At 41.1% G+C, this 72,089-nt stretch overlaps 1 protein-coding gene across 6 annotated transcripts; it reads left to right on the forward strand.

Moving 5' to 3' along the window:
• The first annotated feature begins 19,923 nt into the window (after window positions 1-19,923).
• On the forward strand, window positions 19,924-60,079 carry faap100.L (FA core complex associated protein 100 L homeolog). 6 transcript variants are annotated; one of them, XM_018234222.2, is made up of 10 exons: window positions 19,924-20,033; window positions 35,060-35,217; window positions 42,352-42,470; window positions 43,412-44,322; window positions 44,546-44,702; window positions 45,747-46,477; window positions 48,010-48,134; window positions 52,206-52,313; window positions 54,268-54,354; window positions 58,992-60,079. In XM_018234222.2, the coding sequence occupies exons 1-10, from the start codon at window positions 20,021-20,023 to the stop codon at window positions 59,124-59,126; spliced, it is 2,544 nt and encodes an 847-aa protein (XP_018089711.1). In that variant the 5' UTR covers window positions 19,924-20,020; the 3' UTR covers window positions 59,127-60,079. The 6 variants fall into 6 exon arrangements, with proteins under 6 accessions (XP_018089711.1, XP_041431500.1, NP_001084508.1 ...); XM_041575566.1 differs by lacking the exon at window positions 58,992-60,079 and adding an exon at window positions 56,116-57,094; NM_001091039.1 differs by having other exon boundaries at window positions 19,928-19,962.
• The last annotated feature ends 12,010 nt before the right edge of the window (window positions 60,080-72,089 follow it).

Here is a 72,089-nt window from a genome sequence, read left to right on the forward strand (position 1 = left end):
CTTGGTCGGCTGTTGTTCTCCCTGTACACTCTGTCTTTGGGAGATCTCATCCATTCATTTGGCTTTAATTATCATCTGTATGCTGATGATACCCAAATATATTTATCCACCCCTTCATTAACAGCTAAAACAGAGGCTCAGATCTCTAACTGCCTCCTGGCTATCTCAAATTGGATGAACCAGCGCCACCTCAAACTCAACCTAACAAAAACTGAACTTATCATCTTTCCACCTAAGCCTGGTCCTACTCCCCTATTTACTATCTCTATTGATGGCATGCTCATTAATCCTGTTAACTCAGCTCGCTGTCTGGGGGTAATCTTTGACTCCTCTCTCTCCTTCTCTGATCATATTAACACCACTGTCAAAACCTGTCACTTTTTCTTACACAATATTGCCAAAATCCGTCCCTTCCTTTCACCTGATACATCCAAGACGCTCATGCATGCTCTCATCCTATCCAGACTAGATTACTGTAACCTTCTATTAACTGGCCTGCCTAACTCCCATCTCTCCCCTCTACAGTCTGTATTAAACACTGCTGCAAGAATTATCCTCCTCTCATCCAAAAGGGTACAGGCCCCTCCGCTGCTGAAATCCTTATCATGGCTTCCTATAAAACAAAGAATAACTTATAAACTCCTTATAACCTTCAAGCCCTCTGCACCTAACTACCTCTCATCTCTTGTCTCTCTATGGGGCAAATTCACTAACAATCATAGTTTCGCCAGGCGCAACTTCGCCGCGCTTGCCGCACTTCGCCACACTTCGCCACACTTCGCCAGGTGTAGTTTCGCAGCGCTTCGCAAATTCACTAAAATCCGAAGTTGCGCACAGGGGTAGCGTAAGGTTGCGAAGTTGCGCTAGCGTTGATTCGCTAAGTAAAGCGTAGTTACGCTAGCGAAGGCTAATTTGCATTGGGGCACCAAATTCAAATTTCAATGGAGGAATACGTATCAGCACTACAAATGCCTAGAAAACCTTCAATTCATCAAATAAAATGTTTATTTTGCCCTACACATGTGCTCACTGTCTAGGTAAGTTGCCATGAGTCAGAAAATGTAGGGGGGAAGGAGGGGAGCCCCAAAAAATTTTGGTTGTACCCCCCACTACTACTGCTGTTTCCTGTATCAAACCCTTCTCTCTTGCGACTCCTTATATTTGGAATGTCATTCCTGAATCTCTCAGGAGAGAATCCTCCTTCAATGTTTTAAAACAAAACTCAAAGACTACCTCTGGGAGCACCTGGATAACACCTGAACTGGCACTTATATAACAGTGTAACAAACTGTAACTCACAGCACCTTAATACCCCTCTGAATTGTGTCTGTATGTTACCCTCCCATTTAGACTGTAAGCCCTACGGGGTAGGGTCCTCTAGCCTTTTGTTTCCTTGACACTGAGCACTTAATCTGCATTGTAATTATATTTCATATTTATGTGAATTGTATTCTAATAATGCACTTATTGTTCCTTATTATTCTGACCCCTTGTTTGTTACTACTAATTTATTGTTTTGTTGTACAGTGCTTTGCCCTCAAGGAGCGCTTTACAAATAAAAATATACATACATACATACATACTGAGCTGCTGGATCATAAAACGATACATCCTGGGGCTTGGCCTGGACGCCGTAGAAGATGGCTGCCTAAAGTTTAGCTCCGTCGCCAAAACCTGCCTTGAACCTACATAAGCACTCCACATCAGCCTATAATCTCTCGCAAAATAGCCTGCTAACCTACAAAGATCCTGTGTTCGCATGGAACGAAAAGTGCAGCAGTGCTGACATTGTATGGTGGGGGTGAGGAGTGAGCTACACAACACACTCGGCGCATTTACATTGCAGAGTGCTTACCCGACTGGAGGCAGGGAGAGCTAAAACTCCCGGAGAAGCAGTACATCACCAGCTGCACACACCGACTACAAGCCAGATATCCCATCTACAGGTTCAGAGAAGACGGCATCTCAGTCGCTCCATATTAGACGGGCGATGACTCCTTAATAATAACCTGGGATCACTTGCACCAGATACCGGCCTAGTCTTGAGGGCAGTGGGGAATTACACTGCTTATCAGAAGAACTAACTGTAGCACCTCCACAACTGCTACAATAGAGCAACACACAAGTCTCTGAGGCAAATCAAAGCTACACAAATAGTGGTGGGAACACCAGTACATCACCAGCAACCATTAGAAGGATCACCCACGCCGAGTACCGGCCTAGTCCGGAGGTCGGCGGAGAGCTCATACTAAACGGAGGCCCACTTCCACTTGCGACCGTGCAGATAGGCCCCAGGCACACGGAGCTGCAGCTGTTTTATGGCACAATAATCCCTGGCGTAATCTCACTGTTGCATAAAATACCAGGGTCTGCGATAGCAGGAAGTGGTTCCTTTTCCAAGAGTACAGGGGTCCACAAAGATTTCTGGTGCTCCCCATGCCCCACCACTTGTGACTTCAACCACAGGCCTTGCATGCCCCACCGAGCCCACAAGCAACATAAAGAATTATAACAACAAGAACCCTCTTGGCTTCAAGATCTTTCCCAAAACCATCTATACAGGGAAACAGTAAGCCAGCGACTTTCTTTTGGACTTAACTTTGGAGGAAACTAGCAATTCAACGTAAAAAAACTATTTCCCATAAGCTAGCACAATACCCTACATATCGTTTTCTCTATTGATTGAGCCCTATTCATCATGGCGAGTGGAAGGCAAAAACAAGCCACCAACCAAACAGAAGGAACGGCGGATTTCTTTAAAAGCAGGTCCACTACGGCCAGAGCCAACAGACAACTTACCTCAGAGACTCGGAGGCCCCAAGCACCAAAAAAGATATGAATGAACTGAAATCGCTCCTTCTATGTTTTAAGGATGAGATTCAGAGTGAAATAAAATAATCCCTCACAGAGATTAAATCAGACCTCACAGCAATGGACCAAAGAGTTCAACATCTGGAACAAGCACAAAGCTCAACTCAAGAATCCTCCTCCAATATGCAAATTTTAGTACAGGACCTACAGCTCTAGCTGAGAGACCTCCAGGATGCCCACGAGGATCTTGATAGACTCTTTCCTACCCAGATTTTCAAAGTCCTGGCTCCTGATATTGAGGACAAATATATTTTACTGGACAGAGAGCACAGGGTATTACGAGCCAAGCCAAAACCGAACTCACCTCCTAGAGATGTAATAGTGCGATTTCATTATTTCCAAACTAAAGAGGCTATACTGAAAGCATCCAGAACTTCTCAAGCGGACTTAGAAGGGATACATCCAAAAGTTTACGCTGATCTTGCCCAAACCACCCTGCAAAAATGGAAAGAACTTAGGCCTCTGACAGATATTCTACGCCAAAAAAAATCTTATACAAATGGGGTTTCCCATTCAAGCTTGTATTTCAACAAAATGAGCTCACTTACACAGTTCAACTCCCCAACGATATTGAGGACGTCTTACCCTATCTTCAAGATGGTGCAGACACCCCCACAGAGACAGAGGAGCAAAATCAGGCCACCTAGATACCTCTTTTTTTTTTTTTTTGGAACCTTACTTATAGACTAAGAGGACTGTACTCTAGACAGAACATGAGGACACACACTCTAAGATTTTCATAACCGATAATCATAGCTGATATGGAACGATCTATGATCCATTTATATACAAGCCAATACCAAGACACGAAGACTTAATCTTATGTCAATTACAATTGAACCAATTTACTGTATTGATATGTGTGTATATCTGCAGACCTCTAATGCAGCCTAAGTAGGAATTTAACAGCTAGAGAGACTTACTTTTCTTGTTATGAGACTGTAATGTAAATACCTGTATGGCGGGTCATACGGATGAATTCTCCTCTTCGGCTCCGTTTCGTGACCCCTCTATAGAAAAGGGTTTTTACCTAGAGGGCTGCATTTAAATTGCTCCCCCCTTGGAAACCAAAAGTCGTCCCTCAATAAGAGACGACGAAAAGTTTATATTTGTTGTTGGTTACTTACCCCACCCTAACCGCTATTCTATTGTTCTATTAACCTTTACCCTTTATATTTTCAGCTGCGATTCAACACACTACCCTCTCAGAGCACCCCAGATGACCTGAACATGGGCCTCCAGTTTGACCGTATTGAGATTCGGGGAGGGACTCGACAGGGATGCCCTCTGTCACGTTTAATGTTTGCTTTATCCCTAGAACCTCTAGCCCATGCCATTTGAAATAATCCCAACATCAAAGGCTTTCAAGTGGGAGAAAAGATACATAAAATAAACTTGTTTGCGGACGACATTCTTCTCACGCTTACTTCTCCTCAAACTACATTACCAGATTATTCAGACTCTGGATCAGTTCAAACGTATCTCAGGTTACAAAATTAACCCCAACAGAATCTCACGCACTCCCACTAAAAATGTCAAACCAGAACTGAAATTATTACAGCTCAACTTTGATTACAAATGGGAGACAGAATCCATAGCGTATTTGGGGATCCACCTGACCTCATCATATGACACATTATACAAAGCCAACTATCCCAAACTGCTGGACAAACTCAAAAGAGACTTGCTCACCTGGCACACATACCACCTCTCCTGGTTTGGTAGAATCAAAATGACATTATTACCAAGAATATTATACCTTTTCAGGACAATGCCAATACACTTCATGGAAAAACAGCACACACCCTACAAAAAGTTATATCAGACTTTATTTGGGGAGGTAAAAAACCTAGAATCAAGGCAGCAATCATGACAAAGCCTAAATCTATGGGAGGATTGGGGGTCCCCAATATACACCAACACTATATAGCCAGCAGATTAGAGTCTATGGGGCAAATTCACTAGGCCGCAAAGCGCCGAACGCTAGCGTTAATTCGCTAGCGTTTGGCATTTTCGCTACTGCGCAAATTCACTAACGAACGCTGGCGTAGTTTCGCTAGTGTTACTTCGCAAACCTTACGCCAGGCGGATTTTCGCTAGCGACGAAACTACGCAAATTCACAAACTTGCGCAGTGTACTGAACGCTACCTTTTACGCTAGACTTCCTTCGCCACCTCACACCTGGCGAAGCGCAATAGAGTAGATAGGGATTGTTTAAAAAAAAGTCAATTTTTTTTCTAAGTCCCAAAAAATGCTGGCGTGTTTTCTACATGATGGGTGATAGGCTGAAAAAGATTGAAAATTTTTTGGGGCTCCCCTTCCTCCCCCCTACATTTCCTGACTCATGGCAACTTACCTAGACAGTGGGCACATGTGTAGGGCAAAATAAAATTTTTATTTGCTGATTTGAAGGTTTTCTAGGCATTTGTAGTGCAGATACGTGTTCCTCCATTGAAATTTGAATTTCGCGCCGTATGCAAATTAGCCTTCGCTAGCATAACTTCGCTTTATATAGCGAATCAACGCTAGCGTAACTTCACTTTATATAGCGAATCAACGCTAGCGCAACTTCGCAACCTTACGCTACCCCTGTGCGCAACTTCGGATTTTAGTGAATTTGCGGAGCCCTGGCGAAACTACACCTGGCGAAGTGCGGCGAAGTTGCGCCTGACGCAACTTCGCATCTTAGTGAATTTGCCCCTAAGATACATTTACATACCCCAACCAGTGAACCCTAAAAGGAAATTGAGAATCACTTCATATACCCTCTACAGTTAGCTCATCTATTCTGGATACCAAAGGCTTCCAGAATTACCTCATTGGATATCATACCCACGTCGCAACAAGCTAGCCAATCACAGCCCTTAATTGGCTCCATCCAGGAACATTTTTCATGCTTGTGTTGCTCTCCAACTCTTTTTACATCTGAATGTTGCTCACGGTTGAAAAAGGTTGGGGATTCCTGCACTAGACCTATGGGATGCAATATTCCTAAAATAACTCCAGATTTAGGACTATTTTTTACAATACAGACTTCATACCGGGTTGCACCCCAACTGACTTTACCCCTTGGATAGCAGCAAAACTGCTTACCCTTTATGCATTTCTTGTAGACCAGACGGTGCTGTCATTTCAACAATGTAAAGAGAAATATGAAATTCCACACTCACATTTTTTTAGATATTTACAAATCAGACATTACATGGAAACTGCACTCAAAACTAAAACGAACAACACGCTGACATATTTTGAAACCATCTGTCAAAATCGTTCATACCCGAACACCTGATCACCAGTCTATATAGCAGTATAGCATCAGACACCACAAAACTGTATCAACCCTACATGATGAAATCCAGCTAGCTGTTCCAACAGGGTAAATGGCACCTTACCAATATCAACATAAATGACCAGGGGCACACCTGCTGTCCCATCGCTCTTAAACACCTAAGAATGGGGAGGCGACAGGGGTTATATAGATGTGCTGAATTAGTCTTTTGTGCCAACACTTTAGAGCCGAAATATAAGTTATAAAGTCTCGAACATATTGTACAACTCATAGTTGTTAAAGGAGAAGGAAAGGCTAAAATGAAGCAAGCTTTATTCAAAAGGTCTATATAAATATACCAGTAAACCCTCAAAATAATGCTGCAGAGTCCTCTGTCAAAAGAAACACAGCAGTTCTTTCCTTCTATTGTGTACACATAGGCTTCTGTATCAGACTTCCTGTCTTCAGCATGAACGTTTCAGGGCTAGGGCTTGAGCATACTCAGTTTGCTGCTATCTCCCTCTCCCCTCCCTGCTGTAATCTGAGCCCAGAGCTATGAGTGAGCAGGGAGAGACTTAGACAGGAAGTGATGTCACACCAAGCTAATATGGCAGCTGCTATCCTAAAGAAACAGAGAGAGCTTCTAGAGCAATTTACTCCGGTATGGTAAAGCATTCTCCAGAATAAATATAGTTTAATAGCTTGCACTATTGTGGCTAATCTATTGGCAATAAAATGCTTTAGTAGCTTTTCTTCTTCTTTAATATATAGCGAGAATCAAAAAATATATAAAGCAATACTACAAAGTGGGTCAAGAGTCCAATCACTGTGACAACTAAAAAAGGCTAGATAAGTTCTACATATAAAAAAAATGTGTGCCTCAATACTGGGTGATGGGAAAGACCATAATGTTCTTTCAATGGTCAATGTGAATTAATGTCAAATCAGATATGGGGATATGATGTATGGAAGAAAATATCTGATGTCTAAAGGTCAGTAAAAAGATAATAATCAGGATTAAAGGAAAAATCCTCTGGGCAAAGGAAACAGAGGAGGAACCAACAGAAGCAAAAGTAAAAGGAGCATTTTGAGTTCAGAACCAGGTGAGGACTAAGGCAAATGCTTTAGATAGCTAGACATATAAACTTGACCAATATCAATATATAGGATTACAATATTGTCATCAAAACATATAGAGAACTATCACAACAACCATAGGGTTATGGTTGCTATATATATACACATGGGCATCCGTAGATAGGGGCAAGGGGGGCACTTACCTCCCCGGACTTGTCCTTGTTATATAGTATTCATCTAAATAGGGCTACACGCTGGCACATACCACAATATCTGAGTCTAGGTGTGTCTGTTATGCCTGAGAAATATAAGATGGGGGCGAACTGTGCGGGTCACGGTAACCCCCTGCTGGAAGGCAAGAAGGGATCGATGCTTTTGCACTTGCGTTTATCCACCCGCTCCTCTGTATGACCCCTGGCTCGCTAAGCGCATGTGCATTGTTTACCCCCGCCTGCACCCTCCTCCTGTCTCTGCCTGGCAGTCAGTATCTGTGCGCTCTCCGCCAGAGCTCGACTTCCTGTCTGCTCTGCAAGCAGCACTATCCCACAGGATCCCAGATATATAAGGTATAGGCTTTGCAGACCTGGGGATGCTCACAGGGAGGGCTGTAAGGGTATGGGGAGCTGTATATGTATATTTATATGTGTGTCTCTCAATGACTGTACAGTAGGGGAGTGGAAGACACTGGTCTACTTCTTAGGATGACAAGGGAAGGTAATATGGGCCCCTGTGTAGTTGCTGACTAGCGGCATGGCAAATATTGTATAGAATACAGGGACCTTGAAGCTGCCCCTGTCTTCCTGCTGATAAGTCAGTATAACTGCCCCTATAGTATTTATATATATAATCAGTATAATTGCCCCCCCCTGGAAAATTTTCTGTGGACGCCTCTGTATATACACAGAGGATATGATCAATGATCAATGAGTGAATAGCACAGTTCTATATAAATATGCCTTCTAGTATTGTTCTATAAATTGCCTGCACTTTAAAGTGTGTTCATGCAGTCAGGAGACTTCTGGGAAAGCCGAGCAGGTAGTAGCCATGTAGGCTTTTTATGCATTTAGGCTGTGCGCCCAGCCCAGTTTGACATCCGTAGTATTAGGGTTGAGTGGCAGATGAGATTCAATGTTGATAAATGTAAAGTGATGCACCTGGGATGTAAAACTATGCAAGCCACACATACCCTTAGTGGGACTGCAGTAGGCAAATCCATTATGCAAAAGGACCTTGGAGTGCTTATAGATAATAAACGTAGCTGTAACAAGCAATGCCGGTCAGTAGCTTCAAGGGCAAACAAGGTCTTGAGCTATATTTAAAGGGGCATAGATTTGCGTGAGGAGAAGGTGTTTCTTCCACTGTACAGACAGAGCACTGGTAAGGCCCCATCTAGAATATGCAGTAAAGTTTTGGTCTCCAGTTCTCAAATGGGATATTGAATTAGAGATGGTCCAGAGAAGGGCAACTGTACGTTAACCTCTCTAATGCTGTATTTACCAGTAGGTCCTTCCAGATGACGAGAGGGCACCCATTCCAATTATAAAAACAGAAGCTTCTAAATATTCAGATGGTATTTTTTACAATGAGAAATATGTGGAATTCTCATACAGGCTGAAAAATTAGAAAGTTTTAAGAAGGGGTTGGGTGGCTTTTTAGCAAATGAGGAAATTCAGAGTTATGACAGATAGCTCATAGTACAAGTTGATCCAGGGACTGGAAATGCTTCAGATGGGGTTGTTTGCCTTCCTCTTGATCCACTAGCAGTTCAACAGGTTATATATAGACTTTAAAGGTTGAACTTGATGGACATGTCTTTTTTTCAACCTAATTTACTATGTTACTACAATAGAAAAGCAAATTATAAGATTAAGTGCAATTTAGTTTAGAGAAGGTACCTGCTTAAAGAGTTTACTTTGATGTGGTGGCAAGATTAACAATCCTTTGGCCGAAAGTTACTGTTTTAGCACTCATGTCTGTGTGGAATTTTTTTCTGTGGGGTGTGGCAAATGGAGACTGGGGGTGGGCCCAGAAAATTTTGTTTTACGGGGCCCCATGATTTCTGATGGATGGCCCTGGGTACAGACATGCTCCCATGGGACAGGAGATAGATGTATAGATGTGCTGCATCTTTCTTGCCGATATGGATATTTATAATTTCTTTTCCCCACTAGGAACTTTATCTGTCATAACAAGAAACAGTTTCAGGGGCTGACAATATGTTAAGGCGCAGGTAACTGTGTCATTACATGCAACGGGTGCATTATGAAGCTGTTGGGTTGACAGTAATGTGTTTGGCGGGATTGGGTCATTGTGACGTTACACTCTGATGGGAAGGGTCACTGTGCTATGTACAGTAGAGAGAGAAAAACGGAGTTCCGCACACCAGAAATCTGTATTTGTCCATGTAAAAGACATGGTTTGCTTAACGTGTTTCCCACGCAGCTGTCCTTAATCATAAGCATGTGCCAAATGGTGGTCAGGAAGCTACTGTGGCAATTGCAGGGAGAGTGGTACTGTGGCTGGTTACTGTGTTATGAGTTGTTCACCTTTGTGTTAACTTTTAGGGGGTTATTTATCAAAGATCGAGTTGTTTTTTTCCACTAAAAATTCAAGTTTTAGAGGGTATTTTTAAGTAAAAAAACTCAAATTTTCTGTCTTATTTTTAAAAAAAACTTGAATTTTTCGAGATTTATTATACCCTGAAGCTGAAAAATAGCTTAAATCTGAAAATCACCATCTAAAACATGTCAAGGTCATTTGAATATGTTAATAGCCTTCATTAAGTTTTTTTCAGTGGGTTTCGCTCAAAAACTCAATTTGAGTATTCAAGTTTTTCACCCTGACTACACTGATTCAAGTTTTTTAAATTTGAGTCTTTTCTTAAATTAGAAACCATTCGAGTTATTAGGTCATTCAAAGTCTAAAAAAGCTCACAAAGCTCTAGAATTCAACCTTTAATAAATAACCCCCTTAGTATAGAGTGGGATATTCTGATATAGTTTGCAATTGGATCTCATTTTTTATTGTTTATCGTTTTTTGATTTGATTATCTTTTTATTCCGCAGCTCCGTAGTTTGCAATTTCAGCAATCTGGTTGCTAGGGTCCCAATTACCCTAGCAACCATGCACTGATTTGACTAAGAGACTGGACTTTGAATTGGAGAGGACCGGAATAAAAACATGAGTAAGGAAAAGTAGCAATAACAATAAATGTGTAGCTTTACAGAGCATTTATTTTTAGATGGTGTAGGCGACCCCATTTGAAAGCTGGAAAGCGTTAGAAGAAGAAGGCAAGTAACTAAAATATTATAAAAAAATAATAATAAAGACCAGTTGAAAAGTTGCTTAAAATTGGCCATTCTATAACATAGTAAGTAAGTAAGATAGGTTGAAAAAAGACACACTTGACACCAGTTGATCCAGAGGAAGGCAAAAAGCCCCATCTGAAGTCTCTCCAGTTTGCCTCAAAGGGGGAAAAAATTCCTTCCTGACTCCAGAATGGCAATCGGACTAGTCCCTGGATCAACTTGTACTATCAGATATCTTCCATAACCCTGTATTCCTTCACTTGCTAAAAAGCCATCCAACCCCTTCTTATAGCTATCTAATGTATCAGCCAGTACAACTGGTTCAGGGAGAGAATTCCACATCTTCACAGCTCTCACTGTAAAAAAACCCTTCCGAATATTTAGGCGGAACCTCTTTTCTTCTAATTGGAATGGGTGACCATGTGTCAGCTGGAAAGACCTACTGGTAAATAAAGCATTAGAGAGATTATTATATGATCCCCTTATATATTTATACATAGTTATCATATCACCCCGACGCCGGCGCCCGTTTTTGACGCGAATTTTCGCGGGCGTTTCGTGAATTTATTTGCCTGCCGCGAATCGCGCAAATTCGCCGCGAATTCGCGCCTGGCGAATAAATTCGCCCATCACTAGTCATCTGCAAACACTGATACATTACTTACAATACCCTCCCCATTATCATCAAGTTAAATAAAAGTGGAACCAATACCGAGCCCTGAGGGACCCCACTAAGAACCTTACTCAAAGTAGAGAATGTACCATTAACAACCACCCTCTGTACCCGATCCTGTAGCCAGTTTCCTATCCATGTGCAAACGGCTTAATTAAGCCCAACAGACCTTAGTTTAGAAAGCAGTCGTTTGTGGGGCAAAGTATCAAACGCTTCAAGAAGCAGAAACAAGAGCACTTGAGAAAGGGGGTTGATCCCCTGAAACGTTGTGCAGAGATCTGAATAAATCATAAAAATTCAGCACATTTTGCTTGGTAAGTGCCATCTGATTTCTCCTTGTTATTGCTTCATGTATGGAACTGAAGAGCAGCAAAGTTCCCAGCACCACAGTATTTAACCCATGGAGGTAGGATTCTATTGAAGTTTAAAACTGAACAAAGCTCTCTTAGAACACAGGGGTGTATGCTATCAGGCCCTGGAGCCTTGTTTACATTAATTTTTATTAAAGCTTTATGGATCATATCCTGAGTCAGCCACTGACTAGATTGAGCTGAACCATCAGTACAGCTATGAAGTAAGCCTGGGAATACAGACTCCTCTATTGTATACATTGAAGAAAAGAACTTATTTTGCACATTTGCCTTTTCTGTATCTGTTACAACCATACTGGTACCATTATTTAACGGAGCAACAACTTCTTGTGGTTATTCTTAGCTTCTGCCGCAATGCACTCTTCATTTCCTTTCTTTGCTTCCGGATTGCAGATTAACAATATTTATTATAGTGTTTATATTCATTAAATGCAGCTTCTGTCCCAACAGATTTGTAGTTTTTAAATGCCTTTCTCTTCTTTTCTATTAACTTCTTTACTTCAATATTAAGCCACATAGGGTGATTCTTAGAACTTCTACATTTACTCCTTAAGGGAATAAATTGAGAACAGTAATGATTTAATAACATTTTAAATGACAACCATTTCTGTTCTGTGTTTTTAGCTGAAAACATAATGCCCTAAGCAATTCTCTGAAGGGCAGCCCTCAAGGCACTAAAATTAGTTTTTCTGAAATTCATGGTTTTTGTTGCCCCAGTGTATATTTGTTTTTTGCACCAGACATTAAATGATATAACATTATGGTCACTATTACCCAAGGGTTCAATGACTTGCACATTTGCTATAAGTTCTGGGTCATTTGAGATCATTAGATCCAGAATAGCATTTTTCCTGGATGGCTCCTCAACAAGTCAACAAGTCATACAACAAGTTTATAAACTTGTTCCCATTAACTGATCTGGCAGTACTATTGCTCCAGTCAATATCTGGGTAATTAAAAACCCCCATTATCATTACTTTACCTAAACTAGCAGCCTTTTGTATTTGGATCAGGAGCTTAACCTCCTCCTCGTCACTTACATTAGGGGGTCTATAGCATACCCCTACAATTAATTTGCTGGAATATTTACAATTGGGGAAGAACCCCCCCCCTCATTTTCTAACATAACCTCCTCCTTTATATAAGCTTTTAAATCCTGCCTAACAAACAGACATACCCCTCCTTCTTTTCTATTGCCTCTGTCCCTCCGAAACAAAGTATTGCCGCTGATATTATCTTCTCCCCCAAAACAGCTGCACCATCATCAATGAGGTGCAGCCCATCCTTAGCAAAGAGCCTGTAGCTGACTGAGAACTCAGCCCAGTTCTCCAAACCCCCAAACCCTCCTCCCTACACCGATCTCTCAGCCACGTATTAATCTCCCTAAGACCCTGCTGTCTTCTTAACGTTGCTCGTGTCACAGGTACTATCTCTGAGAAAATTACCTTGGAAGTCCTCGCCCTCAACTTTACACCTAGTTTTTTAAAATTGTTCTTGAGGACTTCACCTCCTCGACTAACTTGGTCATTGGTACCTATGTGTATCAAGACTGCCGGGTCTTCCCCAGCCCCTCCCTATAATCTGTCCACTCATTCCACCACAAGCCGAACCCTAGCAACAGGCAAGCAGCAGACTGTATCGACCTTTCTAATAATTAAATTCCCTATAACTAGAACCCGCCTTTCCTTCCTTGCACTTCCCCCACCACCCGTATTAGAGCCACTGCCTCCCAGGGTGCTCTGAGAGTTAGCCTGCTCCATACATGCCAGTTCTGAGCTTTACTCCCCAGCATCTTCAGCCAAAATGTCGAATTTGCTGTTTTGAGCAAGCTGTGGACCAGCCCCCCTACCCTTCTGTCCCCTACTTCCCCTCCTGACTGTCACAAACCTTCCTCCCTCATTAGCCTCCACTGTCCCTTTTCTTTCCCCCTCTCCACTAGCACCTGCCAGTGGTTGCTCTGCAAGCCTCCTTTCCTCCCCCAAGTCTGCCGCTGCCCTTAGTGATGCAAGTTCCCCCTTAGAATCTGCAGTTCAGATTCCAAGATGACAACCCACGACATCTCTCACATATAAATACTGCATGGAACTGCTGCTCCAACACCACATACATGTGACAAGACACACACTGAGTGATTCCAGCAAACCCATTTGCACTCATATTTACACTGGGTACTAACAGTCTCCCAAGTGCAATTCCTCACAAACGCCTTTTTGGTTTAATTCACATACAACACTCGCTTAGCAGCTTCCACACTCGCTTATGAAGTCACATGGATAAAGGTTTCAAAACCACAGAACACAAGCCTGATCAGAATTTACCTGATTAACTCCTCCCCCTTAATTAACAGACAGAGGGAAAGAGAGAAAAAAGAAATGCTGTTTGCTACCAGCAGTAAAACAACCCCTTATTAAACAAAAAAAGAAAATATATGCCCTAAATGTATTTACCAGTTAACCCCAAACAGAGAAAAGAAAAGGCTTTTTGACTCAGTCAGATACTCTCAGAAACACACAGCAGTCAGTTATTTGTACTTACTCCCGTCTTGCACCCAGCACTCCCAGCATGCACAGCAAACACCAACGCCTTAAGGTTAAAAGTTAATTAAATAGGTGAACCACCAAGTACCTTTTCAATTGGTCTTCATGCATATTAGACTAAGTGATTGGACTATGAATAGGAGAGGACCTGAATAAAAACACGAGTAAGAAAAGTAGCAATAACAATAAATGTGTAGCTTTACAGAGGATTTGTTTTTGGATGGGGTCAGTGACCCCCATTTGAAAGCTGTAAAGAATTAGAAGAAGAAGGCAAGTAACTAAAACATTATAAAAAAAATTATAAAGACCAGTTGAAAAGTTGCTTAGAATTGGCCAGAATTGCTTAGTAAGTAAGTAAGTTCAACCTTTTAGTTTTTTGTTTTTTTTAATCTGCCTAACAGCTAATTGATCCAGAGGAAGGCAAAAAAAAAACCCATCTGAAGCTTCTCCAATTTGCCTCAGAGGGGGAAAAAATTCCTTCCTGACTCCAAAATGGCAATCGGACTAGTCCCTGGATCAACTAGTACTATGAGCTATCTCCCATAACCCTGTATTCCCTCACTTGCTAAAAAGCAATCCAACCCCTTCTTAAAGCTATCTAATGTATCAGCCTGTACAACTGATTCAGGGAGAGAATTTCACAGTAGGGATGGGCGAATTTTTTCGCCTCGTTTCGCTGAAAAAATTACGCCCATAGACTTGTATGGCGGTGTGCCGCGCGACAAAAATTTTTTGGCACCCACAGACTTTAATGGGCGTCTGCGACACTTCGCCGGCGGCGAATTTCTGCCGAAATTAAACGGGTCAAATTTGCCCATCCCTATTCCACAGCTCTCACTGTAAAAAGGCGGAACCTCTTTTCTTCTAATTGGAATGGGTGACCTCGTGTCAGCTGGAAAGACCTACTGGTAAATAAAGCATTAGAGAGATTATTATATGATCCCTTTATATATTTATACATAGTTATCATATCTCCCCTTAAGCGCCTCTTCTCGAGCGTTAACATCCCCAATTTGGCCAGTCTTTCCTCATAGCTAAGATTTTCCATACCTTTTACCAGCTTAGTTGCCCTTCTCTGTACCCTCTCTAATACAATAATGTAATACAATAATGTCATGTTTGAGTGATGAAGACCAAAACTGTATGGCATATTCTACCTTACCAGTGCTCTATACAGTGGAAGAATGACCCCCACCTCCCGTGAATCAATGCCCATTTTAATACAGCTCAAGACCTTATTTGCCCTTGATGCTTATACCCATTAAGGGTATAAGTGGCTTGGATATTTTTACATCCCAGGTGCATTACTTTACATTTATCAACATTGAATCTCATTTGCCACTTAGCTGCCCAGATTGCCAGTTTGTCAAGATTGTGTTGCAAGGATGCCACATCTTGGATGGAATTAATTGGGCTGGATAGTTTTGTGTCATCTGCAAACACTGATACATTACAAATCAAATTTGTCTGACATGACCTATCCTTTATAAAGCCATGCTGATTGCTGCTCATAATGCCATTCACTAGGAAAAGCCTTCAAATAATTTGCCCACCACAGATGTCAAACTTACTGGCCTATAATTGCCAGGCTGAGATCGTAATACCTTTTTAAATATTGGAATAACATCAGCTTTTCTCCATAGGCACCATACAAGATGAAAGTGAATCTGAGAAAATCAGAAATAGGGGCTAGTCTAAAACTGAACTAAGCTCTCTTAGAACCTGGGGGTGTATGCCACCAGGCCCTGGAGCCTTGTTTACATTAATTTTTATTAAAGCTGTATGAATTATATCCTGAGTTAACCACTGACTAGATTGAGCTATAAACCATTAGTAAAGCTATGAAGTGAGCCTGGGAACTCAGACTCATCTATTGTATACACTGAAAAAAAGAACTGATCTAGCACGTGCCTTTTCTGTATCTGTTACAACCATACTGGTACCATTATTTAATGGAGCAACACTCTCAAACTGCATCTTTTTACTACTGATATATTTAAAAAACTTTTTAGGGTTAGTTTTCACCTCCACCGCAATTGCTGATTTACAACATTTATTACAGTGTTTAGATTCATGAAATGCACCTTCTGTCCCAACAGATTTGTAGTTTTTAAATGCCTTTCTCTTCTTTCCTATTAACTTCTTTACTTCTGTATTAAGCCACATAGGATGATTCTTAGCGCTTCTACATTTACTTCTTAAGGGAATGAATTGAGAACAGTAATGCTTTAATATCATTTTAAATGACAAACATTTCTGTTCTGTGTTTTTAGCTGAAAACTTAATGTCCCAATCAATACTGTAGGACAGCCCTCAATGCACTAAAATTAGCTTTTCCAAAATTTGTGATTTTTGTTGCGCCAGTATGTATTTGTTTTTTGCACAAGACATTAAAACATTATGGTCGCTATTACCAAGGAGTTCAATGACTTGCACATTTACTATAAGTTCTGGGTCATTAGAGATCAGTAGATTCAGAATAGCATTTTTCCTGGTAGGCTCCTCAACAACCTGTGCCATAAAATTGTCATGCAACAAGTATATAAACTTGTTCCCATTAACTGATCTGGCAGTACTATTGCTCCAGTCAATATCTGGGTAATTAAAATCCCCCATTATCATTACTATAACATACTAAAAGTTAATTTATAGGTGAACAACCAAGTTAACTTTTAGTATGTTATAGAATGTCTACTTCTAAGTACCTTTCAACTGGTCTTCACGCACATTAGTCTATCAAACCTGTGAGTCTGCCTCCTAATTGCACCCATTGTCAGACAGTGGGTGGCTGAGGCATCATCCACTTCATCTCCACCAGAATATCCAGAGTTGTCATTTTATTATGCACATTAGACCCCAGGCAGGCCTCTAGTCATGGATCCCATTCCATCCTGAATTTTTGAGGACATCATCTGGCAGTACAAGTTAATTTAATAACAGGCAGTTTGTGATTTACTAATTCCCATTGTCAGACAGTGGGTGGCTGAGGCATCATCCACTTCATCACCATCTGTTTTTTAAAATAGAAATACAGTGTTATATACTAGTTTTCAAAATCATCTATTAGGCCTAGAAAACATACTTCTAGAGTTAAGACTCCAGTCAGCAGAATTTGGTCGTTAAGGTACTTCACTACTCTGGACCAGTAGTTATGTACAATTTGGAATGCCTATAGCAAGAGGAAAACCCGGCATGAGGGGATTGATATTTAGGGCATGTGGCAGAAGGATTTTTTGCCCATAGCTTTCAGGTTCATTAGAGTGATGTATGTCCTATGCAATATTAACCAGTTGGAAAGTTGCTTAGAATTGGCAATTCTATAACATACTAAAAGTTAATTTATAGGTGAACCACCAAGTTAACTTTTAGTATGTTATAGAATGTCCAATTCAGTTAATTTTCAACTGGTCTTCACGCACATTAGACTATCAAACCTGGGAGTCTGCCTCCAGGCAGGTCTCTAGCCATGGGTCCCATACCTGGCTCATCCACTTCATCGCCACCAGAGTATCCAGAGTTGCCATTTTATTATGCACATTAGACTATCAAACCTGGGGGTCTGCCTCCAGGCAGGCCTCTAGCCATGGATCCCATATCGTCTTGAATTTTTGAGGACATCGCTTGGCAATACAAGTTAATTTAAAGTTCATGTAAAGTCTAAAATAGAATAAGGCTAGAAATGCTGTATTTTGTATACTAAATATAAACATGAACTTACTGCACCACAAGGGGGTCACCATCTTGTAACTTTGTTAAACATCTTTGCAAGACTAAGACTGTGCACATGCTCAGTGTGGTTTGGGCTGCTGAGGGATCATCATAAACAAGGCTGCTTGAGTTCTGCATGGTTGGGAAGTAAGGCGGGGGCTCCCCCTGCTGTTCATAAGTATGATTGTTTCCTTGCTCAGCAGTTAAGGACCATCTGACAATGCCTATCCACAGCAGTAAATGAAGGGAGAATTTCACTGCATACAGTCAGGTTTCTTATAAAAACTGTACACATTTTTTAATTAAAGTATATTGGAGATAGGTTTCTTTTTCATTAAAGAAAGTAAAAATGGGATTTTATTTTTTTTTGCCTTTACATGCCCTTAAAAGTATTTTGGTAGGGTCAATGTGACTGGGGGATCATTGTAGTTTAAAACACTGGGTGACTTAGGTACTGACACTAAGGGGTTACTGATCCACATTATGCTGGGCCGATCTCTGTTTCAGTGTTTGTGGGTCACTGTACCATGGCTTGTTGGAAGGGGCACTTTACTATGACATGTATGGGTTTTACTGTGCTAGTATGTTTTGAGATCTGAGTTACTGTGGAACTGGAGGTTCCCTGTTGCATGAAATGGTGGACTGGAGGGTTCTTCACAGTCAGGACAGTGAGGTTGTGGAATGCACTGCCGGGTGATGTTGTGATGGCTGATTCAGTTAATGCCTTTAAGAATGGCTTGGATGATTTTTTGGACAGACATAATATTAAAGGCTATTGTGATACTAAACTCTATAGTTAGTATAGATATGGGTATATAGAATTTTAATTAAAAGTAGGGAGGGGTGTGTGTATGGATGCTGGGTTTTCATTTGGAGGGGTTGAACTTGATGGACTTTGTCTTTTTTCAACCCAATTTAACTATGTAACTATGTAACTGTGCCACTTGGATACTTGATTACTGTTCCATGAGATGCTGGGGGAACAGGCATCACTGAACCATAATGTGCTATGGGGGACTTTCAGTGCCACATCATTCAGAAGGGTGGTGTCTGTGCCTTGCCATTCTGAAGGTGACACTGAAGGGCTTGCCATATAATGACATGCTGTGATGAGCCTGTGCTATTATATGCCTAGGGCACACTGTTCCACTCATGTGGTTACTGCTTCATGATATGCAAGTGGGACTTTCTATTGCCTCCTGAGGGAGCTCTATGCCAGATCTTGCTACAGGTACTGTTGCCTGGGTCACTGCACCATAAATTAGTATACAGATTAGTAATTAATAATACTGAGGGGTTACTGGACAATGACATACTGGAGTCTAGCTATGCCACAACATGCTAATATGGCTTACTGTGCCATGGCATGCTGGGTGTTTACTGTGCTATCCAGTGCTGTATTTAGGTCCAGAACTTGCAAAAGAGACATCACCACACACGATATACAATGTCAATTAAGCCAGTGAACAGCATAAAAATGTGCTACTAACCTCTCACCCCCTCCCCAGTTTAGCTGCAGGATTTACTCAACGGCAGCTGGGGAGATTTTTTATTTTCCCCCTCAAAATTTTTTTTATAAACAACTGAGGGCCCCCCCTTTAAGATTCTGCTCTAGGCATAGGTCCTTGGGCACCTTATATATATATATACGGCTCTGTTGCTACACATGCTGTGGACTATGGGGCAGATTAATCAAAGTGTGAAATTAGAGCTCACCCTAGTAAAATTGCACTATTCATTCCGGTGGGATTTTTATGGGTGTGTTTATCAATGGTAAATCAATTTGGTAAAAACACAAAATTCTATAGGATTGAACAGAGGGCTGTGGCCATGATAACTTGGTAAGTCACTGTTCCATGACATGCTGCGTCAGATTGATATGCCTAGGGGATTCATTAATGTGCTGTGACGTGTTTGGAATCGGTTACAGTATTCTTTCTGTGATGAGTGTTATGTTCTATTAAATATGGCAGCCTATGGCAGAATAGAAATGTAGGGTAAGTATAGAACACTTCACTTCACATGTAATTTGTGCTAGAGCACCATCTAGTGACTGTTTTTACTTTATTGAGCATCTGTTTTTAGAACTCTGACTAATAAAGTTGCTGGGTGCAGATTGATGATGTCATCAACAGGCTCGTGAAATAGGTTAGTACTTCTACATGTGCAGTTGCAGCTCTACTGATGAAGTGGACCTGTGTTGCTCATGAAATGTGAAGGTGGGGATGCATGTACCATTTAAACGTAATTTATATTTATTGTGTATATAAAAGTTGTTTAAAACAATTGATTGTGTGTTTGTTTGTGGGTGGGTGTATGGACACCCTTGGACTGGTATATACTACCAGGTTCCCTATATTCATTATTTTTGTCAAAAACTGACTGCACAATATTGTTTCTTTTTGTGTACACATCCCACTTAGTATCCTAAGCAGTAAGTAATTGTGACAGTCTGTGTAGGAGTCACATGTTATGTTGTTGCTACATTCTACAGTGTGTCCCTTTGCTGTACTATTCTTGATGGGTGGGGGGGGGGGTTGTTAATCTAATCTGTGTACAAGAACCGTGTTTGAGTCTAATCTTGTCATGGTGCCATCCTGCGTTAGGGTGACTGTCAAGCTATGCTGGACTCACTTTGTGAATTTACCGTGCTTTGTTATTTAAGTCATGTTATGCTGTACTGGTGTTCATGGCCCATACCGTGTATGGGTATTGGAGACTGTGCCATTTTGTATGCAAGGTTATAGTATTGTGCTATTCTGTTCTAGTTGTGGGCCACATGCATCCTACAGGCCAAATCTCACAAATCCTGTCCCATCTGCCCAGGAGTCCTACATGTCATCCTCCAACAAAGATGGCTGTGATTCTATACATAGTAGTTTACTGTGTCATTTTTTTCAGGGACTTCTGAGCACTGTCTGGGTCTTTGTGCTGTTGCATGGTCAGTATTCCAGTGTTTGCTGCTGAGGTCCGAGGGCCATTATATGTTTTATGCATAGACCACTCTTTTCAGCCTCACCCCCTGTAATTAGTCTACCTTTAAGTTAAGTCTTATCTAATTGGTCTCCTTTTTCTATAGTTTTTTTTTTTTTTTTTCAAACTATTTTTTTTTAACATTTTTTTGGGTATACATTTTGTCAGAATTTCACATACATGTTTATACTGTATATCATAGTTTAACATGGTTCAACATGGGCTAGCCAGAGCCCTGTTTATAAACATTGATTCATTTGCATTTAGTTACACTGTTCATTTATATTCATTTACATTTAGTTGCAGTTATGAGAATAGTTATGACCCAGTAGATTAGTAAAAAAAGAAAAAATAACGAAAACCAAAATAAAAGTAAATAACCTAATAGCAAAATAATAGATAAAAACAGTTGGTTTGCATCTGTTTAGCTTATTGGAGCACAGTTTGATGTAATTTGTCTTTTCCCATCGGGAAACAGTGGTTGAGTTTTGGGTTGGGCTGATGTATTATTTTTAGAAAACCAAATGAGAATGGAGTCTTCAGTTAGAGATTACCTCCTGGTTCACATCCCAGTTGTACCAGATTTTGTTAAACTGATCTATTGTATAGTTTCGTAACAATGTCAAAAAGTCCATCCTTGTGTATCAGATTCGGTTCAGGAATTCTTGTTCTGTTGGTGGGGTTTAGTCTTTACATTTGCTTGCTATACAGCACCTTGTTGCTGATAGAATAGAGTTAGCTCTGTTGTGAATTCTTAAGTTTTGGTATCTAAAGACTCATTGGGTCTTTTTGGATATCCGTTAATAGTACCTTATTTAACCATTTGCTTACAGAGTCCCAATATTTTTTCAGACCTGGACACATCCAGAATATGTATGATAGTTCCCTCCTCCTGATCACATCTCCAACATGTAGGAGAGGATTTTTGAGCCAATAGCCTATGTACTAAAACCGGGGTATGGTACCAGCTCATTTGTAATTTACAGATATTTTCCTTAATTACAGTAGAGATTGGACTTTTAGCAGTATTTTCCCACATTCTTTGCCATCTGTGTAGATCAATTAGACATTGATCTTTTTCCCATGTAAGCATGTGGGTATAGTTCCAGGTTTATTGTATTCAGCAAATAATACCATTGAGATATTAATCCTTTCTGTGTTTAGCCCAGTCGACAAAATTCCGAGAATGGGTCAGTGATCGGGAGTTCATCTTTTGGGAGAAGCGTCAAGTTAAAATGTTGATTGAAGGTAATGAAATCTAGAAAGATTACACAATTCTAATGATTTTGCTGGAAAGTGGGTGAAATAATTTACTCAGCTGGAATAAGTTATTTGGTAGTTCTGCTGGGATGTTTAATGATCCAGGCCTTCTGGGACGTCTGGAATTCCCCAGAGTGGTAACATTGGCAGTATTTTTGATAATATTTTATGCTTTGTTGTTGGGATGTGGAAGGTAGGTCTCAATAAAGTGGGGTAAGCTGGAAGTTTGTGTGTGGTCCATAAATAGTATGACGTGTGGAGTGCCCCCATATAATAGTTCTAGTTGTGCCCATTTAGTTGTAGGGCGGTTCTCTACCCATTCAATTGCTTTTTTAAGTTGGGCAGCTTTATATAGTGAATCATATTTTGAACTGCCAACCCCTGTCTGTTTGGTGAGCAAACATTATTTGTTGGGCTACCCGATGTCTTACCTGCCCAGATGAAGTTTAAGATGGCTGCTTGTAACTTATATATAGCTGTTTGGTACTGATATTGGGAGTGTATCAAAGTAATATAAAATTCGGGGGAGTAAGTTCATTTTAACTGCAGATATTCTACCTAGCCATGATAGATTGTATGCGTTCCAGGTTTGGAAGTCATGTCTAAGGGTATTTAGAAGAGGGAGGTAATTTTGTTTGTACAAAGTTGTGTGAGTTTGATGCCTACTTAATATATTCTGGGGGCCAGTGAAAATCTGCAACAATTTTAGTGTTGGGACCTACAATGTTTAATGGGAGTGCCTCAGATTTATCCTGATTGATTTTATACCCAGAGATGCTTCCACAGTCCCCTAAAGCCGATAAAGGTTGGGCAAAGATGGTTGGGGGGATGCAAGTGTTAACAAGACATCATCCACTTATAAACCTATTTTATATGTGTCTTTCCCCACTGTAACGGCATGAACATCACAGGAAAGCTGTATAGCTGCCGCTAATGGTTTTATACATATAGCAAAAAGTAGCGGGGCCCTGTCGTGTGCCATTGTGTATTGGAAGCAACTCTGAGAGCACCCCTGGGTGCTAAACTTGTGCTGAGGGTGAGGAGTAAAGTGAGTACAGTGCGGTTATAAAGGGGCCTTGAAAGCTCATGTTGTACAATGTTTTATACATGTTGTACAATGTTTTATACGTAAAGCTCCATCTCTGGCGATCAAACGTTTTCTCTGCGTCAAGACTGAGTGTGATTGCAGGTTTTTTGGTCTGGTTGATATAATCTATCATGGTTATCACACTTCAGATATTATCACTTGCTTTTTGTCCTAAAACAAACCCCACTAAGTTATATAATTTTGGGAGGATAAGATTTTATCGGAAGCCAATAATTTAGTGAATGTCTTTAAGTCAGAATTAAGCAAGGCAATGGGACGGTAACTAGCACAGGCTGTGTGGTATTTTCCTGGTTTTGGAATGAGAGTGATAAATTAGTTCAGCACTGTGTTATTCTACATTCAGCCATTAAAGGTCGTCACCCAAATATTAAAAATCCTATTTTATCACATTAGTCAAGCAAAATGAACGTTAATTACACTTTTCAAAATTATTTCAATCTTGTTTCCTTCAGTCTGGGAATGGTTCTTGCCTGCTTGATATATAATTAGATCAAGCAGGCAGGAACCCTTTTGTGGACACTGTTAATAAGGCAAGCATTGCATCTCAGAATCCTGTTTGTGTAGCCAGTGTATGGGGATGGACATCGGGTCCCCCCATTCTGGTGCACAATTAATTGGTGAAGAGAACGGGGGAATGTGTGGAGAGCAGTGACATCTAGCAAGAGCTGAATGGAAAGTGAAAGTAATTTCTGCCCCGTCTCTATGCCTAAGGTATAGAGGAGGGGCAGAAAATATTTGATGAGTTTCCCCCCGTTTAAGTGGGGAATTCAGTCCATTAACATTTAGTGAAATAATCTTAGCTATTTTTACATATAGGTAATGTCTTCAACCTGTCTTCTAGGCCTTGGTCCCTTTTTTCTTTAATTCTCCAAAAACATTTATACACATTAACATAAACATTTCCTATATCTCTCTGATATACCCCAGATTCTTTTGGTAATTCAACTTAGTTGTGCAAGACAAAAAGAACATAATAACAAGTAAACTATCAACATATTGAATCATCAAACTTTGGGTTTGAAAAAATTCCCAACTGTCTTCCATTGATACTGTAAGTAGAGTATCACTGGTCTGGAGAAGGGATGGAAATGAGTGGGGTTACCCTGCCCGTAAACGGGTATGTGGAACGGCCCACAGGAGTGCGTATGCATGTAAGTGTGGAACCTTCATGCATCCAGATTTTATCATGAGTGATGGGTGTTGAGGGGTATTCTTCCAGACCACAGAGATACATAGTAGCATAGTAAGTAAGGTTGGAAAAGGACACGTTTTGGTTTTTTTTTAACCTGCCTAACTGCTAGTTGATCCAGAGGAAGACAAAAAAAAAAAAAAACACCCCCATCTGAGGGGTGAAAAAATTATTTCCTGACTAGTCCCTAGATCAACTTGTACTATGAGCTATCTCCCATAAACCTGTATTCTCTCACTTGCTTAAAAGCTGACATGACAACTTCTGGGACTAACTCTGTATATTGAACCTCAATATTTCCTATGATTGCTTGTATCAGATTCATCTTTTTGATGGTGTGGTCATTGCCCAGTATTAGGGGAGCGTTGAGGTTTAGGTGACACTGTGCTCCAGGATGGAAAAGGACCTAGGAGCCGGTGATATTGGAACTTTTGGTGCAGGTGAAGAATGTCTTTCTTGTAATACAAGCTGTTTCTGCAATTTGGTGCCATTATTTGGGTCCAGCAGGATGTGTTGTGGACCCTCCTTGGTGACTGTTGTTTTCTACAGTTTTTAAATGCTTTTTCATCTGTCTCTTTCCAGCTTTCAAGTTAGTCACTGGCCCTCAGTAGCCAAAAAGATATTGCTCTGTGAGGCTACAATTGTATTGTTACTTTTTAGTACTTATTTTTCTCTTTAGGCCCCCTCCTATTGAACTTTGTCTTTAATTAAACTAGTGAATGGTTGCTGGGGTAAAGTTGACCATAGCAACCAGATATCTGCTAAAATTCTAGCCTAGAGAGCTGTTAAACGAAAAGCTAAATTTCATCCAAATATTACTGTCTATATAGTATGAAAAATAAATTATAGGTGGACTATTCTAAACGCACTGGGAAGTGTATCTTCTTAATTTTGGTATAAGGATATGATTTTCTTCAAAGAAAAATTTAAATGGCTTCAAAATGCTTGGAAAACAGTGACTTTTATAAAAGTTACTACAATTATTTTCTGTGAATCCTTCCTGATTTAGCCATTTGTAATTTTCATTAAATATAGAGAAAAATGTATTTTAATTGCAACATTCTCAATTTTATTTGTAGTTAGCTGTGATCATGTGAGTGTGTCTTGTATGTGTAATGTTTCTCGTAATTTAGATGTGCTACATGCGTATTCCAATTGGTGTAAGAGTGAACCTACCTGTTGGGCAAGAAAAAGATTTTGTGCAAATTCTTATTGTGTATGATCGAAACCCAGTGCAACTTTCTCCCCTGCTATCTTGGGCCACATGCTGTTGGTGGTGCCTTAAGAGAAATGACACATGGAGCTTTTTATGCAAAGTATTTACATGTTGTGCTTTCTATTGGGATGGTTGGGAAGGTATTTCCTGCATGTGACAAATTACCCCATGTGTTCTTGCCCTAAAGCAGGGCTGTCCAACAGGCGGACCACGGGCCGTCCCCCACATACCTGCTGTGTTTGCTTACCATGTGTAAGATTTAAATGGTATCACTACAGAGATTATCTGGCCCCTGCATTGTTTAAGCCTCAAATTCAGACGAATCTCCTGTATTGGTCAAACCATTGTTCACACTTCCAAAACATATTTCAGCAGCAATCCGGTTCAGTGAAAATATAAGTTATTTGTGCAACAAGTGAAGCAACGTTTTGGGTATAACCAGCCCTTTATCAAGTTTAACCACAGTGTAACATAGAATCTTTTAAATAGCTTGATAGGGGGAGGGGAGAAAAAATTTGCACCTCCCACTTAGTGTTTCATCACATTAACCCTTGTGACATACATCATAAATACTTGGAAATAAATACATTTAAAAACTGTGTGCATTGGTCATATTCAGATAAAGTGTCTAAAATACAAAGTGTCCATAAAAAGTCCATCTCTTTACTAGATATTGTTTAAAAACAATTCAGCAATTTGTGTATTCCTGGGCAAAATGCCTATGTATTGCAGAACATGGTCATTCCCAGGGTATGAGCTGCACTTAGCACAAAATCAGGTCAACCATATTAAATAGATAGGATTGGTGTGTACTCCCGGTTCAAACCACCAGGTCCCAGCGTTACTTATTTATGTATCCACTTCATCTCTAATTTCCCAAGCCACCCATGGCAGCTCATCACCAACATGAGTATTCCCTGCCCCTCAGGTCACTGGACAGGAAAGGGTTAACTCCAACACCCTATAATATCCGCTCTACACCACCCCCACCTTGTCTTTTTCCTGTCTAGGTCACTAGGAAGGCTTACTGATTCCAGGGTCTGTGTTCTCTCTCTATGCCCTGATGCCTCCCACATGCTCCCCGGAGGGGATTGCGGTGGAGAAGGGCCGATGACTGGGTAATTTTCCACCTAAATTGGCCCACAGTTTACCTGGCCGTGCTGTTGGTGGTGAAGTGTGGCTCCTTCCGCTTCTTCCAGACGCAGTGAGGCAATATCGCTGTGGCGCTATGTTCCGGGAGCGCGTCATTGGAGTTCCCTCCCAGAGCCAGGCAGCCTTGCGTTTCACTGGCTGGGTGAAGGCGTCCCTTCCGGACCCGAGTTATTTCTGAAGCGACAGTCGTGCGCACCACCGTCCTGACGTCATGATGCGCGCTGGTAATTGGAAGTGGAGCGTGGTGTGTCGGTGAGCATGGGGAAAGATGGATTCTTCATTTTTGGACGCAGGGGTGCTTACTATTGCCTGTCTCAGGTTACAGACAAGATGGATCTGTCTGGCTCTGGGAGAGGAGTGCAGCCAAAAATTTCTAGGTAAGCAGATGATAACAGAGTTATTATATGAGAGAGATTGAAAGGCTGATAATGCTTGTTTCTTTCCTGTTTAGCCTCTACCGGCTGAGCCTCCAAACCGGCTGAGCCTTTAGTGTAATAATAAACCAAGCAGTGGTGCAGGGGGTACAGGAAGCATCTTCCTTGGGCAGGAGGCCAAAGAGATTTTGGGAAGTGCTGTATGAGTCCCTTTTGGACATTTCAAAGGATGAATATTATGATCCTGCGGATGTGCAGACAGATTTATCAGAGGAAGGAGACATTCTCTCTGAGGATGAGTCTGCCTTTGATTGCTCAACAATAGAAGGTCTAGTGAAGGCAGTAAGAAAGACATTAGTCTAATGGAGGAGACACCAAAGAGTTCTTCGGCGGACAAATCGTTTCTATCTGGGAAGAAACGTTCTTCTACTTTTCCGGTTCATGGCTCAATTAAAGAGTTAATTACCTCAGAGTGAAAAAAGACGGAAAAGAGAGTGGTTATTTAGGGGAAATTTGCAAAGAAATACCCTATGGATGAGCCTAATGCAAAGCTGTGGGATAATCCACCTAAGGTGGATGCAGCGGTGGTTTGCTTGGCTCGAAAAACTACCCTACCTGATGACGATGCGGGTGCTTTTAGAGATCCGATGGAGAAGCGGATGGAGTTTGATCTAAAGAAAGCATTTGTCTCTGCCAGAGCATCTTGCAGGCCTGCAGTTGTGCTGACTTTGACTTCTAGGGCAATGAAGATCTGGGTTAATTATCTAGAAGATGCAATTTTTCCAAATGTGTAGAGATCAGTTTTGCAATATATGATGTCTGATCTGACATGATTTCGTGGCAGAAGCCTCCATCGATTTGGTGCATTTGGCGGTGAGGTCGGAGGCTCTTTCGGTAGCATCTAGGAGGGCATTATGGCTAAAGTCCTGGTCAGCAGACACTGCCTCCAAAACCAATTTATGTCCGTTGCCCTTTGAAGGAGACTGGTGAAAGTCTGGATTTGATTATTAAAAAGGTGTCCGTGGTAGAAAAAAGTGTTTTTTCTGACGTCAAGGGTCTAGAGCAGAGTCGCCAAAAAATTGAAATTTTCAGAATTCAAGACAATACAGACCTGGTAGGTCCCAGAGCAGACAGTCCCCATGGAGATCTCAGTTGCTAGAAACTGGTGCTGTGGAACCAGTACCTCAGGAGCAACAAAACTCCAAACTCTTCCTAGTCAAAAAATCCTCAGGGGCGTTCAGTTCAGTGTTGGATCTTCGGCTCTTAAATCAGTTCATACATTGCAGAAAACTCAAAATGGGATCCCTGAAATCCATAATTGCAGCGGTTCCTTCTCGGGCATGGTTAGTAAATCTGGATCTCAAAGAGATACTTCCCATGTTCCAGTGTACAGTCCACACAGAAAATATCTGCGGTTTATGTTCCAGGAGCAGCATGTGCAGTTCACTTGCCTCCCGTTCGGCCTGACTACCTCTCCAAGGACTTTCTCAAAGGTCTTAGTGACAGTAGTAGCCTTCTTGAGAGTGGAGGGAGTTCCAGCCTTTCATTATTTGGACAATATCCTTCTGGTGTCTAACTCGGAGGGAGAAGCTGTAAGAAACTGAGACAAAGCAGTTTCGATTCTGCAACATTTCAGTTGGGTGATAAACTGGCAGAAAAGTCATCTAATGCCAAATCAGAAGATAATTTTCCTGGGAGCCAGTTTGGACACTCTTCAAGGGACAGTGTCTCTTCCAGAGCAGAAAATCTCACACATCATAGACTGAGAGTCTTTTCAATGACTCACCAGAGTGACAGTCAAGGATTGTATGTCACTCCTGGGACTGTGTTCCTCCACCATTCAGATGGTACGATGGGCGAGGTGGCACATGAGACCCCTTCAGATTAGTTTTCTGAAATCGAGGAAGACCGATCCCATGAATCTGAAGAAACTCCTTCATATTCCAAAACATGTGATGGTGAGCTTAAACTGGTGGTTGGTTCCAGGGAACCTGACCAGAGGTATGCCGTTAACAGAGCTGGACTACGTCACGATTAGAACAGACCCCTCTCAAGTAGGCTGGGGAGCCATGGCAGTGGGAAGTCTCTTATCTTCCTTCCAATATATTGGAGATGAGGGCAATAAAGATGGCTCGATTTGCATTTTCGGAGAGGATAACACACAAGTGGGTGAAAATCCGGTCAGACAATGCCGCGGCTGTGGCCTATGTACACAGACAAGGAGGCACCAAAAGTGTTTGGTTGATAGAAGAGCTGTCAATGATCATGTCATGGGCAGAGATAAACCTAAGAGGTTTAATAGCCTTTTATGTGCCAGGCAAGATGAATTTGCAGGCGGATTTCCTGAGCAGGAATGCCTTTGAGCTAGGAGAGTGGTCTCTGAATCTCTCTGTGTTCCAGACCATTACCCAAAGATTTGGCAATCTAGATAGACCTCATGGCCTCGGATCACAACCACAAGTGCAGGAGGTTCTTTTCAAGGTACCCATCCCGGATATCCAGTGGAGTAGATGCTCTAAATCAGAACTGGAGAGGGATGTTCAGTTATGTCTTTCCACCCTTTCCATTCACTTGGAGGGTGTTGAAGAAAATAGACGAAGAAGGGACACAAGTGATTGCAATAATTCCATTTTGGCCCAGGCGTCCCTTGTTTCTGCTTCTGAGGCCGATGTCAGTGGAGCCTCAAATGAAACTACCGGTTGTGAAAGATCTGCTGATGCAGGGTCCAGTTCCCTTTCAAGAGCTGTTTCATTTGTCATTGTGGGCTTGGAAGTTGAAAGGATATTGGCATCGAGAAAGACCTGATAGAATTGCTATTGAAATCTAGGAAAAACTCAAATCAGTATTATCGTGTCTTTTCATGTTTTGTCAAGTTTGCGGAAGATAGCGGGTTTAATCCCAGATGTCCTTGTGCGTCTGAATTGGTGCAGTTTCTCTATGCTGGGTACCAAAGGAAGCTTCGTGTCAGTACCTTGAGAGGACAAGTTTCGGCGCTTTCAGGCATTAACTGAAAGGTCATGGAGGATCATCGTCATCATTAGTCATCCGCTTATTCAATGCACTGAAGAGAGTGTATCCAGTGAGACGACTAGGAATGCCTCCCTGGGATTTGCCTTTGGTCCTGAAGGTTTTAACGGCAGCTCCTTTTGAACCATTAGAAGAAGCTTCGGATTGGCATTTTACTTTAAAAGCTTTATTCCTGGTGGCGATCACTTCAGCTTGTAGGGTGGGGGGAAATTCATTCTCTCTCGGCAAAGGAACCTGATATGATTTTGTTTCCTGACAAAGTTGTCTTGAGACCAGCATTTGAATTTCTTCCAAAGGTTGTGTCACAATTTCACATGGATTTAGAGATAACCTTACCCTCCTGTCCGAATCCCAAAACAGAGCGTGAGCAGCAATGGCATATGTTGGAACTAGTTAGAATAATCTCACATTATCTGACCTGTACACAGTCATGGAGGAGACCGGAAAGACTCTTTGTCATTCCAAGAGGCCCTAGAAGAGGTTGTGCTCCGTCTAAAGCGACTATTAGTTGATGGATCATTGGTTGCATAGTGTTCGCCTATCACAAGACAGGCAGAGAGGTACCTAGAGACTTGAAGGAATTCATAATAAATATTAAGCATTAGTTGTGTCCCTCCCTTCTTATGGGCTTTGGAAATTCTCGTGTTGGTGATGAGCTGCCATGGGTGGCTTGGGAAATAGAGAAATTTGTATTACTTACCGTAATTTCTATTTCCAAGTCACCTACCATGGCAGCACTCGCCAACTTCCCTCCCTTTTGAAGCTAGAAAACATAGGAAAATAATTATCAACAGTATCAGCACAATCCATATCTCATATTAATACTCTCTCCTGTCCTAATATGGCAGCTTCTCTCTACAACGATGCCCTTTCAACAGCACTTGACTCCCTTGCACCTTCTACCACCCGTCACAGCCGGCCAGCTAAACCCCAACCCTGGCACACTAGTGTAACACGGTACCTCAGAAGATGTAGTAGATCAGCTGAGCGACGGTGGAGAAAGTCACGAACTGATCCTGACTTCATCCACTTCAAATTCATGCTCTCCTGCTATAACCGAGCTCTATCATTAGCCAAAGAACAATACTCTTATCTAATATCTTCTATGTCCTCCTAACCGCAACAGCTGTTTGCCACATTTAACTCACTCCTATGCCCCCCTCCATCTCCTCCACCTATTAATGTTACCGCCCAAGACCTTGCTCGTTTCTTTAATGAAAAAATCGATCTCATTAGGCTGAGCATAACGTCTGACAGCAATCTCAGACCAACGTGCAGTCCACTCACATCTTCTTTGCACTCCTTCACCCCTGCAACTCTAGATGAAGTTAGTAAACTTCTAGCCAGCTCAAAACCCACCACCTGCTCCCTTGACCCCATTCCCTCTCGCCTTCTCCACCCAATCTCTGATACACTCTCTCCTGCACTTACCCACCTATTCAATCTTTCACTCTCTACTGGTACCTTTCCATCATTATACAAACAAGCACTAATCACTCCTATCCTCAAAAAACCTTCCCTTGATCCCAGCTCTCCCACTAACTTATCAACTGGTCTCCCTTCTTCCATTCGCATCCAAATTACTAGAAAGGCTTGTTTACAAACGCCTGATCCAGCATCTCACTCACAACTCCCTCCTCGACCCCTTGCAATCTGGCTTCCGCCCACCACACTCAACTGAAACTGCACTCACCAAAGTAACCAATGATCTTCTATTGGCAAAGTCTAAAGGTCATTATTCCATTCTAATCCTTCTAGATCTCTCTGCAGCCTTTGACACAGTTGACCACACACTCCTCCTTGACATTCTACACTCAGCTGGCATTCGGAACACTGCTCTTTCATGGTTTACATCTTATCTGTCTGACCGTTCCTTTAAAGTTTCCTTCTCTAACTCTACTTCTACTACTTTCCCACTCTCTGTTGGAATTCCTCAAGGCTCTGTTCTTGGCCTCCTGCTGTTCTCGCTCTATACAACTTCACTAGGAAAACTCATTCAGTCATTTGGAGTTCAGTATCACCTTTATGCTGATGACACCCAACTCTACTTGTCTACTCCTGATCTTTCTAATTCTGTCCTTTCCCAAGTCACAGACTGTCTCTCTGCTGTCTCCTCCTGGATGTCACCGCGCCACCTGAAACTGAACCTTTCTAAAACAGAACTCATTATATTTCCTCCAAGATCTTCCCCTGTCCCTCAGATATCACTCACCGTAACCAACACCACCTTTCATTCCACCACACAGGCACGCTGCCTAGGAGTCATCTTAGACTCTCATCTGTCTTTTTCACCACACATTCAAACACTTGCAAAATCTTGCCGTATTCAACTGCGCAACATTGCTCGAATACGACCCTATCTCAGCTCAGAATCACCTAAAACACTGATTCAGTCTCTCATCATCTCCCGCTTTGATTACTGCAACTTACTCCTCACAGGTATTCCAACAAGTCACCTTTCACAACTCCAATCTGTTCTAAACGCGGCCGCTAGACTCATGCATCTAGCTCGCCGCTCAACATCAGCTGCTCCCATATGTATGTCCCTTCACTGGCTCCCAATCTCTTCTAGAATCAAATTCAAATTACTTACACTCACATTCAAGGCCCTTAATAATGAAACCCCTCCCTATATTTCATCTCTAATCTCCAAATACTCTCCTTCACAAAACCTACGATCTGCTTCAGATCTACGCCTCACTTCTCCTCTGGTCACTTCTGCCCATTCTCGTCTACAAGACTTCTCTCTGGCTTCTGCTTTTCTCTGGAACTCTCTGCCACAAGCTGTCAGACTTTCTCCTTCCTTCCAAACTTTCAAGCGCTCCTTAAAGACCCATCTGTTTAAAGAGGCCTATTCGATGTACCTTAATTAATCATTGCTATATCAAAAATGACAAAGTGTTTATATAATCCTAATGTCTCAATTGTACCCTAACCTTTAGTTTGTAAACCCTATTGTACACTGTAATCCTTGTCTTTTATCCACCATTTATTCCCTGTTTGCTATAACTGCAGTAAAGCACTGCGTATCTTGACAGCGCTATATAAATAAATGATGATGATGATGATGATAGGTGGGGTGGTGTAGAGCGGATATTATAGGGTGTTGGAGTTAACCCTTTCCTGTCCAGTGACCTGAGGGGTGGGGAATACTTATGTTGGTGATGAGCTGCCTTTGGTGGCTTGGGAAATTAATCATGTTGGTGAGTGCTGCCATTGTAGGTGACTTGGAAATAGAAATTACAGTAAGTAATAAAAATTTCTCTATTTATTTAACTGTAGGGTCTGGTCGCCTCCACGTCAAGGGTTCTATGCTATCACCTGGTAACGTAGCTGGCTCACTGTATGTGTAGCTTCAACAAAGTGTGCTGGATTGGAAGGTGTACATATCCACAGCGTACATTTTTTTTTTTTGTTGACTGACCCACAACTGCCTTTATCAAGGTATCCCGGAAATTTTTACCTTTTTTTGTACTCCATTAACGGGGGTTCAGAAAAAGCCTTTACATGTGGTATGCAAGTTTGTAAAATGTTCCAGTGTTTATTAATAATTGTTTTATTTTATTGCTAGCAGCGGTATATTTGCTGACAAAGCCCAATCTCGAGGACCCTTTTTGCTCTTAATTCATCTTGAGGTATATTTGCCACCTCATTTCTCACTGTCTCTAAGAGATTCTTAGGGTATCCTTTCACTGCAAAACCTCTCCTGCATTTCATTTAGTCTTTGACACTCTCTCTGTGGCTCTGAGACAATCCGTCTCACTCTCATATATTGAGATTTAGGCAAATTATTTTTAAGTGATGGAGAGTGAAACTAGAAAAAAGCAGTAAATGATTGCGTTCCGTGTCTCACTTATAAAGATCGGTTTGCAACTGGCTACCTTCGTTTTTAATGGTCACATCTAGGAAGTTGACAGTCTCAACATCATATGTCATAGTGAAATGCAGAGTGGGCACCACAGAGTTTAGGTATGTGACAAAAATTAGCAGATTATCCACCGACCCTGTCCATAGCATCACAATATCATCTATGTAGCGATGATATAACTGGCAGTATTGTTGGTAAAGGGGATTAATGTATACAAATTACGTTCAAAGTGGTCCATGTAAAGGTTAGCATAAGTGGGCGCTATGGTTGTCCCTTGCACTTATTTATAAAATTGGTCTTGGAACATAAAGTAATTTTCTCGCAGGACAACATCTAATAATGACAGAAAAAAATCTTGGGCTTCATTGTTGTGTATAACCATTGTTCATTCTTGTAACACCTCTATTGTTCACACCCCTAAAAAGCCCTGTACTGTTCACACCTGAGACCCTGACTAAAAATGCCCACATTGTTCCCCAGTTCACACTTTATATAAAATGCTAATGAGGCACCAGCACTTTGTCACTGTATGTAGTACATAATAGATTGGTCCTGATAAGTTTCCCTGTCTCTTGCTCTGTTCTGCCTTCCATACGCTCCCTGTGTGTGCCCTGCTCTGCCTGCCCTATGCTGCCTGCATGTGCCCTGCTCCGCTTGCGTGTGCCCTGCTCCGCCTTGTTTGCGTTTGAAAATAAATTATTAGGGGCCCCGAAGGTGTTTAATCATGTGATGGGGGTGCTGTGTTATCCGAGGGGAATAGGAGGCATATGGATTTAAGGGTATGTCTTAATATGACAGCTTTTTTCACATATGAGTGATATGCTTGCAGTGAGCACCAACCATTTTGGTTTTTTTTTGGTGGGCTACCACAATTAATGTGGACATGATCTTGTGGTAACATGGGTGTGGTCAACACTGGCTTCCATTATCAGCCCTCCACTATGTAGGCCTGAAAAACTTCTACCCTTGGTACCCCAGAAGTTGGACATCACTTTCCTTAAGCATTGGCTAGATATATAATTCCTTTCGAATAACTGGACTGTACACTTCAAGTTTTCCTGTTTGTTTTCCTCTGCAGCTTGCACAATGCCTTCCGTCCAATATCTGTCTGGATTTCATTGCCCAGGAGGTGGTCTGGTAGCACACAGAGCCCAGTTAATCCCTTGGAAGGGCCATGTTTATGTCTCCAGTGGCAAGTTTGTATATGACTACAACATGGAAAAGAAATGCATACTGGTGAGTAATCTACAATTTATTGTATATTAAAGTGGTTGTTCACCTTTAAATTAACTTTTAGTATGATGTAGACAGTGAGATTTTAAGAGAAATTGCCACTGCTTTAAATTTTTTATTACATAGTAACATAATGGGAGTCATTTATCAACATTGGGAAAATTTGCCAATGGGCAGTAACCCATGGCAACCAATCAAATTGCTGCATTCATTGTTCTACTTGCAGCTGGCTTTAAAAAGCTATTCACTAATTGGTAGCTATTGGTAACTGCCCATGGGCAAATTTGCCCAATGTTGATAAATGAGCCCCAGTAAGTTAGGTTGAAAAAAGACACTCCTATCAAGCTCAACCTTTTAAGTCTATATAACCTGCCTAGCTCCTAGTTGATCCAGAGGAAGGCAAAAATTTGAGGCTTCTAATTTGCCTAAGAGGGGGAACAATTTCCTTGCCAAGATTGCAATAGGGCAATTTGAAGGGAAACTAAGCTGGTAAAAGGTATGTGTAGCCCTCTGTTTCTGTCACACCGACCCACGTGACCCTCTGGTCCACACATTCCACCAGTGTAGGGATATTCACTGCAGCAGGTATAAAGACTTGGACACAAGCAGAGATACCATAACTTTATAATGCTTTATTGGTGTGCACCTGTCTGGGAACCTGTAAAACAGTAAGGAGAACACTGCTACTTTCAGGCCACCAGCCCACCTCTTCTGTGGAGCTAAAGCACTGAGGAGGGGCCAGACCAAATGATAAGATATACTGTAGATAGGGGGTAAGGGAAAGTCCATTAAGGATTATAGTCTGGTAAAGTTTCTGCTCAGTTTGTGGCTATGATTTTTTCCCCACAGATGTTAGCTGCTCTGTTAGAACTATTTATTTCCCAATTAGAACCTAATAAACAGTAAAACATTCAAACGTACATTCTGCACTATTGGTCAGTATTTTGGTACAGTCCAAGCAATTCTTCCTGAAATGAAGTTAACTTCTTGCAGATCTGAGACATTTGGCGAATATTTATATATTTAAGTTAACTGTGTTGCATATGGAAAATCTTAGCTATGAGGAAAGACTCGCCAAATTGGGGTTGTTTACGCTGGAGAAGGGGTGCTTAAGGGGGATAACTATGTATAAATATATAAGGGTATCATATAATAATCTCTCAAATGCTTTATTTACCAGTAGGTTTTCCAGCTGACACAAGGTCACCCATTCCGACTAGAAGAAAGGAGGTTCCAATTAAATATTTGGAAGGCTTTTTTTTTTACATTGAGAGCTGTGAAGATTTGCAATTCTCTCCTTGAATCAGTCGTACAGGCTGATACATGAGATAGCTTTAAGAAGGGGTTGGATGGCTTTTTAGTAAGTGACAGAATACAGGGTTACGGAAGATAGCTCATAGTACAAGTTGATCCAGGGCCTGGTCCGATTGCCATTTTGGAGTCAGGAAGGAATTTTTCACCCTCTGATGCAGATAGGAGAGGCTTCAAGTGGGGTTTTTTGCCTTCCTCTGGATCAACTAGCAGTTAGGCAGGTTTAAAAAGAGTTAGAAAGTTGAACTTCATGGACGTGTCTTTTTTTTTTTTTTTTCAACCTAATGTTGCAATGACCAGTCCCTGTATCAACTTATACTATGAGCTATCTTTCATAACCCTAATTTTCTAAAAAGCCATCCAATCGCTTCTTTAAGGGGATACTGTCATGGAAAAACATATTTTTTGCAAAACACATCAGTTAATAGTGATGCTCCAGCAGAATTCTGCACTGAAATCCATTTCTCAAAAGAACAAACAGATATTTTTATATCCATCTGACATGGGGCTAGACATTTTGTCATTTTCCCAGCTGCCCAGTCATGTGACTTGTGTCTGCACTTTAGGATGGAATTACTTTCTGACAGGTTGTTATTTCTCCTACATAATGTAACTAAATCAGTCTCAGTGGGACTTGGCTTTTACTATTAAAGGAACAGTGACATCAAAAAAAAAAATAATTAAAAAAATGTGTTGGTTTACAATGAAAAATAAACACCAAGACAAATTAAACTTTAAAATAGCAAAGCCTTTATTAAGGAATAACTTACCGAAACTCTACTTCCGGTCCTCTTCAAAAAAGGCGACAGGGTGACCATCCATGCTGCAGTGTTTGATTTCTCCTCCCTGGCTACTGACAGCATGTGAAGGAGGCTGTGGGGGCTGCCGCTGGACATGCTGCTGCTGTCTGTGCAGGAGACATAGCCTGCACTCACTTCACAAATTTTTTAAATTTTTTTTTCATGTTACTGTTCCTTTAAGTGCCGTTCTTGGATCTTCCAGGAAGCTGTTATCTTGTGTTAAGCTGTTCCAATATACGACACAGCTCCAGTCAGGAAAATAATTTAAAAAGCCTTTATTTGCACATGGCTTCAGGATCTACAACAGACATGACGTTTCGGGCTCACCTGTAGCCCTTTTTCAAATTACTGATGCATTCATGTGGCTACAATTTATACTCATTGTCACAGCGCCATCTCCTGGCTACATTGTTTCAATGCTCCAACAAAATTTTTTTTAATTTTTAACATAGTCTCACTTATCTTTCTCTGTTACTTTTAGACTTATCTGTCTGACTTAAACTTCAAAGTCTTTGTACATCTGGATATATTGGTGATCCTTACAGATCAGTCCATATTCTGAAAAATATAAAATTACAAATGTTAAAATTACAATTGGATAAAAACTATTCTATCATCAACTTTTTTTGAAGTATAGAGATTACCTAAAAATAGGATGTAAATCATATTCACGGTTAAGGCCATGGGGTTCTAAGGTTTCAAGTGTACGAATCCATTTCGCTTCTTTCTTTAGTAATTCTTTTATCCTGTTCCCTCCCCTGCGGGGTATAGGGACTTGATCAATCACTTGAAATTTTAATTGATGAACCCCATGGGCCTTATCCGTAAAATGAGCTGAGACTGCCTGATCTAATTTCTTTAATTTAATTGCCGACTTGTGTTCTCTTATTCTTTCTTTAACCATCCTTGTGGTTTGGCCCACATATAACAAGCCGCATGGACATTTGATAACATAAATTACAAATGTAGATGCACATGTAAAGTAACCATTGATTTTTATGGGGTTTCCCTTTCGCGGGTGATATATAGTGTCCCCCCTCTGACAATTGGAGCAACAATTACAAGAAAGACATGGAAATAATCCATTCTTTCTAGGCCTCAAAAATTGTTGTTTATTACATATGCTGCCCACATCTGATCTGACTAGCTGAGACCCCAAAGTTTTGTTCCTTTTATACGACATTACTGGGGGCTGTCTAAAGCTCTCTATTTCCGGTAACCCATCCTTCAGTACTCCCCAGTGTCTCCTTATAATTTTTGCAACATCTCCACTTACGGAAGTAAATTTGGTTACAAAGGGGATACGTTTTATCTTCTCTTTTTGTGGTTTTTGTAAACTTCCCTCTTGTGACTCCACTACTGCTCTTTGTTGCTCCAAGAGGGGTTTTGGATACCCCCTTTGTAGGAACCTTTCCTCCATATTGTCTAATTGCTTAGACCGCCTCTGATCATCCGTTACTATCCTTTTCACCCTTAAAAACTGGGACTTAGGTAATGACTTACGTGTTTGAATAGGGTGAAACGACTTATAATGTAAAATGGTGTTTTTATCAGTTGCTTTTATGTACAAATCTGTCACTAACTCGCTCCCCTCTTTGATCACCAAGGTATCTAGAAAGGACACTTTGTGCGCATCAGCATGGATGGTAAATTTTACAGGAGTCCTTACAGGGATTTCATGAATATATGAACTCTGCTTATAATGTAAAATGGTGTTTTTATCAGTTGCTTTTATGTACAAATCTGTCACTAACTCGCTCCCCTCTTTGATCACCAAGGTATCTAGAAAGGACACTTTGTGCGCATCAGCATGGATGGTAAATTTTACAGGAGTCCTTACAGGGATTTCATGAATATATGAACTCAGCTTATAATGTAAAATGGTGTTTTTATCAGTTGCTTTTATGTACAAATCTGTCACTAACTCGCTCCCCTCTTTGATCACCAAGGTATCTAGAAAGGACACTTTGTGCGCATCAGCATGGATGGTAAATTTTACAGGAGTCCTTACAGGGATTTCATGAATATATGAACTCTGCTTCAGAGTTCATATATTCATGAAATCCCTGTAAGGACTCCTGTGGCCCCGTCCACACCGCAAACACATCATCGATAAAGCGCAACCAAATTAAGCAATATTTTTGGAAATTTTTGTTTATATAGATGTATCTCATTTCAAAACTATTCATATAGATGTTTGCGTAGGACGGGGCCACATTATAGCCCATTGCCGTTCCACGGATTTGCATATAGAATTTGTCCTGAAAAAGGAAATAATTGTTGTATAACACAATCTCCAAACATTTCAACACAAAGTTTTTTTGAGCCCCATCCATAGATTCGTCGAATTCAAGTTCAGAACGGACCGCCTCTACACCCCCATCATGTGGGATGGAGGTGTAGAGGCTTTCCACATCGAAATTTACCAAAATTGCATCATTTGGAATTTTTTGTAAATGCCTTAGTTTTGACAAGAAATGACTAGTGAACTTCAGGAATGATTTATGTTTAAACACATATTCCCTTATAATATTATCTGTAAAGATAGATAATGGTGAAAGTATCGAATCAATACATGATACAATTGGGCGTCCTGGTGGACAATCCAAATTTCAATCCAAAGAAAAGTGCATAGTTTAATACAGGATGCTTTTGAAATATCAGTAATTGATGATACATTAGCAAAATTTTTAAAACAAACACATCCTGTTAACCCAATCTTCTATACACTGCCAAAAATTCACAAGCGTCTGGATTGTCCACCAGGACGCCCAATTGTATCATGTATTGATTCGATTAAAATTTCAAGTGATTGATCAAGTCCCTATACCCCGCAGGGGAGGGAACAGGATAAAAGAATTACTAAAGAAAGAAGCGAAATGGATTCGTACACTTGAAACCTTAGAACCCCATGGCCTTAACCGTGAATATGATTTACATCCTATTTTTAGGTAATCTCTATACTTCAAAAAAAGTTGATGATAGAATAGTTTTTATCCAATTGTAATTTTAACATTTGTAATTTTATATTTTTCAGAATATGGACTGATCTGTAAGGATCACCAATATATCCAGATGTACAAAGACTTTGAAGTTTAAGTCAGACAGATAAGTCTAAAAGTAACAGAGAAAGATAAGTGAGACTATGTTAAAAATTAAAAAAAATTTTGTTGGAGCATTGAAACAATGTAGCCAGGAGATGGCGCTGTGACAATGAGTATAAATTGTAGCCACATGAATGCATCAGTAATTTGAAAAAGGGCTACAGGTGAGCCCGAAACGTCATGTCTGTTGTAGATCCTGAAGCCATGTGCAAATAAAGGCTTTTTAAATTATTTTCCTGACTGGAGCTGTGTCGTATATTGGAACATTTTGTGAAATCGGTTGGACAGTGGGCCACTGGACACGTGCACCGCCAGAATCATTAAGAGGTTAAACAGTGGGTGAGTGCTGACTAAATAACTTATCTTGTGTTAAGCTGGCCATAGATGTTGAGATTTTTAAAAGATCCGATCATTTTGAGACCACGATTATCTCAGAACAATCGTACGAATTGTCCATCAACTAAAAAGACCAATTTGCCAGGAAAACAAAGGGTAGCTGCTTGCTTGACCCTGCAAACAAAGATAGATTGCACTGGGACCGACAAAGATTTTTTAACCTGGCCGATAGTTTTCCTGACAGATGTCGGGTGAAAAAGCTTAAAATCGTTCGAATCCCACGCACGATAATTTCAAAGGATTGGTCGGATTTCGCTAAAATCGGTCGTTCGGCAAGAAGAAATCTTTGCGTCTATGGGGACCTTTAGGGAGCTGCTATCTCGTTATCCTCCCATTGTTCTGTTGTTAGGCTGCTGGGTGGGAGGGAGGGTTGATATCACTCAAACTTCAATCACTCGTTACTGCTGTACTGCAAGTTTATCAGAGCACAAGTCACATGACTGGAGGCAGCTGGGAAATTGACAATATGTCTAGCCCCATGTCAGATTTCAAAATTGAATTTAACAAAATCTGTTTGCTCTTTTGAAAAATGGGTTTCAGCGCAGAATTCTGCTGGAGCAGCACTATTAACTGATGGTTTTTATCCCTTTAAGCTATTATTTGTGGGGTTTTAGTTATTTAGCTTTTTATTCAGCAGCAGTTTGCAATTTCTAGTTGCTAGGATCTAAATTACCCTAGCAACCATGCATTGATTTGAATAAGATACTGGAATATAAATAAGAGGGGCTGAATACAAAGATCAGTAATAAAATGTTGCAATAATGATATATTTGTAGCCTTACATAGCATTTGTTTTTTAGATAGGGTCGCTAACCCCCATTTAAAATCTGGAAAGAGTCAGAAGAAGGAGTAAAATAATTCAAAAACTATAAAAAAAAAAAAAAAAATTAAAGCCTATTGAAAAGTTGCTTAGAATTAGTCCTTCTATAACATATTAAAAGTAACTTAAAGGTGAACCACCCCTTTAATTAATATGAAATATGAATTTTACTAAGCTTCTCACACAGTGGTTGATCCAAACTGACTTAAAGTATATATACAAGGACGTCCTGTATGTAACACCTGCCAGTTAAAGGGCTCTAACACAATTTTTGCCACCTAGGCTACCTTATTGTGCTAGTTTAGATACAGATATACTAGCACCTTTCCCCAGTTTTCCAGTTATGCCTACGTGTATGAGTCGCAAAGCATAGGGTGCTCCAGTGCTAGGAAACCCTGTACCTAACACCTGACCAGGGATTGTTAGTGCTCCCCCATATTTTGCCTGCTGCAAATTTAATTTAAAGCCAAATGAAAATGGAAAGAATGTTGCAGTGTCTGTGAAAAAAAGGCAAATTGTGAAGATATGCTTTACTCTGCTTGAGTAAATAAGGCATTTATTCATAAGCAATACTATATTTGTGGTTTCTGGAGGGTTTAATGGTAGAAGTGAAGACTTAAAGGAGAATAGATCTAACTATTAAGTTTACTGATTTGACAATTATTTTTGTTTATCTAACTGCTTATGCGTTTCACATAATTTTCAGGCTGTGTACAAATTCGCTGCAGAAATATGGCACATTGAACTAGACACAAATAATCACCAACTTTATGTACTTTGTGGCCAGAGTGGAATCTACCTCCTGCAGTGGGATGAAAAAAAGAGGTGAGAGCATTTCAATTCATTGCACCTTACTTTTTAAAAAAAAATTAGCACCTCCCATTGATTCTAGTTATTTCAATTACTTTCTTTCAAAAATGTACCAGCCTGGAGTTGTCTTTTTTTTTTTCCTCTCAGCACTGTTACACTATGCTCTGTCTGTGCCCCTTTATCTTCTGTGCTTGTGCCAACGGTGGACCAAGATAGGTTGGTGCTTTAGGTAGAGCAGAATGAGCACCGCTGCCAAACCCTTCAATCCTTCCATATTTAGTAGGTTAACAACCACTCACCAGCATGTTGTTTTAAAATATGAATGTAGACTGTGTTTTTATTTTTGTAAGTATGGTACTTGTTACTTGAATTTTCTAAACCTGACTGTTTTGCCAACCTGACTGTCCCATCTAAGCCTGTCAGTTAGAGATTCTAATGCTAACAGACTCCTGCTGCACGAAAATAGCAGCCCCCTCATAGAGGAACATGGGGCATCAGACAGATAAAGTAAAAGCATTGTGCAAATAATTTATGGCAAAGTTCTAAGTTTCTTTCAAAGGCAATATTATGATATATATGAAAAAGTTTAATTTCTGGTGTCAGTATATCTTTAAGAGAGTTTGCAGTCTGGTACAGAGCGAGAGAGGATTTCTTATACAGTTCAGTATGCACCATTGTCCCCACTTCTGTTACGTTCAGACAGCTGAATCCTTCGCAAACTCTTTTACTGTACCAATATTTTGACAGAATGTCACCGACCTGACAGTGAGCCCTAAGCTCATACCTGCTCTGTCTACCATTAGTTTCAACCCTGGCCTGCACATGCACAGTACTGAAATTGGCGAAGAATGCCTGTACCGAGTGAGAGCTTGCTCAGGCCATTGGATGCTACTTGTTTTTTGTTACCTCTGTATTTTAGAGCTTACACAGTACATTATGTTTTTCTTTTTTTAAAGGTTGTTGAAGGAACCAACATCTGCCACAAGCACAGGAGGTGTAAACACCTTTTCTATAGGAGTGGAATTCTACTACCTGCAGGACTCTTCAATCTGTTATTTTACAGTCTGCCATGAAGTCTTAGTTGCTGTATCCATGTGCCAGAATAAATGGAGAATTAGACTATTTGACATAAAATTACCTTATCATAAAGGCACTTATTCATCAGCAATCAGAGAGATGGAGATCTCTGTGAAACCTGCACCTGGATGCAGAGACATATGTGAAAGAAATGATCTTCTTCCAGTTCTGCTTTGTATCTCTCTCTGGCAAGACAAGGGTTTACCTGTAGTTACCCATAACTTTGCAATGGAGTCTTCATTATTCAGGTTCCTCTTTGGAATTGATTTGACCATGGTAAATTCCCCAGTGGTTATCTGTGGTTTCCCAGATGGGCAGGTTGTATTTTTTCCACTGAAGACTGTTCCTTGCCACAGAAGAGACTTTATGGAGACCCAAACCGAGTCTTTAACTCCTTTACCACTACTTTATCATCTAGAGCAGCCTGTTGTTTTTATTGCTGCTACAAAAACACAATTATTGAATGGCGAGAAGGATCTTCAGACTAATTGTGCTGCCAAACTATACTGTGACTGCATATTGTTTCTGGGCCAGGGAGGTCTGATGGTTACATTAGCTGCTGGAGAAAAAACAGAAGGGGCAGCATGTGAATTTAGAGAGTATCATCTGAAAGCTCCTGTGAATTCAGCTCTGTGTTCTGGTTTCAACTTGTATTATAGCACCGGCTCTGATATCCAGTGTGTTACCATACCCCAGCCAGGACCAGATCTACACAAGTGCATGCTTTCTTCTTCCAGCTATAGCATTCCTTTAATCAGAGCAATATCTCAGGTTTCTTGCTGCTCAGAAGGTATGTTACCTTATTATTTTATATTTACTATTACTGGTTTCCATATATGAATCAAATTATGATGAACAAAATATCACTGACCGTCCAAATAAAACATAGTATGGTATAACAGCTTAGCATAACCATTTCATATCCATTATTGTGCTGCAGTCATATTATATAGAAATAAAATAGTTACTGAATGAAAAATGTTTAATTGTACTTTAGTTTTCTTTCTTTGTAGGGGATAAGGAGTTTTTGGCGCTTTCTGACAAAGGAAAGCTCATGCTTTTCATTTTGAAACCGAGTGAGGACACCACACAGAGAGCTGGACTTTCATACTCTGAAGCAGGACAAAGGATCAAAGAGTTGCTCTCCCAAATCGCTTCAGTCTCAGAAAAGTGAGGGTGATTGCTTTATTGTTGCTTGTTTATATTGAGAAATAGATGGCTAAAATGTACCAAAATCAGGCTTAATGCATTTTTCAAATATCACATACTGTACATACAATAAAGGCAGTTTGCACTATATTTTGATATCCCCCCTACAAGTGAACACCGTGTGAGGTGTGGTCGCATGGAGTCTGCTACCTCAGACAGCCACAGACCTAGAAACACCCCTGTATATCAGTATGTATGTAATTTTTATGTTTTGATTTATACAGTGCAGTAAAACATGTTTGTGCTTTATAATATCTATTAATAATCCTATATCCATAAATCCTGTATCCATAAATCTGTTGCACTAAAATAGGGAATGGATAAACCAGAAAATCCCAAAATGAGTACAATAGCAATTGTTTTTACTAATAACTTTTAAAGGAGAAGCATGGAAGCATTTTATTGCCAATAGATTAGTTAGTGCAAGCTAGAATGCTATATTTATTCTGTAAAATGTTTTATACCTTTGTAAAAATATCTGGAAGCTCTCTGTTTGTTTAGGATAGCAGCTGCGGTATTATCTTGGTGTGACATCACTTCTTGCACGAGTCTCTCCCTGCTCACTTATAGCTTTGGGGTCAGATTACAGCGGAAAAGGAAGGGGGGAGGAGCAAACTGAGCATGCTCACGCCCGGGGCAAGAAGGTTTAAGCAAGGCAGGAAGTCTGATACAGAAGCCCATGTGTGCACAATAGAAGGAAATAAATGTAGTGTTTCTTTTGACAGAGGACTCGGAGCAGCACTACTTTGAGGGTTTACTGTTATATTTAGGTGGACCTTTCTGATAAGGCTTACTTAGTTTTAACCTTTCCTTCTCCTTTAAAAGCACTGAAAATTTTTAATAAATGTATATTGGACAGTTACTTAGAATTATGTTTGAAAAATAGCAGGGCTTGCGAATTGCTAAATTTATCTTTCTTTGTTTTCTACATAGTTTATGACAACAATCTAAGACTAACTTAATAAAATTATGTTTTTCTTTTTCCCTAATTTTGGTTGTCATCAGGGCCTCACCACTGAAGTCTCTTATAGAGCAGAAAAACCGCTCCTTACTAAAGATAAATCAAGTGAGCCAGGCCGTGCTGTCCAACCGGGGTGCTGACATGCCTGTGTGCTGTAAAGTGAAGGTGTCATGGACTTGCAGACTCCAGCAGGATTGTTTGTTTGCATCATGCATCCTAGAGAATAAGACTGACTTTAGCTTAGAAAGTGGGTGGCACATGTGTATTCATCTAAGCACCAGTGACTCAAACTCTGGTACCACATACTCTTTTTCAGTCACAAACCTACAACCAGAAGAGACTATGGAGTTTATTTTTCCTTTAGTGACAGAGAAAAGTGAAAATTTGGAATTTCCTTTTAAAATTGCCTTTACTTTGGTTTACCATTTACAGGAACTTGCTGAAAACTCTTTAAAATATTCAGAGTCTTCTTTATTGTCTCGTACACAGTCTAGCATTTGCTTAACTCTGCAAGAACAGATCATTGACATTTTGCAGTGCCTTCGTCCTAAGTTACACACTGGACAATCTTTTCCTTCCACCTCTTGTTGGATGTCTCCCTTGGATCCAGTGGAGGCATTGTTGAGGAACTCTGGTGGAGATGAGTGCAAGCATGGGCATCCATGCCTCTCTGAGGCTATCTGTAATGCAGAAAATAATTATGCAGTACCATTGATGATGTCTGTGAGAGTGCCATCAGTGATCCTGAATCAGGCTTTAAAGAATGAATACTCTGGTAAATGGGGGAAAGAATGTATTTAGTATTTTAAAGGGGACCCGTCACCCAAAAAAATTATTCAAAATCCTATTTGATCACATTGATCAACTTTAATTACACTGTATAAATTATTTGAATCTTGTTTCCTTCAGTCTGGGAATTCATAATTTATAGCAAGTAGGCAGGAGCCATTTTGTGGACACTGTTATTAAGGCAAGCCTTGCATCATCTCAGAATCCTGTTTGTGCAGCCAGTGCATGGGGATGGACATCGAGTCCCCCATTCTGGTGCATAATTAAAAAAAGAGAACGGGGGAATGTGTGGAGAGCAGTGACATATAGGAAGAGCTGAATTGAAAGTGAAAGTAATTGTCTGCCCCTCCTCTATGCCTAAGGCATAGAGGAGGGGCAGACAATATTTGATTGACAGCTGAGATTTCCCCCTTTCAGTGGGGAATTCAGTCCATTAACATTTAGTGAAATAATCGTAGCTATTTTTACATATAGGTAAGAACAGTAAACTTGTACAATCGCTTATAAATTTTATAGATATAAACTGGTTTTTAGTTGTTCCAGCTACAACTTCTAATATAGAGGTAGTAAAAAAAATTATATTACTGCTTTATTTGCAGACAAACTGTAAATTTCATTTTTGTAGTGGCGTTTAAAATTGGTGAAGGCACAATGCTGACTATAAAATGTAATTGAAACCATAGTGAAATTTTTTTGTGGTCAGGCCTAATGATCCTACTAATCCCAGTGTTCTAGGAAGACGAGCAAAAAAAAAAAGTTAAAATTGTAGCCTAACAAAGCAATAGGGTTTTGGCCTGGGTTAGCGACCATCAATATCAAGATAGAATTTTACTACAAGCTATAAGGCTACTGCCACATGGGTTGATTTATACTTTGGCTGAGAATCAGCCAATCTGCTGGCCTCTGCTCACTCCTGTGCCTGCTCTCAGGGTCACTGCATTGGCCTGGGTGCAGACAGAGCAATTTATTTTATTTTGCAGCATGAAAAATCATACTTTACGTGGACATTTCAGCACCAACACCTGTGTTTCTGCACCCAGGTAGACGCAATGCCTCTGTGTGTAAATACAGAAGTAATCTTAAAATCTGCCCAATTTGACAGTAGCCAAAAAGAGGCAGAAGTTGTGCTCTAATAATTAAAAAAAAAAAAACAAAAAAAAAACTATACAAAAATTAAGGCCATTTGAAGAGTTGCTAAGAACAGGATGTTCTATAATTGACTTATGGTGAACTACTCGTTTATCTTCTTCCCATTACATTATGTTAAATACTGCATGAAAGAATTGTATGGAGATGTCCCTTAATAAAATGTCCCTGATTTTTATAAATCTGCAGCATTCTCTGTAGGGCTCTGTACACTTTAGATCCTTTTCTGTTACACTGGCTCTGTTGTTCTAATATACCCATACACAGTACAACTGTATATGTAAATACAGTTCAATAAGTGCACTCACCTCTGCTTATAGCTGCAGTGCACCAACCTTTAGTATTTACTATCCTTGATCTCTGTTCCCACAGATGCCTCACTTTGCAGGGTATTGCTTCACTGGCTTCTGTCCGCAGAGTTGCCATTATCCCAGAATCCAGTAGAAATGCATGGCATGACCCTGGCTGGAAGAGAAATTAGGCTGCGAGTTGTGGAGGTGAGTCTTTTCTAATGTAGAACTGTACAGGTAACAGTAAGTTAAGACACGTTTATGAAAGTTATATATAGTAATTACAGTCAGTAATTTTTTTACACCATCCATATGTACAAGCCTCTAGAGAATGTAAACAAAGTTATGCTAAATTGGTGTCTGACTCCTGTTGTTATGCAAACCTTCTGTTACAATGAATGCTGTCCTAGCCTTATTACAATGCACAATTTGGGTGCAGTTGTGGATCCATATCTATATACAAATAAGTCTGTTTTTAAAATGTCCAAAGTGCAGTGCTGCAGGTCACAGTACGAGGTTTATATCCTAACTAGAGTTGAACTGGGGACCTGGGCTGTCTGACTTACCATTGCTCTATGTGAGCAGACAGCTTAGGCCCTGGTTTACTCCCATTGCTATACTTGTAATTGCAAGTAGGACAGGGCTTTGTGATCAATGTAAAGCTGGCTGTACACAGCCGCTAAAAGCTGCTGACAGATTGAGTCGGCCGGCTTATTGACCCGTGCATGTGGCTTCCCCAATCAATATCTGGCCAGATGTTGATCGGGCAGAGTTAATTATCCAGTTGGATCGCGGCCGCATCTGTTCATAGATGCAGTCCCACGATCCAACCACCCTTATTGGCAGCATTAGGATGATCAGCCCTATATCGTCCACCTCAATGTGGGCATATCGGGGAGAGATCTGCTCATTTGGTGAAATCGCCAAACAAGTGGATCTCTACATGTATGGCCACCTTAAGCCATTAGGCTGCCTAAAAAGACTGAATCATTGCCCAATATAGGTTCTGTTACTCGTCCCTGGGTGTGATTATTATTATTGATAAGTGTGTGTTGACTCTCTGTCTGATGTTTTGCTGCCTGTCCTGACCCTGGCCTGTGACCTCGACTACGCTTCTGTTCCTGTACTGTATTTTCTGATCCTTGTTAGTGGCCCGTCCCTTGACTACGCTTCTTTTCCTCCATTTCTGTACCATGTGTGGTTCCCTTGCCTGCCCAGAACTCTCCCCCTGGTCCTCTCACACTAAGACCTGATGGCACCTGAATAGTGGAGGGCTCCTCCCGAAACCAAAGGTGGCTTATAAAGATGGAAGACTGAGCCGCGACCATGACCTTGGGGTTTGTTCTGGGTTTGGGATACCAATTGTAACATTATATTGGGCCTGACATGGATGCCGAAGGAGAGGCTGTTCCCCTGCCACCAAAAAGCAATCCTGACAAATCTCCAGCGTTACAGGGGAACAAGAGGCAAAGTAAGAACATGTTATCTAGTGCCTACAACTACTAACTGCATGTATGGATGAGCTGCAACAAGTACCTGCCATTCAAGAGTCAGAACCTAAGGTTCGCCTTTCTGGGGATCGAAAACCTGTAAGATTTATTTTAGTTTGTTGCCAAGCTCTTTTCTTTCAGAGAGGGCTAAAATTGAATTTGTAATAATCCTCCTACAGTTCCCAAGTTTGGGCTTTAAATTTACCAGCTTCTGACTCTGCAAGAGTCTCTTTGAAAGCATTTTTTTTTTCAAGTCATGGCTTTACTCTAAGAGGACCCTGATCGCTGTGCTTCAGCAGATTCTGCTATCCGCAACCTGTGTTGGGGTAAGAAATGTGCAATACTGGACTGAGTTCAGGCGCTGGGCTGTTGATATCCAATGGAATGGCACCGCTTTGTGCAGTCAATTCCGGGTGGGGCTCCCTGATGTTATTAGAGAGAGTTTATTTAACTTTCCTCCAACCACCTCCCTTGAAGCCTTAATGCACCTAGCTATCCAGGTGGATTGCAGATTAAGGGAAAGTCATCAGGAAAAAGTCTTGTGACCTGGTTATGCTCCTGCCAGTAAGGTCTTTTCCCCCTGCTCAATCCCCTAAGAAGCCCATGCAAATTGGGACCACTAAATTATCACCTGTGGAACAATTCCGCAGACGTTCCCAGGTTCTCTGCATGTACTATGGTTAAAGGCCATTTTGTCTGTACCTGCCCAGTAAAAGTGTGAAAACTCCTGAGCTTGAATGAGGTCGGGGAGATTCATTCAGGCTGTATTTCTACTCCCTGTAACACAAATTCTAGGATTTGTGTTCCGTTTACTCTGTCCTGGAATAATACCTGCTTCTGTTATGTATTTTATTGATTCTGGGGCTGCTGGGAATTTTCTTGATGCTTCTTTTTCAGCTGAAATGTTTGTCCCTTCCATTTCTCTCTCCTCTCTAGTCAGACTCCTGCCCATTGATGAATATCCCCTTGGTAATGGGTTTGTTTAATCAGCAACCCCTAAACTTGAGATGTATGTGGGAGGCATACATTCTGAAGTGATTGATTTCCATCTTATCCAGTGTGCATCCACTCCTGTGGTGTTAGGCTTGCCTTGGTTAAGGCAACATAACCCACACATTGATTGGAGTACTGGGGAGAATTTGCAATGGGGTTCTGGCTGCAAGTCAGACTGCATTAAAAGCCCTTTACATATTGCTGCCACAGTCCTTAAGAGTCTGCCTGATTGTTGTGGGAATTCCCTTATATTACTGAAAAGGCTACTAATGCTCCCAGGTCAGTGATTACTGCAGTCCCAAGTCCTGCCCTCATTTCCAAAATTCGGTCGAGTCCCGTGTTTTGGGGAAACCTGGTCATCTTGGTATTAAGACCGCTAAAGCCATTTCCCTTCCTTGCTCTTCCTCTGGGGCCCCTGTCGTCCTGTCTATCCAGCATATGGCTAATGGTAGCTAACTAGTTTACCTGTTGGTACCCATCTGAAAAGAGCCATTCATAGATATCATAGGACTGCTCCTAGGTACCAGGTGGGAGACAGGGTTTGGCTGTCTACTAAAAATTTCCAATTCCAGGTGCCCTCTGCCCAGTTACAGCCAAAGTTTATTGGCCCATACAGAATTGTAAGTCCTGTCCTGGTTTGTTAAGAGCTACCAGCATCTGTCAAAATGGGTAATACGTTTGACGTTTCCATGTTGGGCTGCTCCGGGCCATGTGAGAAGACAGCTTGGGCCCTGGTTCACTCCTATCGCTATACTTGTAATTGCAAGTAGCGCAGGGCTTTATTCAGCTGTTATCTATCTGGTCCGATGTGATCACTGTAAGCCATTAGGCTGCCTATAAAGGCCCCTGTCCTGCACTGAATCATTGCCCAATATACTGTAGGTCTGTTTACTAGTTCCTGGGTGTGATTATTATTATTGATATCCGCGTTTGACCCTCTGCCTGATTGACTCTGATGTTTCGCTGCCTGTCCTGACCCTGGCCTGTGACCTAGACTACACTTCTGTTCTTGATTTAGTACTGTATTGTCTGATTCTTGTTATTGACCTGGCACATCCCTTGACTACGCTTCCTGTACCATGTGCGGTTCCCTTGCCTGCCCAGAACTCTCCCCCATGTCCTCTCAAACTAAGACCTGTCAGCACCCGAGTAGCAGAGGGCTCCTCCCGAAGCCAAAGGTGGCTATTAAAGGCAGAATACTGAGCCGCGACCTTAGGGTTTGTTCTGGGTTTGGGATACCAATCATAACACACAGGCTCAGTCATATCATGTTGGTTATTTAAATGGAATATTGTGTGGCAGAACTATACCTTTATTAGGAATGATTTATCACAATAGGAGTACATGCCTTTGAAAAACAAACTCTTAAAGGAGAAGGAAATGTTAAAACTAAGTAAGCCTTATCAGAAAGGTCTACCTAAATATACCAGTAAAAAGAAACCCTGCATTTCTTTCCTTCTATTGTGTACACATGGGCTTCTGTATCAGACTTCCTGCATTCAGTTTAATCTCCTTGTCCCTGCAAGAGCATGCTCAATTTGCTCCTCTCCCCCCCCTTCCCTGCTGTAATCTGAGCCTAGAGCTATAATTGAGCAGAGAGAGACTTAGGCAGGAAGTGATGTCACACTAAGTTAATACTGCGGCTGCTATCCTAAACAGAGAACCTCTAGAGCTTTTTATGGTAAAACATTCTACAGAATAAATATAGCATTCTAGCTTGCACTATTGCAGCCAATCTATTGGCAATAAAATGCCTCCATAGCTTTCCTTCTATATTTTTGTATTTCTCTTTCAGGTGTCTGTGAGTGACCTGTGCCCTATCTCAGCAATTGAAGTCCAGATAATAACTCCGCATTTTCATGCTCTGGCATGTTTGCATTTGGCAGTGATCAGTCGCCTTCAGGTAAATATTCCCACTGTAGGGCAAAAAAGCCATCATCCCCTCACACAATGTACCTTTTTAAATATAAATATAGAAAACAAAACAAATGTGACTGTTAAACAAGTATTCTTGCTCTTTTGTATGTATGTATGTATATGTATGAACCCATTAAAACTACTAAAGGGGCAGATTATTTAGATGTTGAGATTAGTTATTACGTCATGGTGAGAAAAAAAATTCTCCTACAAATCAGCCAGTCGTTTTTTTTTCATGTCTTCTGTTTTTTCACTAAAATTCGGAAAGTTCAAACCTGCCAAGATCTATTAAAAAAATCCATCTATTTAGAGGGTTTATAAATTGTACAGGTATAAGACCTGTTATCCAGAATGCTCGTTACCAGGGGTTTTCCTGATAAGGGATAATTCCGTAATTTGAATCTCCATACCATAAGTTTACCCAAAAAAATATTTAAATATTAAATAAAACCAATAGCATTGTTTTGTCTCCAAATAAAAGTTAATTATCTTAGTTAGGATCAAATACAATTTATTGTTTTATTACAGAGAAAAAGGAAACGTTTAAAATGTTTAATTGTTTGATTAAAATGGAGTTTGTGGGAAATTGCCTTGTCGTAATTCTGAACTTTTTGGATATTGGGTTTCCGAATAATTGATCCCATACCTGTAATAGTTTTGATTTCAGGAGAAGAATCATTCAGGATGAAATTCCTCAAACTCTGCCAACTGACACCTATGGGGTAGCAGAAAAAAGTGTTAATGAGGATATTATTGGTGAAGGTTTGTCCATGGGGAACTAGGTGCAGTTGTTATGGCTGCAGATATGAGTATAACCATTTTCTCCTGCAAATCAGTGACAACATTGAGGGTTGTAACCACATTTAACCCAAGAGAATATAGCAGTTCTCAAAGTTAAAGTAAAGAAGTCATAACTAGCCATGTAAGTTACTTCCAGGCACTCCCACATTCCAAAAACATAAAGGCAGGTTAATTGGTTCCTGATAAAATTGGCCTTAGCGTGTGTGAATGTGGTAGTGACTTAGATTGTACACTTCAATGAGGGATAGATGTCAGTGATGTATAATGCTTGTAATGCGACTGATTTTAAATATCTTGTCACTATATATAATTAAGAGTAATAAAAATGCATTCCCTATAAAAAGTTTGCTGGAAATCTTCATGCCTGGCTCTTAGTGTCCTCCAAGCCAGCCACACAACCATCATGTACTTGTGTCCCTTTTTGTTGGGTTTTATCAAATATGAATACTCACTCATAATATAGAAGCTGTGTTTTATACAACATTACACTTGCCACACTGATCACTGGCTCTTTTTCAGATGGAGGCTAAGTATTCATGCTTGTTAATTGATGATGACCATTTTGCTTTAAATCAGTGGTTCTCGGAGTGTGAGAAACTAAGGTTAATGGGGCCCAGCCTAACAGCCAGTTAGGGTGAAAGTGGAGGAGAATGCCAGTTTGCTTTTAGGAGCCAGCTTGAAGTTCATTAGAATGCAATTTAGGGTGATAATGTATTTGCTGTCCTAGATATTCATGAAACTATGGCTGAACAAATGCTGAATTAAATATCTATATATTCTGTCTTCTACTTTTTTATAAGCTTAGGGGGCAAAGACCAAATGCTGGAATGCAAAGCATGTCTTGAACCGTGTATTCATGTGATTACATAAATCACATGTGACTTAAATTCCGGCCCAGTTAAAATACATTTGTACTAAAAGGCTTGTTCTAACAATAAGGTAATTTAAAATAAATTGTTTGGAGGTTTCATTCATGGAGTGATGGAATAGAATATAGCTTAATATATAAGGAGATTGTTGCTTTCAATAGATTGTTGCTTTTAAAATATCATGTTGTGTGCAATCATTTGCAACCTTGGCTCTGACGGGCAAGTGGTATTGGTAGTTAGTTTAAGCTAAAATATTCTCCTTACTTCCAGATCTTGGCATTGAAATATAACCAGTATGGCTGCAACTGCCCAAAAATAAATTTGAATAGCATCCAGCAACAGTTTATTGCCAGGGAGGTAAGTGATCAGTTTTTCCTATTCTTCAGTATTGAACGCCTGTTTAAAGGGGTTGTTCTCTGCAGGGATATCACCCATCACTCATGATATACTGTTAAATCCATATGCGTCCTCCTTCCCTGATAGCACATCAACACCCAGAACGTTATTAAAGGGATACTGTCATGGGAAAAATGTTTTTTCCAAAATGCACCAGCTCCAGCAGAATTCTGCACTGAAATCCATTTCTCAAAGGAGCAAACAGATTTCTCTATATTTAATTTTGAAATCTGACATATTGTCAGTTTCCTAGTCATTTGACTTGTGCTCTGATAAACTTCAGTCACTCTTTACTGCTCTACTGCAATTTGGAGTGATATCCTCCCCCTCCCTTTCCCCCCAGCAGCCTAACAACAGAACAATGGGCAGATAACCAGATAGCAGCTCCCTAACACAAGATAAAAGCTGCCTGGTAGATGGCTACACACCAATATTACAACTATACTTGCTGGTTCAGGAATTACATTTTATATTGTAGAGTGAATTATTTGCAGTGTAAACAGTGTAATAAATCATGTCAGAATCCCTTTAAATACCTTAGGGACTATTTCCAAATGCTAACAACCCTCTATAACAAACCCCCACCATGTTCATCTCTCACAGGCAGAGTATGGTACACTGGGGGCATAGGGCAGGTAGAGAATGGCACACAGGAGGCATAGGGCTGACAGAGTATGGCACACACAGGGTGCATAGGGCCATATTCATATGAGGTGCAATTATAATCTTAGGCCCCTGGCACATTGGCAATTTCACTGTTGTGGTGCTGTACAGAACTGCTGCAGTCCCAATAACCTTGATCCAGTGGAACTCACTGAAAACAATGGGAAATGTTGCGGGTGCCAGGAGGGCACCATCAACAGTCATTGTATTCAGTAGTACAAACCTGTTGTCTTTCATAGGTAGGGAGTTTCTGATAAATTCAGGCAATCAATGATAATGGGGGATTTTTATAGGAACAAGTTTATAAACTTTTTGCATGATCATTTTATGGCACAGGCTGTGGAGGAGCCTGATCTGTAATGACTCAGAACATATAGCAAATATGCAAGTAATTAAACCCCTGTGACCACAATGTGATCTCATTTAATTCAAGTCTGGTGCAAAAAAACAAATGTACACTGTGGCAACAAAAACCCTGAATTTCAGAAAAGCTAAATTTAACACCTGGAGAGAGTGCAGAGACGTGCAACTAAATTGGTTAGAGGGATGAAAGACTTAAATTATGAGGGTAGACTGTCAAGGTTGGGGTTGTTTTCTCTGGGGAAAAAAGGCGCTTGCGAGGGGACATGATTACACTTTACAAGTACATTAGAGGACATTATAGATAAATGGCAGGGGACCTTTTTACCCATAAAGAGGATCACCGTACCAGAGGCCACCCCTTTAGACTAGAAGAAAAGAACTTTCATTTGAAGCAACGTAGAGGGTTCTTCACAGTCAGGACAGTGAGGTTGTGGAATGCACTGCCGGGTGATGTTGTGATGGCTGATTCAGTTAATGCCTTTAAGAATGGCTTGGATGATTTTTTGGATAGACATAATATCAAAGGCTATTGTGATACTAAACTCTATAGTTAGTATAGGTATGGGTATATAGAATTTTAATTAAAAGTAGGGAGGGGTATGTGTATGGATGCTGGGTTTTCATTTGGAGGGGTTGAACTTGATGGACTTTGTCTTTTTTCAACCCAATTTAACTATGTAACTATGTAACCTTAAGGGCTGCCCTTCAGAGCACAGAACAGACCATCTGCTCTCTCCTCTTATATTACAAAAAGGAAACTGAATACACCTCCCCAATCACCAGCTGCTAGACAACATCATAAGTTAACTGCTAATGGCTAATCAATGCAAATGTACCGGAGATATCTTGAAGGCAATACGTTTTTAGAACCAACGTTGTATTGCTTAATGTTGTTTTATGTTAAAAATGCATAAATAAACTTTAAAAAAAAACACACCAGAAATGGTTGTCATTTACAATGATATTAAATCACCCTAAAGGACACCTATGTAAGAATAGAGAGGGGATGCACACTCAATAAAGAAAATAATACTTGGTAAACAAAGGTGGTATTTTAAAAATTCTCTTTTATATAGTGTATATCAAACAAATATACATCAGCCAAACTGGTATATTATGCACAAAAGTATTAGCACAAATATATACATACCACCAAGTTACGAGATCAAGACAAAAAGGGACAAACCACAGGGAACAGATACACTTGCCAATGATGAGAACACAACAATGTTACGGCGCTATAGCCTTTGTCAAGGGGAATTCTTACATATGGTTTTGGTAACTGACTGTGGGGTTATCCCGGGGTTATCTGCACCTCATATTTTCTCAAAAAAGAGCTTTTTTTCCCCCTTTCTAATACCCCTCCATTAACTTATATTTTTAAAGGACACCTATCACAGCCACAATCAAACACATATCCACGATCTGACAGTACAACCTAAACACGTTTAATCAAACTATATATACAGTTTTTTGGAAAAAAAAACTGCAGGTTTCAAAAAAATCCCTTACTTTGTCAAATGGGTTCTTTCAATGAGGGGCTCCATACAGTGACTATAATAGTGACTAGAACATGCAAAGTTCAGGAGCATGCTCAGATTGTGGCATTGCCTTGAGTAGTCTACCGAGAATGCCTTGTTTTAGTAAATTCCTCCACTAGAAGTATCACAAGATTTCACTATCTTGTCCCCTGCTGGTGATGTTATTATGCAAATGAAGGGCACACAATAACTTCCAGACAGGTGGCAGCACTACTGAACAACAGCTAACACAGAGGCTTGGCTGATTTTAAAATAGCTTAGAAGGGTTGCTAAGCAACCAAGGAAATTCAACTGAGCATTTGCAAGATTTCAGAGCTGCAGTTGGCTGTGAAGATATAGGTAGGAGGAGCCAGTGAAATCCAAAATGCCTGTCTCCGCTAGAACTGCAGTGGAGATAGGGGAGATTTTGCAGAAGGTATAGCGAGCTGATGATTTACATTATACAAACAATTCTGTTTTAAAAATTCAATTTCTCGAACTTTCACATAGTGTCTTTACTTAGTAAATACGTGTAGTTATGATTGGTGCCCTTTAATATAGAAGTAAAGAAGTTAATAGAAATTAAGTGAAAGGCATTTAAAAAGTACAAGTCAGTGGGGACAGAAGCTGCATTTAATTAATATATAAAAAGTGTTGTAAAACAGCAATCCAGAAGGGAAAGATTGGAAATGGGGTGCACATTGCAGCAGAGGCTAAAACTAACCCCAAAAAGTTTACGTATATTAATAGTAAAAAGATGAGTGTTGCTCCTTTAAATAATGGTACCCGTATGTTTGTTTTTAACAGATACAGAAAAGGCAAATGTGCTAAATTAGTTCTTTTCTTCAGTGTATACAATAGAGGAGTCAGAGTTCCCAGACTCACCTCGTAGCTGCACTGTTGGCTCAGCTCAATCTAATCAGTGGCTGACTCAGGATATGGTTCCTAAAGCTTTACTAAAAATTAATGTACCAGGTCCAGAAGGAATACACCCTCTGGTTCTAAGAGAGCTTAGTTCAGTTTTAGACAGACTTCTATTTCTGATTTTCTCTGACTTGCTTTCACCTCGTATGGTACCCATGGATTGGAGGAAAGCTGAAGTAATTTCAGTGTTTACAAAGGGAAAATTATTTGAAGGCTTGTTAAGGGATCACATTCAAATTAGGACATGTCAGACAAATTTGATTTCTTTTTGTGATGATTTAAGTAATATGCTGGACAGGGGGAGCAGCTGAAGTGATCTGTTTGGATTTTACCAAAGCCTTTGAAACAGTGACCCACAAATGACTGCTTTCTAAACTAAGTTGGGCTTAATCAAGTAATTGGCACATGGATAGGAAACGGGATTGTTTACAGAGGGTGGTAGTTAATGGTTCTTTCTCTACTTGGAGTAAGGTTCTTAGTGAGATCACTCATTGCTCTATATTGAGCCCATTATTTTTACCTTGTTCATTAATGACCATGGGGTAATGTATTTGTGTTTGCAGATGACACAAAACTAGGGTTCAGCATGCTTGCAGCAGCAATTAGGCTGGTAAAAGGGCACCCAGTCCGATTACAAAAAAGGAGGTTCCGTCGAAATATTCGGAAGGGGAAGAGCTGTGAAGATGTGGAATTCTCTCCTTGGGTACAGGCTGATATGTTAGATAAGAAGCTTTAAGAAGGGGTTGCATGGCTTTTTAGCAAGTGATGGAATACATGGTTATGAAAGATCACTCATAGATTAAGTTGATCCAGGCACTGGCCCAATTGCCATCTTGGTGCCAGGAAGGAATTTTTCCCCCTCTGAGGTAAATTGGAGAGGTTTCAAATGGGTTTTGTTGCCTTCCTCTGGATCAATTAGCAGTTAGGCCTTTTAGTGTCTTTTTTTCAACCAAACTTACTATGTAAATATCTTTTGGTTACCACAGTTTTTGAGCACGCCAGATGTGCCATAGCCCTAAGTGTCTCTGTTCTAGAAATTACTCATCTACCATTCATTCTATGCTTGCAGCAGGTAGGATGTAACATGCTTGCATTTTATATTAAGCTGACTTTTTTTCTCCTGTGCAGTCTTTGTTGAAAGAACTGAAATCATTGCGGGACAGTCTGTGTGTAAGGAAGGATCTAAGTTTAGAATCATCAACCAAAAAGAGACTTCTGAACCTGTACAAGGAGCTTCGGGATCCTGGCCTACTCTTGCTTTGACTATTTCTTCCACAGCATTTTAAATCAGACTTTCCAGAAAACAATAGGGGCATTCCAGAGTCATACTTATGTCTATATCCTGTAGTAAAGCAACACTTAATGTATTTTAAGTGATGGTTAATTTGATGGTCAAAGTTTGCCCGTATGAATACTGGGAGTTGTAGTGCACCAAAATTTGGATGAAAGCACAATGGTGAACATCCAGATTAATACTGTTCTTAACTCACAGCAGTACAAGATTAATTGTGGCTAGTGTCACAGATTTCCCATTCAGCTCCTCCAAATGCTAACACCACCACTCCTGGTCATGTAGTGCTTACCGAATCCTTCCCTCCTTGGCTGTGATCAGGGGCAGGGGATGCCGACCCTCGCAAATTCCAGCTGGAATGAACCCGACTGTGGTCCTCTGCTTTTACTATAACTTTCCAGACTCCTACTGCTGTCAATATTTATCCCTTCAATTAAGTATCCTCATATGTTCACAACCATTTCTTAACTCATCCCAGAACTGCCTGACACACATCTGCACACTGTGTTAAAAAGACTTCTCCAGCAGCTCCCACAAACTGCTGCATCTGTCCCTCTGTTAAGCAAATACATTTCTAGGTAGTGCTGTGATGAGGTAGGAGATGTCCATTGACATGCAGGAATAAAGAGATGAAAGGAATTGGCTGAAAAGGTTGCGCAGGTTACAGACAATTCTTTGTGAACCATCAATTAAATAGCTGAGTTGCATTATTTGTGTTCAGAATGGGAGGGCAGAGAAGGCTACACAAACTATGAAACATGAAAAATTTCAAACACTTTACAATGAAAGATACTTGAGTAAATGTTCCTTTGCATTCGTAGATATGTATTAAGCACAGCATTGTATTATTCGTTACTCCCTGTCTATCATGTCCAGTCAGTCTGCTATAACTGCAAATAAATAATGGATTGGGCAAAGGTCTAGACTCTGGTTGTGCTTTGGTGTCATTTGTTTAGTTAATGTATTGGTTTGAGTGTGCATAGATGTTTGTTCTATAGGAATAAAATACATGCATAAATTTAGAAGTTTGGCAAGTCCTTGAGAGTGTGGCTGATCAGAGAGGGGGCAGAAACTCAGACCAAGCAGGAAGTTATCTGATATGGTATCATCTTAGTTATACTAAAGCTGTTTAAAATCCCATATAACAATTTTAACAGTTTACATAACCATTATAGGAGATGCTGCATTTGTCAGCATTGCCAAGTTTAAACTGTGAAACTATGATTCTAACAATATGTAATTGCTTTTTGGCTTAAGTTTTGCTTATAGTTAGTTGTATTTGCCAAGTCACCATGGCACCACTTCACCAAGAGGGGTTATCCCCTCCTCTTTTGGTCATTGGACAGGAACCAAAACTCCTCTACAAAAGCCTCCTCCCTCCCCACCTCCACTCTTTTTTTTTTTTCCTGTCCTTCGGTCATATGGATGGTTTAGAGTGCTTACCCAGGCAGTGTTCTGAAAGGGGGGGTTTCTCTCTCTCTTTTCCCCCCTCTTCAATGCCTCCCCTTGTGCTCCCTGCGGGGGGTTGCCGTGGGGGAGGAGCCTCTAAGTGGCAAGGTGGGTCACCGGTGTCCATACCCTGTTAAGCATGGAAGCAAGAGGGGAGGATTGGAGGCTGGGCACATATTATGCAGTGGGAAACCGCTTAGCATATTTTTCCATGGCGCTTGTTTCAAGGACTGGAGGTGATGCACAGATCTGGAAGCGTGTTAGAGGCGGAATGAGCAGCGAATTGACGCGAGCGTCATTACGTCATTCTCAGGCGCCTACAATTGAACGCTAGCGTTCTTTGCATGTGACAGTTGCCATCACTTATGGAATATGGAAGCAGCTAGCTCTGGGAAAGGAGCGCAATCCAAAGGCTCTGGGTAAGCAAAATATATAAAAAAAAGAAAAAGAGAGACATATGGGTGTAAATGGCTGATGCTATATATTTGCCTTTGCCAGTCTCGCTGCCTCCAGTGACACTCAAAAGGATGCTTCTGGATCCAAGAAGTCAGCAGAGGGACAATCTCCTGGGGGACAACAAGTCGCGGGGATGCCTCAGCTGGATGCATTGGTGTCGCTAATTAAACAGGCTGTTGTACAGGGAGTACAGGAAGCCTCAGCATCAACTTCTGTAGCTATCAGAAAGTCTAAAAGAATCAGAGAATCGCTCTATGAGTCATTATCCGAAGTTTCAAAACAACAGTTGTATGATCCGGAGGAAAGTATGACTGAGGAGGGAGAATTTGTTTCAGAGGAAGAAACTACTCTAGATGTCACAGCAATGGACAATTTTAATTAAAGCAGTAAGGAAGGCTTTGACATTAACAGTGGAAACCCCAAAGGGTTCCTCAGCGGATAGTTTTTTTCCGTCTCTTAAGAAGAAAGCACCGACATTTCCGGTACACGAGTCGATAAAAGACTTAATACACTCGGAATGGAAAAATACACAGAAAAGAGTGGTGACACAAGAGAGATTTTCAAAGAAATATCTAATTGAAAATGCTTTTTCAAAGTTATGGGATAATCCGCACCAAGGTAGATGCAGCGGTAATGAGGTTGGCAAAGAAAACTACGTTGCCAGTGGACGATGCAGCTGCATTAAAAGATCCTATGGAGAAAAGATTAGTTTAATTTTAAGAAATCTTATGTTTCAGCTCGAGCAGCTTGTAGACCAGCGGTGGCAATAACCTCTACCTCGAGGGCAATGAAGGTGTGACTGGACAGCCTAGATGAGGCCATCTCGACCAATATGAGAAGGGCAAATTTAAAAGAGATGCTCTCAGAGTTAAGACTGGATGTGGAGTTTATGGCAGATGCCTCGTTGGATTTGGTAAAACTCAAGACGGGCCCTGTGGCTGAAACCATGGTTAGCAGATTCGGCATCTAAGTCAAACTTCTGTCAGATGGCCTTCGAAGGGGAGATGTTGTTTGGAGCGAGATTAGATTCAATTATTAAAAAAGCATCGGGGGGAAAGGTGTATTTCTTCCCCAGGAAAGAACATTCAAGCGACGAGAGGTCCAGACCATCATCCCCGGCTGGGAATACCTTCGGGATCGAAGATATTCTAGACCAGGTAGAGGCTATGGCAAACAGCAGAATTGGAGAACCTCTCGTGGAGATGGACGGCAGTCCAATAAAATGACTTCGGCCTTCCTCACAGGTTCCAGTAAATTACAATGAGATATGGCAGAGGGGGGGCGAGTTTAGCCCTTTTTCAACAGATCTGGGTCTCGAAAATCCAAGATGTATGGGTCTTGAAAATAATCCAGGAGGGGTATCGACTGGAGTTTTGCAGGATTCAAGACACAATGTTTTTTGTTGTTCGACAACCCCGAAGGTTTTAGGGGCAGAAGAGATTATTCAGGATTATGTTAAACAGCTCAAGATATCCGAAGCAGTGGAGATGGTACCAGTCTCCCAGCAACGCTTGTGGTTCTACTCAAAGCTGTTTTTAGTGAGTAAAGCATCAGGGGCCTTCAGGCCAGTCCTGGATTTGAGGACTCTGAATCGGTTCATTTAATGTCGGAAGTTCAAGATGGAGTCCTTAGCCTCAATCACTATGACGATTCGTCCAGGGTCTGATAAAGCTAGACCTAAAAGATGCCTATTTTCACATACCAATTTACAAACCGCACAGGAAGTTCCTTCGGTTTATGGTAGGAGACCAACATGTTCAGTTCACTTGTCTTCCCTTCGGCCCATCAGCGTCGCCGAGAACGTTTTAGAAGGTGTTACTAACCGATATAGCAGCCTTAAGCGAGGCTGGGATATCAGCATACCATTACCTAGACAACATTCTGTTGGTAGCGGAGTCACAAGATGAAGCTGCAAGGAACAGAGACAAAGCAATACAAACATTGCAAGACTTCGGTTGGGTCATAAATTGGCAGAAGAGTTGCCTTGTTTGGTATTCTTGGGGGCTCAAATAGAGACTGACAGAGACCGAGTAAGTCTTCTTCAAGAAAAGGTGGAGCAGATCCAAGAAAAAATCTCAGGCCTCTGCAGCAGTTTCTGATCAAGTCAGGTTCCCTAGATCCTCTAAGTCTAAAGCGAAATCTTTACTTATTGGAGGAAGTCCGATTTAAGTTTAAGGTGGTGGATGGAGCAACAAAATCTTACCAGAGACATGCCTTTGTCCGAGCCCCAGTGGGTTACGATCACAACGGACGCCTCAGAGTCAGGTTGGGGAGCAGTCATGCCTGGCAAATCAGTTCAAGGAAGCTGGGATCTGCGTGCCCTCTCTTCAAATATTCTGGAGTTAAGGGCCATAGGCCAAGCTCTAGGAGCTCTATCAGAAGAAATATCTCACAAGTGGGTGAAGATACGCTCCGACAATGCCCCGTCAGTGGCTTACATTCACAAGCAAGGGGGAACCAGAAGTCCCAGCCTAATGAGAGAGTTGGTCCCAATTATGTCTTGGGCAGAACAAAATCTGGCAGGGCTAGTAGCCTTTCATGTGCCAGGGGTCCAGAATTTGCAGGCAGATTATCTAAGCCGCAATGTCCTAGCTCCAGGAGAGTGGAGTCTCAACTCGGCAGTCTTCCACCAAATAACTCAGAGATTTGGGAGACCAGAGGTTGATTTGATGGCAACACATCTGAACCAGAAGTGTCGGAGGTTCTTTTCCAGAAGAGCCTGCCCTTCAGCCGCAGCAGTGGATGCTCTGTTGCAGGATTGGAGCAAGATGTTATCCTATGTCTTTTCTCCATTTCCCATGATCTGGAGAGTTTTGAGGAAGATAGATCAGGAGGGTGCCATAGTGATAGCAGTAATTCCCCATTGGCCCAGGAGGCCTTGGTTCCCGTTGTTGCATCAGCTGGCGATAGAGAAGCCTTGGAGACTTCCAATCAGACAGGACCTGTTGTCACAGGGTCCCATATTCTGCGAAGATGTGGCGCACCTATCCATGACGGTGTGGAAATTGAGAGGCAGAGGTTGTATGAGAAGGGGGTCAGAGGAGACCTATTGACCCTTCTTTAGTTTGGGGTCGATTTGTACAGTTTGCTCAGACCAGGAGTTTTGAGCCTACAGATCTGAAACCATGCCACGTAGTGGAGTTCCTTTTTTCTGGATACGAGAAAGGCCTAAGTAACAGTACATTAAGAGGCCAGATTTCAGCCTTATCAGCTTTAAATGGTAAAGCCTGGGCAGAAGATTCTCTGTTTGTAAGATTTGTTGCAGCATTGAGGAGGATTCGTCCATATGTCAAGCCGCGTGTCCCTCCTTGGGAGTTGCCAGTGGTGCTAAGAGTTCTGATGGGTTCACCATTTGAACCAATAGAAAAAACTTCAGATTGGCATGCAACCTTAAATGTGCTATTTCTAATGGCAGTCACATCAGCATGTAGGGTAAAGGAGATCCATGCCCTCTCAGCAAAGGAACCAGATACAGTAATCTTTAAGACAAAGTGGTGATGAGACCTTCGTTTGGATACCTTCCGAAAGTAATTTCACATGGATCTGGAGGTTGTCTTGCCCTCTTTTTATCCCGAGCCAAAATCGAAACGTGAAGAGCAATGGCATACACTAGATTTAGTACGAGCAATCTCTCACTACCTTGAGCGAACAAAGAATTGGCGCAAGTCAGACAGACTTTTTCTGATTTCAAGAGGCCCAAGGAGGGGTCAAGCTCCCTCTAAGTCTTCGATTAGTCGATGGATAATTAATTGCATCATGACCGCTTACCAGTTAGCTGGCAGGGAGATTCCCAGAGACCTTAAAGCTCACTCAACCAGGGCTGTGGCTTTCTATTTCCAAGTCACTGTCATGGCAGCATTCACCAACTGCCCACCCTTCAGATGCTGGTTACTAAGACAGTGGAGGGAGGAGGCTTTTGTAGAGGAGTATGGTTCCTGTCCAATGACCAAAAGGGGAGGGGATAACCAGTGTTGGTGAATGCTGCCATGACAGTGACTTGGAAATAGAAATTACGGTAAGTTAACTTTCCATTTAATAGTGTGTGTAAATATATTAGTAGTTTTGGGGTGGATCATGGCAGTCCACCCTAAACAAGTAGGCCCAATTAATATTACTGCAACTGCCAAATCTTCAAAGACAAGTGCTATGAATATAGATGTAGGCTATAATTATACCTGTAAAATGCTTTGATTCTGTATTGTTAGAATCAGATGATGTTTTTCTGTTAAAAAATATTTAGCATTTTTTGTGCATACTGTGTTCCTTCCATTTTTTTAAAAGGTACTGTATTTTATAGAGACCATTTATGACCTGCTCTGAAATTACCGTGTCCAAGCGAGTGTCTCTTAGAGATGACATGAGTACATGGGAATAAGTAATGTATACAAAGAGGATAAAGGTGTGATTGCCTTTACCTTATTTCTTTTCTACATTTCTGTCTTCAGCCTAGCCGAAAGGTGTAGTGCAGTGCTTCTGTGGCACAGAGGGCCGGAATTTTTCTGTTGTGTGTGGTGGACGGCCAATAATGGAAGCCAGAGTTGACCACTCCCTTTTTTAAAAAACGCCACCCATTTTAAGTCAGACCCATGTTATCACAAGACCTAAAGATTTTACCCCCAGCACATAATTAAAACACCTTCGGGACCCATGAAAACTATTTACAATTGCTAACAAACCCCCATTATGTTCACCACCCACAAGCAGGGCAGGTAGAGAATGGCACACACAGGCTGAGTAGGCTAGGCAGAGTATGACACACACAGGTAGGGTAAAGCAGGGCAAGAGACAAGGAAACCTATCTGGACCGAGTAAGTAACTGATCAGGATCTCTCTCTATGATGAACAGTACATACTGTACTACATACAATGATACTACAGTGCCAGTGCTGCTCCTACAGTCTGTATGAGGTGTCAATTGGTGAACAATGCGAGTGCGTACAGTCTGAGTGTGAGGTGTGTACTAGGCGCTGTCTTACAGAAGTGAACAATGCAAGGTCTAACAGCCTAAATTTGAGATGTGAGTAATGCAGGGGGCAGTTGATCTCAGTTCTGTTACCTCTTAAAGCTTATACAAAGGTAAGAAAGCAGTTACAGCAGCCAGACTTCAATGCCAAACAAGAGGGGGCACAGACCGCTAGTTGGACAGCACTGGTCTAGTGCATCCTACTCGACTCATTGTGCAAACCATACATGCCCCCTTACAGCACTCCTGAGGAACTATCCTCTAATCGCCCCCATTGCTGCAGGTCGTTTGACCTCTTCTCACACACCCTCTGACTTTGTGCAATTTGCTTTTTTGCTTTGCTTCTTTGTGACTACTCAAGGAAACCCAGATCAAAAGTGATGCATAGTTTATTATACTAGAGTTTCTTATACATAATTTACAGTATCTGACACCTTAGTTAATTAATTAATTTGATGTGCAGCTGTTGTGAGTAGCTGACACACTAGGGGGCTTTTATCAAAGCACCACAAAGTTTAAATATGAAGGGGAATAAAATAAACATAACCATGCCGCAGTTCACTTTTTGCTTGCCATTGCAGCAAAGGGATGAATAGTTTTAGTAGCTTATGGTATGGGGTAAGTGAATGCAGACAGGCAATTAAATGGACAACTTCACAATCAATGATGGCTTGTTGAGGCCTGGGCTGCAATTGTGACAGGGCTGTTTCTCAACAGCCATGTGCTTCTTATTATTATCTACTGTGTTCTTCTACTGTAGGTTGTGTATCATCCTTTAAGGGAAAAGGAAAGGTATAATCATATGGTGGGTGCCAAAATTTTACCAGCCCACAGTGATTGCTAAAATGTTAGAACCCCCAACCCACCACTGATTATAATCGCTTTCCTGAGACCCAATGCTGGTGCTCCTGTTTGCTAAAAACTGCGCCGGCCTGGGGTATTACTGTAGGAGCACCATATCTTCATCTCCTTTCTGGATCTTCTTTGCATTCTATTTTGATGCATATTAGCATATAAAGACAAATTTATACTGTAGAAGCAAAAAGCCTGCATTTCACTGCTTTACTGCACATATGCAACTGGCCCAGAGCTGCAGATAAAAAATAAGATGGTGATGTGGTGCCCTTACAAAAGTACCCAGGACGACTGCAGTTTTCACTGGGCCCGAGGGTAGTGCCTAACATTTGGCACCACCCCCCCCCCCCAGTGATAATGCCTTTTCCTTCTTTAACTAATTTTTCCTATCTTAAAAACAGGGGTGGCATCTGATCATGTAATATTATCCCCATTATTCTTTCCTCCAGTTTTGTTGGTGTGCAGTTCTGGCTTGGAAGTGTGGTTTATGGGAAAAAAGCTGGGTATGTAAGAAGCTTAAGATGGGATATTTTCTTGGGCTTTGTGGCTCAGTATGCTTTTTTCCTTGAATGTAGACTTTTTCTTTCCTAGCCGTTCATGGTAGAATCAGCCAGCTAGCTGCTGCATGGATTGCTTTCAATCAGTAATGCCTTTATATTATACTTTTGTAATTTTATCACTGTTTCCACAAAATTTTCTGAAATGGGCTGAAACAACCTGTGATGTAAAAGTGATGTAAAAGGGTTTTCTCCAGGTCTGCTTGGGGGACACAGGGACAGTGGGGTATAGCTTGTACCACTAGGAGGCAGGACACAACTTAGGGAAAAACTGGCTCCTCCTCAGTTTTAGTTGTGTCCTCAGGAGGATAGGACATATTGCCTGTTTTATTGTTTTTTACAAGATGTTTTATGGCTCAGCTAGACTGACAATAGAGGATGTTCTGGCCCTCTACACTGTGTAGAGGTCTCATTTGACTTCCTCCACCGTGGGATCTGCCTTCTGTGGTTTTTTGGAGTGACCTGCAGACACCAAATCAGCTTACAAGGGATTCTTTATTTCAGGTAAATAAAGAGAGCTGACCGGGGAACGGGACATAGTGAGCCGTGCCAGAGGTAAGTAACTTCTTCCCACTGGTCATTCCGGCCATTCTCAGTAAGTCTGCTGTTCTGGTGTAACACTTATGGCTGCATTCCGGTACTTTGCGCAATCTCAGGAGGACTAAATAGCGCTTCCGGGTAAACACTTGCCTGGCTATATACTAGTACAGGGAGTACACAACATGCGCAAGTAATAGAGGTGCACCCGGACCCTTAGGCTGCAGCACCAGCCTTGTCTCCTTCTCAACTCCCCTCTACAGACCATTAGTGGGCAGGAGGGGATGACGTGTGGCACGTGCCTCTGGTACTTTGCGCTGTGTTTTTTCACACAAGACACCATATTGTCTTGGGTGGCTAACTCTCGCGTTCCGACATAACCACGGCCGACATAACCATTGCTTTCATTCTTTTCCAAGCAACATATCAGACATGTCTGAGGGACAGAGCAACACCCTTTTTCCAGGGCAGCACCTGCAGCCCCTCTAAAAATTTCTTGCTTGTGCGAAATGTCGAAAACATCTGCCTTCAGGGCACATCGTTTATGCATTAGATGTAAACCCACTGAATGTGAACCAGAACCATCTGAACCTACTCCTCCTCTAGGGGACCAGGACTTTCGGGGGGGAACCCTCCTCCCAACAGAAGGTCACCCCTCCATGCAGGGGCCCCCCTTCCCCCCAGAATGGGCATCTCAGTTGGCCACTGGGATTCCTAAATTGGCTCAATCCTTAGACAAACTTTTGTCCCGCCTTGATAACCCAAAGGGAAGGGCCCAAAAAGTGCAGAGCTCCCTCTCCATTGGATGAAGAGAGCGGTTCACCATCCAGAAGGGATTCTTTACCTCCACTGGTTTTTTTTTTTTTTTTGCTGATGATTGTGACCGCGCGAGCTGTTTCCAACTCGGATCAGAAGGAGGAGTGGTCCTCTAGACCCTCATCTGATTCAGTGGATTCTCTAATTACTTCTGTTCTAGAGACCTTCAGGAACCGGAAGCCTCATCTGATTCCTCTCAGGTACTCTTCAAATGTCACACCAAAACAACAGGAGTGGGATAAACCAGAAAGGCGTTTTCAATCCAACCACAGATTCCAGAAGCTTTATCCTTTTACTACCGACACCAAAGAAAAATGGGCTCTACCTCCCTCAGTGGATGCTCCATAGTTACATAGTTACATAGTTAAATTGGGTTGAAAAAAGACAAAGTCCATCAAGTTCAACCCCTCCAAATGAAAACCCAGCATCCATACACACACCCCTCCCTACTTTTAATTAAAATTCTATATACCCATACCTATACTAACTATAGAGTTTAGTATCACAATAGCCTTTGATATTATGTCTGTCGAAAAAATCATCCAAGCCATTCTTAAAGGCATTAACTGAATCAGCCATCACAACATCACCCGGCAGTGCATTCCACAACCTCACTGTCCTGACTGTGAAGAACCCTCTACGTTGCTTCAAATGAAAGTTCTTTTCTTCTAGTCTAAAAAGCAAGGGACCTAGTACAGAGCCCTGCGGTACTCCACTAACAACACTGGTCCAATTAGAAAATGTTCCATTTACCACCACTCTTTGTAGTCTATCTTTTAGCCAGTTCTCTATCCAGGTACAAATACTATGTTCCAGGCCAACATTCCTTAATTTAACCAGTAACCTTTTGTGTGGCACTGTATCAAATGCTTTAGCAAAGTCTAAGTAAATCACATCCACTGCCATCCCAGAATCGAGGTCTCTACTTACATTCTCGTAAAAAGAAATTAAGTTAGTCTGGCAAGATCTATTACGCATAAAGCCATGCTGGCACAAACTCCAGTATCTCGTCTTTCCAAAAACACAGCTCTCCCAGTACCGGATGCCTCTTCCTTCAAGCGACTGAAGAGAGAGAGAGATTAAAAAGGGATCCAATTTTGTCAATTTCCCAGCTGCCCCTGGTCATGTGACTTGTGCCTGCACTTTAGGAGAGAAATGCTTTCTGGCAGGCTGCTGTTTTTCCTTCTCAATGTAACTGAATGTGTCTCATTGGGACATGGGTTTTTACTATTGAGTGTTGTTCTTAGATCTACCAGGCAGCTTCTATCTTGTGTTAGGGAATTTTATTTAAAAATATTCAGATTTACAATAAATCAAACTAGAAAAAAGTTACAATCAGTCACATATTACATTTTTCATATTACATTTCAGCAAGAAAAACAAAGTCCTTCCCACATTTCTTTATGTGTCTCTGAAATTTCAAATTCTTTTGACTTAATAAAAGTGACATCTCTACCGATTGCCTCTGTTACCACTTCTACTGACATTTCAATCTGACTTGTAGTCATTCTGCACCTCATGTGCCACAGGTGATATCGCAATACTGCAATAATGATGTACAAAGTGTTTTTGTTTCTTCCACCAGTTCTATTACCTTTGACCACTCCGTAAGAAAATTCTGCAAAATCTAAATCTTTTATTAGATTTAGGTTAATACGTCTTGCCACTTTTTCTCTTAATGAGCTAGAAACTGGACAATCTACAAGAAAATGCTCTTGAGATTCATCCACTTTACATCCCCATGGACACTCTCTGTCTACCACATTGAGGTATTTTAAATTGCCTCTCACATACATCTTGCCCTGTAACGACAGCCATGCAGTGTCCCAAAATTTCCTTGGCATTCTTTTATGTGTAAGAAACTTAATGCTTTCTGCCAAAGTCTCTTCCGGGCAATCTTTTACTCCTATTGGAGATGCAAAATGTAAGTCTATAACTTTCCAATAGAGCAATTTTCTATGCAATGATCTTAATTCATCAGAACTGATGTTCCATTTTTTTACTGTTTTAACCGCTTGTCGCAGATAAGTGGGAACAAGGCCTCCTCTTATCCTTACCTCTTTCACTCTACCACCGAGTAGCCAATCTTTGATGAAAGGTGATGCCCAATCTCTTACACTGACTTCCCACAGAGACTCTTTCCCCTGCACCACCCCTCCAAAGTTAAACTGCATGATGGTGCAGAAGAAAACCACAGGACACGGCATGTCCAACCTTCCCTTTTTCTTCTGCAGGAAAGTAATCCCTCTTTTTACTGGGTTGAGCCTACTTCCCCAAAGCATTTGGAAGAAGAGGCTCTGGATCCGAGCATAGAAAGATTCTGGCAACAAGAAGACATAAGAGACGAAAAGGAAGAGCGGAATCAAGAAAGTCTTAATAATGTCAATCCTTTCTCTATAGGTCAGCTTCCAAGCTTTCCAACGCTGAACTTTTGCCAGACCAGTTTTCAGTTTTTCTTCCCAATTTACCTTATCAAGATCTCCCTTCCCAAATTTGATCCCTAAGATTTTAACTAGATCTGAGGCTACTGGGAATTTCTCAAGTCTAAAACTTGGTTCCCCGTCTAAACTCCAAAAAGCTTCTGATTTTTCATGATTGATCTGAGACCCTGAGGCCTCAGAGTAGCTTCTGATACACTCCAAAACCTTTCCCTCCTCCTCAGGTTTTGATATTACTAGAGTTATATCATCCGCGTAGGCGAGGGACTTAAAGGATTGGCCCAATGGAAACGGAACACCCCCAAGCCCACACTCCTGCAGTCTCCTCAAGAAAGGATCCAAAGAGAAAACATACAGGAGTGGGCTCAAAGGGCACCCCTGTCTCACACCAGCCTTCACCGAAAAGTCCTCGCCTTTCCAACCATTAATCAATGGAAAGCTTTTTGCCTTTTTATACAGAACTTTAATCCAGTTTATGAATTTTTCCGGAATACCGTATCTGTGCAAAACCGCCCATAGATATTCATGATTAACTTTATCGAAGGCTTTAGCTTGGTCTAAAGACAGAAAGTATCTACCCCACTTCCAAGCTTTACATCTCTCCAGTGCTTCCCTTAGTGAAAGAATAGCCCCAAAAATACTTCTACCTTCTATTGAGTAGAATTGAGATGCAGATAAGAGAGGACCTGCCACCGCACCCAACCTCTGTGAAAGTATTTTTGCCAGAATCTTCCTATCACAATTAAGAAGGGCAATCGGCCTCCAATTCCCAATGTGCCTCGAATCCTTCCCCTTTGATATCAGAATCAGAGAAGAAGACTGCATAGATGGAGACTGATGTTTTTCTGACAGGCATGCATTAAA

Source organism: Xenopus laevis, chromosome 9_10L (genome assembly GCF_017654675.1).
Source record: "Xenopus laevis strain J_2021 chromosome 9_10L, Xenopus_laevis_v10.1, whole genome shotgun sequence".
In the NCBI taxonomy this organism is placed as follows: Eukaryota; Metazoa; Chordata; class Amphibia; order Anura; family Pipidae; genus Xenopus; species Xenopus laevis.

Excerpts from the sequence above, each read along its gene's own strand:
- faap100.L (XM_018234222.2), top strand. Across the intron at positions 42,471-43,411 it reads CAGTGGGATGAAAAAAAGAG|GTTGTTGAAGGAACCAACAT; the intron begins GTGAGAGCATTT and ends CTTTTTTTAAAG. Across the intron at positions 44,323-44,545 it reads GGTTTCTTGCTGCTCAGAAG|GGGATAAGGAGTTTTTGGCG; the intron begins GTATGTTACCTT and ends CTTTCTTTGTAG.